Genomic DNA, 72089 nt, shown 5'->3' with positions numbered 1-72089 from the left:
TCGGCTACACCAACCAGAAATACAGTGATGAGTTTGGATATATGATGCAAGAGCAATATCAAATGTCCATGATGGGTGAACTGAAGTTCTTCCTTGGTCTTCAAATAAGACAGAAACACAACCGCATCTTCATATCTCAAGAGAAATACCTCAAAGATTGCCTGAAGAAGTTTGGAATGCAAGACTGCAAAGGTTACACTACGCCAATGCCAGCTAAACACCATCTGGGTCCCAACGACAATGGTAAAGAGTTCGATCAAAAGGTATACCGCTCCATGAATGGTTCTTTACTTTATTTATGTGCATCTAGTCCAGATATCATGCTTAGTGTTTGCATGTGTGCCCGATTTCAAGCGGTACCAAAGGAATCGCATCACTTAGCTGTGAAGCGAATTCTTCGATATTTGGCTCACACCCCAACACTAGGATTATGGTATCCAAAGGGCTCAGAGTTTGATCTAGTTGGATTCTCGGATGCTGATTATGCTGGTGACAAGGTGGATCGCAAGTCTACATCAGGCACATGTCACTTTATGGGACGATCACTTGTATGTTGGTCTTCAAAGAAGAAGAACTGTGTATCTCTCTCCACTGCTGAATCTGAATACATCACTGCTGGATCTCGCTGCGCTCAGCTCCTATGGATGAAGCAAACACTCAAAGACTATGGCATTCATCTGAAGCAAGTGCCACTCTATTGCGACAACGAAAGCGCCATCAAGATTGCTAACAAACCAGTTCAGCACTCGAAGACAAAGCACATTGAAATTCGTCATCACTTTCTCAGAGATCATGTCATGAAGGAAGATATTGATATCATACACGTCAACACTGAAGAGCATCTGGCAGATATCTTCACAAAGCCCTTGGATGAGAAGAGGTTTTGCAAGTTACGGTGTGAGCTAAATATCTTGGAATCCTCAAATGTCCTGTGATCAGGCACACATCCTAACACTCATGCATGTTGATGACTTAGATGTGCAACACACGAAGTAAAGTATGTCTTCAATCAATGAAGACATGCATTCTGAGTGTGAATACATTAATGTGGAATTTGACTTCGGAGTGCCACGATAATTGTGTGCCGTGTCTGGGTCTAATACTTCCTATACGGTGGGTAACGCCACCACCAAATTCTTCCCTGAGAAGTGTTTTTCACATGGCGTTACATTTGCAAAGTCTTCGCATTTTGTTTGTCTTCAATGTTAACATGGCCTCATGTTTATCTTCAATTTAGTTTATGTCCTCTACATCATTCACTTATAGCTATGTTCTCACGTTGAATCTTTTGAACTAAGTGAATGTGATCGGACCCTAACCTCTCTATGCTTTCGTCTTAAGTCTCTCTATCCAAATCATATGCATTCTATTGAAACTGTCAAAACGTCTTCTCTGCGTCCTTGTCAGCAGAAGACACAGAGACAAACATTAATCTGTTTTCAATGCTCAATCCATTTTGCCTGAAACCCGGAGAAGTGGGAACGACCACCCGACAATCCAGGCGTGCGTGGGAACGTGGAACAACCTCCAATGTGTTGCATGATCGCCATGTGTCCTTCAGATGTGAACCGCCAGGGGCACCTGCGTAATAACGTTGTGTCGTCCCTGTCTCTATAAATACATGCCTCACCCCAGTCATTATCTCTTCTTCCACTCTCGCACAAACCCTAGCGCCACCGCTAGCACTCGACGACGCCGGCGACAAAGCGCTTAGCTGCCGCGACCTCACCGACGCCGTCCTCACGCCGGCCGCGGACATCGTCCTCTCCGCCGTCGCTGTAGGTGTCCTCCATCGCCAAGTTAGGGCACGGAAGATCGAACTGCTCGGTCTCCTCTCCCACTCCGTCTAGCAGTTCCTCCTGTGGTAAATAAAACCTCCTTTTTATAGTCTTTTTGATCCAATAGATTCATCCTTTTCAACCACAAGTGGTTTCTGTTCCCACAAGTTGGATCTATCTCATAGCATGCCTAGTATGTTCACTTATGCTTCACAAAGTAGTTAGATTCCTCACTTGTACTTATTTGTGGATTCGTACAAATCTAGAACCAACTCTCTACATATGAGTGAATGTCTTCACACTATGAGGTCAATGTCTTCTAAACTGATTTATCTTCAAAATCTTCTGAGAATGCATATGACCTCTTCCCCTTCCCTCGCACCTTTAATGCTGTCACAAGTACATGTCCGTGGGAGAATCCCTTGGTTCTCATAGTCTGCATTCATTTGCAGAGTTCTCATAGTCTGCATTCATAAATTCTCCTGAAGCCAGTTCTTGTCTGACCATTAGACGGAAGACTTCGACAGTTTTGAAGCCTTTCAGTCTAAACTTCATGGCAACAGAGAAATCTGCAAGGAAGGGTGGCAGACAGCACCGTGGAAACACCTCAAGAGATTTGCCTCCTGACCTCGATGAGCTGTACAAGACAGATCTAGAGGAGGACCACAATCAGCGGAAAACCTGAATCCAATGGATTCTAAGATATTGGGCAGAACAATGGTACAAGTACTGGTTCGTGACCCTGGAATATGCTGAGAAGAATGCCATCAAGCGACCGTGGGGAGACATCTTGTACAGAAATCTTCAACCCAGGTCCAGAGCTGAAGCCATTGAACAAGGCTTCTATCCTTGCATGGTCCGTGGACCACAGCCTATAGATGCAGACCCATCTTCATTACTATGGTGCCGTGACGATAATCTATTCAAGTGCAACTTCCAGTTTACCAAGAACTCAGCCAAAGAAAACAAGAAGTCGCGGGGTTGAGACTTCAATCCAGGTCCCTATGCTCCTCGTGCCAATGGCACATGTGAAGCTGAACCCAATCTTGTTGGGCCCTTCTACAACCTAGATGGGCTCATCACTCATATTATGGTTCAAGGGACAGCCATGGATGAACCTGCAGACGACGCTGATTATGATGAAGCGCCTGCACCACCAAAGCCAAAGAAGCAGAAGAAACCTAAAGCTTCGAAGCCTTCCCCTGCACCAAAGGTTTCATGGGCGAAGCCTCTGGCCACTGCACCTCCTGAAGCAAGTGTGCAGTCTGAAGATCTCTCAGGCATCTCCAAGCCCGCCAAAGTGAAGATGCCCATGCAACCCACTAGCCAAGAACTGACCCCTTCTGCTGTTCTATGCAACGAGAATGACGCCATTGATATGTCCAGCGATGATAATCTTGGCGATGACGCTCTTGAGCAGTTGATCAAGAGCAAGTGATACGTATCCAACGTATCTATAATTTTTGATTGCTCCATGCTATATTATCTACTGTTTTGGGCAATATTGGGCTTTATTTTCCACTTTTATATTATTTTTGGGACTAACCTATTAACCGGAGGCCCAGCCCAGATTTGTTGTTTTATGCCTATTTCAGTGTTTCGAAGAAAAGGAATATCAAACGGAGTCGAAATGGAATGAAATCAACTGGAGAAGTTATTTTTGGAAGGAAACCTACTGGATAGACTTGGACCCTACGTCAGAAGATGAAGGAGGAGCTCACGAGGGTAGGGGTGCGACAACCCCCCTAGGGCGCGCCCCCTGCCTCGTGCCCCCCCTTCGGTCCACCGACGTACTCCTTTCACCCATATATACCCACGTATCCTAAAACTTCTAGAACAGAGATTAGATCTGGAGTTCCGCTGCCGCAAGCCTCTGTAGCCACCAAAAGTCAATCGAGACCCTGTTCCGGCACCCTGCCGGAGGGGGGAACCCTCACCGGTGGCCATCTTCATCATCCCGGTGCTCTCCATGACGAGGAGGGAGTAGTTATCCCTCGGGGCTGAGGGTATGTACCAGTAGCTATGTGTTTGATCTCTCTCTCTCTCTCTCGTGTTCTTGATTTGACACGATCTTGATGTATCGCGAGCTTTGCTATTATAGTTGGATCCTATGTTTCTCCTCCCCCTCTTCTCTCTTGTAATGAATTGAGTTTCCCCTTTGAAGTAATCTTATCGGATTGAGTCTTTAAAGATTTGAGAACACTTGATGTATGTCTTGCCGTGGATATCTGTGGTGACAATGGGATATCACGTGATTAACTTGATGTATGTTTTGGTGATCAACTTGCGGGTTCCGCCCATGAACCTATGCATAGGGGTTGGCACACGTTTTCATCGTGATTCTCCGGTAGGAACTTTGGGGCACTCTTTGAGGTCCTTTGTGTTGGCTGAATAGATGAATCTGAGATTGTGTGATGCATATCATATAATCATACCCACGGATACTTGAGGTGACATTGGAGTATCTAGGTGACATTAGGGTTTTGGTTGATTTGTGTCTTAAGGTGTTATTCTAGTACGAACTCTAGGGCTGTTTGTGACACTTATAGGAATAGCCGAACAGATTGATTGGAAAGAATAACTTTGAGGTGGTTTCGTACCCTACCATAATCTCTTCGTTCGTTCTCTGCTATTAGTGAGTTTGGAGTGACTCTTTGTTGCATGTTGAGGGCAAGTTATGTGATCCAATTATGTTATCATTGTTGAGGGAACTTACACTAGCGAAAGTATGAACCCTAGGCCTTGTTTACTATCATTGCAATACCGTTTACGCTCACTTTTATCATTCGTTACCTTGCTGTTTTTATTATTTCAGATTACAAATACCTTTATCTACTATCCATATACCACTTGTATCACCATCTCTTCGCCGAACTAGTGCACCTATACAATTTCCCATTGTATTGGGTGTGTTGGGGACACAAGAGACTCTTTGTTATTTGGTTGCAGGGTTGCTTGAGAGAGACCATCTTCATCCTATGCCTCCTATGGATTGATAAACCTTAGGCCATCCACTTGAGGGAAATTTGCTACTGTCCTACAAACCTCTGCACTTGGAGGCCCAACAACGTCTACAAGAAGAAGGTTGTGTAGTAGACATCAAGCTCTTTTCTTGCGCCATTGCCGGGGAGGTTAGTGCTTGAAGGTATATCTTTAGATCTTGCAATCGAGTCTTTTAGTTTCTTGTTTTATCACTAGTTTAGTTTATAAAAGAAAACTACAAAAAAATGGAATTGAGTTTGTCTCATACGCTTCATCTTTTTAATATCTTTCGTGAGTATGATGGAAAGGATAATTGTGCTCAAGTGCTAGAAGAAGAGATCTCTAAAATGTTTGGCACTAAATATTTGAATGATGAGCATGATTGCAATGTTGTTAGTACGGATTCTTTGAATATCCATGATGCTAATGATGATTGCACTAGTTATGATGAAAATGCCTCCTAGAAACATGTCAATTTTTGTGGAGTAGACTGGGTTTGCAAGTACACACCAAATAGGGAAGATAGATATTGCAAGAGGCAAGTACTTAGAAACCAAATTGTTGCAAGAAGAGCTAGATGAATGTGCTAAAAATTTATCTTTTCTTAGCCCTACTTGTGAACTTTTCAATGAACGTAATCATTTTAGTACCCAATGCAAATTGTTTCATGAGCGTATCGTGTCCAAAAATTATGATGACTTGATTTCCCTTGCACATCATAATGAACTTAGTTTGCTCTTGGGTTATCAAGAAATTAAACGTAGAACTAAGGATATTCCAAAATTTGCCCTTGATAAAGTTCTTCATTTTGATCTAGAGGAAATTTATATGTATTGCGCGGTGAATTGCATTGAAAATCCTTATATTGCCAATTACATAAAGAAAAGAAAACAAATCGAAGATGAAGAGAATGTTAACAAAAGGGAAGAGACTTCCCAATATTCTCCTATTATTTCTTATAATGAATCAGGTAACGAAGAGGAGCCCTCTATTCAACCAATCTCATTAATAAGGAGCTCCAAAAAGAGGATTGAACCCACACATGATGTGGTGAAGAAGAAGAAAAGAAAAAGGAAGAGATGTAAGAAGGTATCTCTCCCAAATAAAGTTGCTCCTATTATTGTTGTGCCTCATGAAAATGATACACTTGATGATGACCTTGTTATGCCTATTGCTTGCTGTGATGATTATGATTGGGAATATAATGACACTTCTTATGATCTTGAAAATCTTTTTGGCACTTGCTTGGAAGAATATTATAATTTCTATACTATTGGTGATATCCATACTATTAATTATGAGAGTGATTATGCTTATGATATGAAAAGGCCCAAGCTTGGGGATGCTATGTTTAATGAAGATGATGTTTTTGAGAATATATTTTCTGCAATTAATGTTTTTCCCAAGCTTGGGGATGCTACGCTTAATGAAGATGATATTTTTAGTATCCCAAGTTTTGATATGCAAATTTATAATGATAATAACATGCCTCCTACTTATGATAATTATTGTGATGATACATATGCTATAAAAAGTAGTGAGGATTATATTTGTAAAACTTGTCATGATTATGGTCACCCCTTTTCTGAACATTACTCTTTTAATGTGGAAACAATTTATAGTATCCATGTCTCTTATGATACTCCCACTGTCCTGAATGAGAAGAATCTTGCTTATGTGCAGAGTAATAAAATTTCTATGCTTGTAGATCATGAAAAGAATGCTTTAGGTGCTGGTTATATTGTTGAATTCATTCATGATGCTACTGAAAATTATTATGAGGGAGGAATATATGCTTGTAGGAATTGCAATAATATCAAGTTTCCTCTCTATGTGCTTAAAATTTTGAAGTTATGCTTGTTTTACCTTCCTATGCAAGTTGATTCTTTTTCCCATAAGTTGTTTGCTCACAAAATCCCTATGCATAGGAAGTGGGTTAGACTTAAATGTGCTAGTCATATTCTTCATGATGCTCTCTTTATGTTTCAATTCTTATCTTTTATGTGAGCATCATTGAAATCATCATGCCTAGCTAGGGGCGTTAAACGATAGCGCTTGTTGGGAGGCAACCCAATTTTATTTTTGTTCCTTGCTTTTTGTTCATGTTTATTAATAAATAATTCATCTAGCCTCTGTTTATATGTGGTTTTATGTGTTTAATTAGTGTTTGTGCCAAGTGGAACCATTGGGAAGACTTGGGGAAAGTCTTGTTGATCATGCTGTCAAAAACAGAAACTTTAGCGCTCACGAGAATTGCTGCCATTTTTATTTGGAGAGTGATATTTAGTTAATTATTTTTTCAGCTTATTAATAGATAAATTCCTCATGTCCAGAAATTTATTTGAGAATTTTATGAGTTCAAGAAGTATACGTTTGATCCAGATTACTACAGACTGTTCTGTTTTTGACAGATTCTGTTTTCTATGTGTTGTTTGCTTATTTTGATGAAACTATGAGTAGTATCGGAGGGTATGAACCATAGATAAGTTGGAATACAGTATGTTTAACACCAATAAAAATAAATAATGAGTTCATTACAGTACCTTGAAGTGGTGATTTATTTTCTTATACTAACGGAGCTCACGAGTTTTCTACTTTAAGTTTTGTGTTGTGAAGTTTTCAAGTTTTGGGTAAGGATTCGATGGACTATGGAATAAGGAGTGGCAAGAGCCTAAGCTTGGGGATGCCCAAGTCACCCCAAGGTAATATTCAAGGATATCCAAGATCCTAAGCTTGGGGATGCCCCGGAAGGCATCCCCTCTTTCGTCCTCGTTCATCGGTAACTTTACTTGGAGCTATATTTTTATTTACCACATGATATGTGTTTTGCTTGGAGCGTCAACTTATTTTGTTAGGATTTGCTTGCTGTTATTTATAACAATGTTTTGCATCTTTTATTTCAATAAAAGTGGCATTGATAGCCTTTACTATGCCTATGTTACAAGTATACATGTCGCTGTTTGAAAACAGAAAGTTTACCGCTGTTGCAATAATTCCCTAGAAAAGTAAGAATATGATAAAATGTTGAAACCTTTTGCATATTAAGCTCTGATAAATTTAATACAGTGGGAATTTTATTTCATAATTTTTGGAGGTAGGGAAGTATGGATGTTGCAGCATTCTTTACAGACTATCCTGTTTAGGCAGATTGCTGTTATGTTTGCATTGTTTGCATATGGTTGCTTCTTTAATTATTGTATTTGAGGATAGGACTATTAAATATGTAGAGGCATTTAGTATGCAATGTTGAATAATAATTTTAGTGATTTGCTACAGTAGAGTATGATAAGGTTTTGGCAATGGTTTATACTAACTTATCTCATGAGTCCTTGTTGAGTTTTGTGTGGATGAAGCTTTTGAGATTTAGGGAGACCTTGATATGAGAGGAATTAAGGAGACACAAAAGCTCAAGCTTGGGGATGCCCAAGGCACCCCAAGATAACATTTCAAGAAGTCTCAAGCGTCTAAGCTTGGGGATGCCCCGATTGGCATCCCACCTTTCTTCTTCAACAATTATCGGTTAGTTTCGGTTGATCCTAAGTTTTTGCTTCTTCACATGATGTTTGCCTTTATTAAAATGTCATTTTCTTTTTTTGCTTGCTTCTTGAATAAAATACCAAGATCTGAAATTATTAAATGTTAGAGAGTCTTCACATAGTTGTATAATTATTCGACTACTCATTGATCTTCACTTATATCTTTCAGAGTAGTTTGTCGTTGGCTCTAGCGCTTCACTTATATCTTTTAGAGCATGGTGGTAGTTTTATTTTGAAGAAATAGATGAACTCTCATGCTTCACTTAGATTATTTTGAGAGTCTTAAATAGCATGGTAATTTGCTTACAATCCTAATATGCTAGGTATTCAAGAATAATAAAATTCTCTTATGAGTGTGTTGAATACTATGAGAAGTTTGATACTTGATAATTGTTTTGAGATATGGAGATGGTGATATTAGAGTCATGCTAGTTGAGTGGTTATGAATTGGAGAAATACTTATGTTGAAGTTTGTGATTCCCATAGCATGCACGTATGGTGAACCTTTATGTGATGAATTCAGAGCATGATTTATTTATTGATTGTCTTCCTTATGAGTGGCGGTCGGGGATGAGCGATGGTCTTTTCCTACAAATCTATCCCCCTAGGAGCATGCGTGTAGTACTTTGTTTCGATAACTAATAGATTTTTGCAATAAGTATGTGAGTTCTTTATGACTAATGTTGAGTCCATGGATTATACGCACTCTCACCCTTCCACCATTGCTAGCCTCTCTAGTCCCACGCAACTTTCGCCGGTACCATAAACCCACCATATACCGTCCTCAAAACAGCCACCATACCTACCTATTATGGCATTTCCATAGCCATTCTGAGATATATTGCCATGCAACTTTCCACCATTCCGTTTATTATGACACGCTTCATCATTGTCATATTGCTTAGCATGATCATGTAGTTGACATTGTATTTGTGGCAAAGCCACCGTTGATAATTCTTTCATACATGTCACTCATGCATCATTGCACATCCCGGTACACCGCCGGAGGCATTCATATAGAGTCATATCTTGTTCTAAGTATCGAGTTGTAAGTAAATAAAAGTGTGATGATTATCATTATTAGAGCATTGTCCCAGTGAGGAAAGGATGATGGAGACTATGATTCCCCCATAAGTCGGGATGAGACTCCGGACGAGAATAAATAAAGAAAAGAGGCCATAAAAAAAGAGAAGGCCCAAATAAAAAAACGAGAGAAAAAAATAATAAAAAATGAGAGAAAAAGAGAGAAGGGGCAATGCTACTATCCTTTTACCACACTTGTGCTTCAAAGTAGCACCATGATCTTCATGACAGAGAGTCTCCTATGTTGTCACTTTCATATACTAGTGGGAATCTTTCATTATAGAACTTGGCTTGTATATTCCAATGATGGGCTTCCTCAAAATGCCCTAGGTCTTCGTGAGCAAGCAAGTTGGATGCACACCCACTTAGTTTCTTTTTGATCTTTCATAAACTTATAGCTCTAGTGCATCCATTGCATGGCAATCCCTACTCACTCACATTGATATCTATTGATGGGCATCTCCATAGCTCGTTGATACGCCTAGTTGATGTGAGACTATCTTCTCCTTTTTGTCTTCTCCACAACCACCATTCTATTCCACCTATAGTGCTATGTCCATGGCTCACGCTCATGTATTGCGTGAAGATTGAAAAAGTTTAAGAACATCAAAAGTATGAAACAATTGCTTGGCTTGTCATCGGGGTTGTGCATGATTTAAATATGTTGTGTGGTGAAGATGGAGCATAGCCAGACTATGTGATTTTGTAGGGATAACTTTCTTTGGCCATGTTATTTTGAGAAGACATAATTGCTTAGTTAGTATGCTTGAAGTATTATTATTGTCAGAGTAATGGGCCACGGGTAGGCCAACCCGAGCCCCATAACCTTTCAAGACATCGGGGCAGGCTGCGCCCCTCAAGACCACAGGGCGAAGAGCCGCCTCCTGGGGAGTCTACGGCAAGGCGGCCGACTGCCCGCTCACGGCCGAGTCCCAGGGGCGACTTCCAGAGAAGCCGGCTTTGGGGAGTCGGCCGGCGACTCCAACAAACCATGACCTCATCGAAGGGGACGGGGTAGGGGCGTGGCTACAATGAATCCCACTCCCCACCCCTTACCAAGGGCAGGCATGGCTACATCATGCCGTACTTGGGAAGATCTCCCCGTGGCGTGGCACTGTTGCCCGGCCGGCCCTGACATCAGCACCACTGTACCGGGTCCTGCGCCCATGACGGCTTGTCTGTACGGCCTGGAGGCGGCGGGGCCCACCAGTCAGCGAGACCTCAGGAGACGGCGGGAGAACCGCCAGTCGGACCCATCGGGAATCGGCCCGAGGAAGTCGGCCAAGCCCTCCCCTGGGGCCCACGCGCCATTAATCAAGAAGAGATGGGGAGTGGCCACAGTGATCACCCGCCAGGCGACAGGGCTGTTGCCACGACCCCATGACCAAGCTTGCGTCATCAGGAGCACGGCTACAGTAATCAGCAGCCCGCAAGACCCGCCCGCGGCGGACGCGGCCTGTCGGCTCCGTACCAGACCAGTCGGCGGGGCCCACCAATCGGCAGGCCCCACCAGTCGGTGGGACCCACCAGTCGGCGGAGAAGTCGGAGGTCAGAGGCACTGACGGCTGGGCCCGCCCCAGTCGAATTACCATTGTACCCCTGGGGGGTAGGTCTATATAAACCCCCCAGGGCACCTATGCAAAGGGTTGGATCCCAGTAGTTCTATACCATACTAGATAGAAGGAGAGATCTAGCCTTTCCCTCTCCTACCACCAGATATAGCTCAAGGAGCAACCGTGTAAACACTTGACCATAGTGATCACGCGGAGACCCCGCAGAGCAGCAGTAGGGGTATTATCTCCCCGGAGAGCCCCGAAGCTGGGTAAGATTCGCCGGCGTGCATGTCTTCGCCTCATCCCGTTTCCAGGCACCGGCGACATTCTACTCGCCCCCACCATGATAAGACATCCGTTGGCATATGTCGCACCCAACCCCCGACATTTGGCGCCCACCGTGGGGCCTGGTGCACCGCCGTCCGGAGATCTGTTCTGGACGGGAACCCTTTTCCTCCCTGGCGAGCGCAGCCAGCCAGGCACGCCAGAAGAAGTTTGCATCGACGCGCTGCGCGGCGTTGAGATTGCCTGCGCCGCCAGCTCCTTGGCCGAACTTGTTGGCGAGGTCTGCCTCTCCGACGAACCTGCGTCTGACGCAGGCGCACGCGGCCCTGAAAACCTCCTCGCGGGCCTCCTTGATCAACTCCACGCTTCCGGCGAGCCTGCCGTAGACTTGGAGTCCGTAGGCTCCACCGACCCGATGCTGGTCAACTCCGTCACCGCGTCGGTCGACGCGTTCCCCACCAACGTGGTGGTCTGCGACGAACCTCTCCCCCACGCGGAGAGCGACGGAAGCACCACCACTGAGGTGCTGGTCATCAGTCATGACGAGTTCCCTGGCGGAGGGGCGCCCGACTTACTCGGCGCGGCGCTGCAAGACCTAGCTGCGCCCATTCCGGAAGATGCTGACGCAGAGACGTTAGAAGCACGCCGCCTTCAGCTTGTTGAAGGCGCGAAGAAGCTGGCCAGCATGAGACGCTTGTCAGAAGCTTACGAGCGGGAGATGGATCGCGCTGTTGGCGGCTCGCCAGCCCCGGCAGGGCCCAGCCGCCTTGGCGCGGTCCAGAAGCGCGGCGTACCCATCGCCAGCCTGTTTGGATCTAGCCGCCCCGTGTACGCTACACCGGCGGAGAACATCCGAGCCGCCCAGGTAGCGGCAGATGAGCTGGACAATTTCGAGGGCGAAGAGCACCGCCTCATGATGGAACGAGTTCAGCGGCTTCTCGACACAGCCGCCGCGCAGAACGAGGCCGACTGCCGCACGGAGGCGCCGCAATGGCCAAATGACGACCCGCACTGAGATCAAGGCGCGACGTCTCGGACGCCGACTGGCGGTGCCCGAGGAAGAAAGGACAAGGAGCCGGCTGTCAGCCACAGTCGAACTCGGATTACCATAGAGAGTGACCGAGATGGCCGCCCGAGAGCAGTGGAACGACGGGACGACTGTCCGCCTCCCCCTCCCCGCAAGGAGAGGCGAGTCTCCCCGCCGCCTGTTGACCATCCGACTCTCGGTGACCGCCTTGGCCGCCGAGAGGGAGTTGGAGAGAATGACGCCCGCCACTGGATCGATCGACTTCACCGGTCCCTGACGCTGGAAGAAGAAGACGAGCTGGGTCCACCTTGTTTCGGGCCCCGCATTCGGGACGAGCCCTTTCCCAGAGGGTTCACGCTCCCAAGAGACACGCCCAAGTATACCGGCTCCGTGAAGCCGGAAGAGTGGCTAGTCGACTACTCCACGGCCGTCAGCATAGCAAACGGCAACAAGCGTGTCGCAGTAAAGTATGTTCTGCTCATGCTCCAGGGCACAGCCCGGACATGGCTGAACAGCCTAAAGCCCCGCAGCATCAATAGCTGGGCCGACTTCACCGAAGCGTTCGTCCGCAACTTCACCAGCATGTACAAGCGTCCTCCCAAGCCTCGTCAGCTCTCCTTGTGCATGCAAGGTCCTAACGAGTTGACTCGAGACTACCTCACGCGTTGGGCTGAGCTCCGGAACTCCTGCGAGGGCGTGCACGAGGTGCAGACCATCGAGTACTTCACAGCCGGGTGCTGAGAAGGCACCCTCCTCAAGCACAAGCTCCTCTGCGACGAGCCAGAAACCCTCGACGAGCTGCTGATCATAGCGGACAAGTACGCTACGACCGACTCCTCCATGAAGACGGAAATTCAAATCAGAACGACTGGCAAAGTAGCTTCTCAGGCTCCAAGAACTCCGGCGGCAGACGCCGGCCGGCGACAACAGTAGGGCGACAACAAGCGCAAGGCCCCGCAGCCGGCTTCTAGCAGCCGGCAGGTCACGACTGTTGAAGCCCAGCAGCCAGAAGAGCAGCCACCGCCCAAGCGGCAGAAAGGCGGCAAGCCGAACTGGTTGCCAGCCTTCTCCTACGAGCAGACCTTGGATGGACCTTGCAAGTTCCACAGCGGCACGAAGCCGTCGAATCACACCACCCGGAAGTGCCACTGGCTCACCAGGATCGCCAAGGGAGACGGCCTCCTGCCACCCCCGCCTGCTGGGCAGCCGCCTCCGCCTCCGCCCCAGCAGCCAGCAGTCAGGCCAGTCGGCGTAGTACAAGATGAATACCCTGAAGAGCACGGAGCCTACATGGTGTTCACAAGTGTGGCTGACGATCGACGCAGCAAGCGGCTGCAGCGACAAGAGGTAAACGCAGTAGCCCCAGAGACGCCAGAGTTCATGCACTGGTCTGAGAGGCCCATCAGCTAGAGCAGGGCTGACCACCCAGAAGTGATGCCGAGTCCGGGCTCCTACGCCTTGGTCCTGGATGCCACCTTTGCCACGGATAAATGGGCCGCGCGTTTCTCGCGAGTCTTGATAGATGGGGGCAGCAGCATCAACATCCTATACAAGGACACCATGGAGAAGTTAGGAATCAAGCAGAGACAACTTCAGAACAGCAGGACTGTGTTCCACGGCATTGTTCCTGGGCTTTCCTGCTCACCAATCGGCAAGATCCTGATTGACGTCCTCTTTGGGGACAAAGATCACTTCCGAAGAGAGTCTATTTGGTTTGAGGTAGTGGACCTTGAGAGCCCATACCATGCGCTACTTGGCCGGCCCGCCTTGGCCAAGTTCATGGCGGTCCCCCACTACGCCTACCTCAAGATGAAGATGCCCAGTTCCAGGGGAATTCTGACTGTGGCCGGCGACTACTAGAAGTCGTCCACTTGCGCGGCCGAGAGCAGTCGGCTGGCCGAGTCCCTGGTGATTGCAGCCGAGAAGCGACTCCTTGAGCGAGTTGTGGCGATGGCCGGCAAGCAGCTAGAGATATCGCCCGACCCGAAGGAGTCAGAAGCTGAAGGTTTGTTCAAGCCGGCCAAAGAGACAAAGAAGATACCCTTGGATCCGGAGCACCCAGAGAGCTACGCCGTCGTAGGTGCAAACCTCGACAGCAAATAGGAAGGCGAGCTCGTCGATTTCCTCCGTGAGAATCAGGACATCTTCGCATGGTCTCCCAAGGACATGCCAGGTGTACCGACGGATTTCGCCGAGCACAAGTTACACGTCCGATCTGATGCGAAGCCGGTCAGGCAGCCCCTGTGCCGCTTATCAAAAGAGAAGAGAAGAGTTGTCGGAGAAGAGATAGCCCGACTCCTAGCAGCGGGCTTCATTATGGAAGTTTTCTTCCCGGAGTGGCTGGCAAATCCGGTCCTGGTGCTAAAGAAAAACAAGCAATGGCGAATGTGTATTGACTACACGAGCCTCAACAAGGCCTGCCCCAAGGACCCGTTTGCTCTACCAAGAATTGACCAGGTGATAGACTCCACAGCCGGATGCGAGCTGTTGAGTTTTTTGGATGCATAATCAGGATATCACCAGATCAAGCTGAACCCGGCTGACAGACTGAAGACCGCCTTCATCACGCCGTTTGGAGCCTTCTGCTACCTCACCATGACGTTCCGCTTAAGGAATGCCGGCGCCACCTTTCAACGTTGCATGCAGAAGTGCCCCCTCAAGCAGCTCGGCAGGAACGCCCACGTCTACGTAGACGACATGGTGGTGAAGACGGAAAAGCGTGGAACACTGCTGGAAGACCTCAAGGAGACCTTTGAGAACCTGCGCTGATTCCAGATCAAGCTCAACCCCGAGAAGTGTGTCTTCTGAGTACCAGCCGGCCAGCTACTAGGTTTCCTGGTCTCTGAACGCGGCATAGAATGAAACCCAGTAAAAATCAAGGCCATCGAGAGAATGGAGGTACCCAGCCGACTGCTGGATGTGCAGAAGTTCACCGGCTATTTGGCGTCCATCAGCCGATTCATCAGTTGGCTGGGCGAGAAGGCTCTCCCCTTATACCAACTCATGAAGAAGACCACTTTTTTCGAGTGGAACCATAAGGCGGACAAAGCTTTCCACCAGTTGAAGAAAATGCTGACTACTCCACTTGTCCTGGCGGCTCCGACTCCCAAGGAACCTATGCTCCTGTACATCGCCGCCACCAGCCGAGTAGTCAGCACAGTCATTGTAGTAGAGCGCAAGGAGGAAGGCATGGCGCTACCTGTCCAAAGACCAGTATATTACCTGAGCGAGGTACTGTCGACCTCCAAGCAGAACTACCCTCACTACCAGAAGCTGTGCTATGGTGTGCACTTTGCTGCCAAGAAATTGAAGCCTTACTTTCATGAGCATCCAATCACAGTGGTCTGCACGGCTCCACTTGCTGAGATCATCGGTAGCCGAGATGCCTCTGGTCGAGTGGCCAAGTGGGCCATAGAGCTGGCTCCTTACACCATCTACTACCAGCCCCGCACCGCTATCAAATCACAAGCACTAGCCGACTTCCTCATCGACTGGGCCGAGACCCAGTACCTGCCTCCAGCGCCTGACTCCACCCATTGGCGGATGCACTTCGACGACTCCAAGATGCGCACCGGCTTGGGAGCCGGCGTCGTCCTCACCTCTCCCAAAGGCGGCAAGCTCAAATATACACTACAAATCCATTTTGCCGCCTCCAACAACATGGCCGAGTACAAGGCGCTCATTCATGGGCTCCGGCTTGCCAAAGAACTTGGCATCCGCCGGATCTTGTGTTATGGTGACTCGGACTTAGTGGTCCAGCAGTCATCTGGCGACTGGGATGCGAAAGACGCAAACATGGCGAGCTACTGTTTCCTCGTGCAGCAACTCAGCGGGTATTTTGAAGGGTGTGAGTTCCTCCACGTGCCAAGAAACGACAACGACCAAGTAGACACCTTGGCACGAATCGGCTCTACCTGCCAAGCAATACCATCTGGCGTCGCCCTTCAACGCCTCCTCAAGCCGTCTGTCAAGCCTTCACCAGAATCAGACTCCATTTTTGTGCCGGCTCCTCCTGAAGACGGCGGATCCGACTCCAGAGCTCCGGCAGTCGGAACGGGGACTTTGGCAGGCCACTCCAAAGCTGCCACAGTCGAGCCCGGCCCGGGGACTGCGGTGACGGACTCGAAGATTCCAGAACTCGGCCCAAGGACCGCGCCAGTCGGCTTGGGGACTTCATCAGCCTAGCAAGCGGCTATTGACTCCAGCCCGCCGCCTCCCAGCCCAGCCGCCCTCGTCCAAGTCGCGGTCCTGGTAGTCGAAGAAATAGCAGCACCCTCATGGGCCCAGCCCATCCTCAAATTCCTGGTGAACAAAGAGCTACCAACTGATGAGACCTCAGCTCGGCAAGTACAACACCGGGCGGTAGCCTATACCATAATCAACAGAGAGCTAGTCAGGCGCAGCGTCACTGGTGTCTACCAGCGCTGCGTAGAGCCAGAGCAAGGCCAGGCGATCCTCAAAGACATCCATCAAGGCGAATGCGGCCACCATGCGGCTTCAAGAGCACTCGTCACCAAAGCTTTTCGGCACGGTTTCTTTTGGCCAACTGCCTTGGAAGAGGCCAAGGAGTTGGTCCAAAAATGCAAAGGGTGCCAGAAGTTTAGCTCCAAGCCGCACCAGCCGACTTCCGAGCTCAATACCATCCCCATTGCTTGGCCTTTCGCAGTTTGGGGTCTAGACATGGTGGGACCATTCAAGACAGCACGAGGTGGTCTAACTCACCTACTTGTCGCAGTGGACAAGTTCACCAAGTGGGTGGAAGTGAAGCCAATTAAGAAACTGAATGGTCCGACTGCCGTGACCTTCATCATCGATATCACAATTCGGTACGGCATACCACACAGCATCATCACCGACAACGGCACAAATTTTGCCAAAGGCGCCTTGGCCCGTTTCTGCGCAACACAGGGCATCCGACTGGACCTAGCGTCCGTCGCCACCCGCAGTCAAACGGCCAAGTGGAGCGAGCAAACGGCCTCATCCTGTCCGGCATCAAGCCTCGGTTAATCGAGCCTCTAGAGTGCTCGGCTGGCTGCTGGCTCGACGAGCTGCCAGCCGTCCTCTGGAGTCTGCGCACGACTCCAAACAAGTCAACCGGCTTCACGCCCTTCTTCCTCGTCTACGGTGCCGAAGCCGTCATCCCAACGGACATAGAGTTCAACTCCCCACGAGTCACCATGTACACCAAGGAGGAAGCAGAAGAAGCACGACAAGACGGCGTCGATTTGCTGGAAGAAGGCCGGCTGTTGGCACTCAGCCGGTCCAGCATCTACCAGCAGAGCCTGCGTCGTTACCACAACAGGAAGGTCAGGCCAAGATCTTTCCAAGAAGGCGACCTTGTGCTCCGGCTGATCCAGCGAACAGCCGGCTAGCACAAGCTGTCGCCGCCTTGGGAAGGCCCTTTCATCATCAGCAAAGTACTAGGCAACGATTCCTACTACCTGATCGACGCTCAGAAGCCCCGAGCATGCAAGAGGGACGACTCCGGCAAGGAGACAGAGCGGCCTTGGAATGCAAATCTTCTCCGAAGATTTTACAGTTGATGCAGTATGTACCACGCTACCTTTTGTATTAAAATACCAAGACTTTGGGCCCCCCGAGACGAGCTCGGGGACTGCCCTCTTTTGTTTGTATGATAAAAATTATGCCTACAAGTATGTTACTCTTTGTCATGCCGCTTGGCACCGGGCTCGACAAGTCGGCCCGGTGACTTGCCGCCTTGCACTATGAAATGCTTCCTGCAGCCGGACAAGTAGTGTGTAACACCTAAACCGTCTTCTGTCAGAAGCCGCAGCTCGCAGAGCGACTGTACGGTGGGCAGAGGTAAGGTAGAATGGGTGCTCGCACGAAAAATGGCTAAGGACTCAAAGCGTAAAACATAGCTCAAGACGGCTTCCAGCCTTTCACGCAAACCGACTCTCGGACAGTCGGATTGTCGTTTTCTATCCAACTTGCTCAAACAATCTTGAAATCGGTTAAGTACTTTCTTTCCCAAAGTAGCCTAGCACTTGATCCAGCAACAGTCCGTAGAGCGGCCGTCCGATTGGCAAGGCAGGCAACTAGGAGAAAGCGGCAAAGGAAAACAGCCAAAAGAACAATGAGCAAGAAAAGATATATATATATATATATATATATAACATAGGCCCTTGGCCGAATTGTCGAGTAGAGGTTTAAAATACACCCTGCGGGTGGAATTGTGCGAATTAACAAGTTCTTCAAAAGACTACTGAAGCAGATAAAACAAAAGACACAGCGGCAGCTTAGGAGGCAGCAGACGGATTCGGGGGGTCGGAGGAGGCGCCAGCGTCAGGCGTCGGGGCGGTCGGCTGGCTAGTCTCGGCTTGATCGCCTCCGGCAGCAGTCGGGTCGGTCGCACGCGACTCGTTGCTGGAGGCGCGGTCGGGCTGAGGTTGGCCGTCTGCTCCGACTTCTGGTGCCTCCGCCTCGCCCTCATCCTCCGCCTCGTCCTCCTCCTCGACGCTGGAGCCAATCACCTCCGCCGAGTCTTCGCCGTAGTCTGGGTTCATCCCAAACCACTCCGGCGGTACCTCCTCGCCGTCTTCAGACTGCTCGGGGACGAAGATGCTCGTGTCGGTGTACTCGGCGATCGCCGCAGCATGCTTGACGAGGGCGTCTTGCACAGCCGCCAGCTCCGGCTGGGCCTCCGACCGAAGCATGGCCAACTGGTCTAGATCTAGCCCCGGGTACCACGCCTTGACGAACTCCAAGGCCCGGCGCGCTCCAGCCCAGGCCGAAGAGCCCTTCAAGGCCTCGAGGCGACCAGCCGCGACCTCCAACCAGTTGGCCGTCAGGCTGGGGGTGTGCAGAGCCTGCATATCCGGCCAAAGGGCGGAAATCACCTGGGCACCGACGCGCTGAAGTCGGCGCAGCATCCGGTGAGCCGGCCGAAGGTGAGCCTCGATGCTCAAGATGTGCTCATCAAGAGTTCGGGGGGCATCGGCGGCGATCTCCGCGCCCTCCGCCCTCTGACTTTCGCGATCGGCCTCGATGGCTTGGATAGCGGCCTGCGACTGCCTAGGGAAGAAGTCTGCAAAAGACACAAAGAAACGAAGAAGCAAGTCAAAAACCAGGAGTCGGCACGATCTAAGTCGGCAGCTCGAAGAAAGAAAATAAAGAGACTCACCATCAACGATGTCTTCAATCTTGTGGAAGCCGGAGGACAGCAGCGCCTCCTTGTCAGACCAGGAGGAGCTCGCGAACTCGGCCAAGAGGACGGTTTCCGTCTCCTCTGTCTGCCGCTGCGACTTCGCAAGCAACTCCTTCTGCTCTGCCAACTGAGTGGCCAGCAGATCGCGCTCTGTGGCGAGCCTGCTGCACTCCTCCCCTTTGGCGAGCAGGGCGGATTGGCTTCACTCAACTGCTGTTGAAGAGCAGCGTTGGCTCCTGAAGAAAGGAAGAAAGACAACAGTCGTCAATAAAGTAGGTCGCCGGGGAGATCCGGCCCGACTGCTCAGCAGTCGGCCCGAATCTCGGGGACTACAGCCCGCGGTTGCGCTAGCGCGCCCCCGCAGAGAAGAAAAAAGAGGGAAGGACTTACTTCGGCTCTCTGCCAAGTCGGCGGTCCGCTTGCCCAGCTCTTCAACATTACGGTTGAAGGCAGTGACGCGGAGGTTGTGGTAATCCTGCAACAAGCATTTCAGACAAAGTTAGTACCCAGAAGTTCATCAATTGGAGTTCCGGGCTGTCTGCTCAGCATCCGGCCCGAAACTCGGGGACTACACCTAGTGAGTGTGCTGGCACGCCCCCATAGAGAGGAACAAGAAAAACAAGGCTCAAAGAAAAAAACATGCCCGTACGGCTGCCCGCGACGCTAGGAACACCTTGGTGCAACTCTGGAGGGCGTCGCCCTCAGTGCGGAGCTTCGCCTGGACGTCCAGGAGCGCCCGGTTCAGCGGCCCTGTGCCGCCTCCTCGCACCCACCCAACAGGTGCGGCGCTCGTTGCTTCGGTGTCTGGAGCCGCCAAGCTGGCGGTGCCGGCTTCCAAGGGGCGGGGTGCCGAAGTCGCCTTCTCTAGACAAGGGCGCGCTGGTGAGCGGACCTAGAGGAGTAGCCTCGCCACGACCTCGTCTTCGGTCGGCAGCATCAGAGGGTCCGCTGGCTGCTCACCTTGCACGCCTTCGGACGGCGGCGGAGGCGGCGGTGGAACGTTCACGCCCGGAGTAGAGGGCTCGCCGCCTTCCCTCTCCTCGACAAGGTTCTCCCCGCCGGCTTCTCCAGTCTGCCCCGTGAACTCCGGGGGCGGCGGCGCAGAGTTCAGCAGGGTAACAAGCAAGGCCAACTGGCGGCGTGCGGCTTCCTCAGCCTACTGCTTCGCCGCGGCGGCGGCCTCAGCCTCTACTAGTTTTTTCTTAGCGGAGGCCTCCGCCCTTGCCTCCCTTCCAGGCGGAGGGCTTCTTCTTCGTTGCGCTTCTCCTGTGCATTGCGCTCTGTCGCCTCCCGGAGGTCGGCAGCGGGGTCTATCTGCCGAGTGGTGGCGGGCGTCTTCGCTGACCCCATGATGGAGGCGGCGGCGACCCGCTCAAGAGAGAGGGGATCCCTGAAGAAAGAGGGGCGAGCAGAGACTCAGACAAAACACGAAGAAAGAATAAACTTTGAGGACAGAATACTTACGCAGAGACCAACGACGGCTTCTTCACTTCCTTACGGAAGCGGATGGCCTTCGCGCCGCCTCGTCCCATCGGGTCACCGCGGCCGAGCCCTTGGGCTTCTTCGGCCGGCTGCCGAACAAAGTCGGCGCAGCACAACGCTTCTTCCGGCCGCCTGGAGCGCCCGACGTGGCAGAAGAGCCCGCGCTTGGCTGGCTGGCTCCTGGCCGATGGCGAGGGGCGACTCCTCCCTCGGCGTCGTCTTCAGGCCAGTCGGCGAAGGTAGCCGAGGGCCTGAAGTCGCCTGTCGTCCCTCCTCCTCCCTCGGCGTCATCTTCCAGGGCCGCCGCCCCCAGATCGGGGTCGTCAGCGTCGCTCTCTGCCCGGTCGGTGACGAACTCACGGGCCGGCCCCAAGGTGCCAGCTGGTGGGTGAAGAAGGGGATTCTAACCAAAGACGACTGATCAGAACAAAACTCGGCAAGAAGAAGACAATCCAAAGAAAGAAAAGAAAGGCGACTCACCACGGGCGGGGGGTTGGCGCGGGAGTATGGCTCCTTGCCGAATCGCCAGTCCTCCGGGAGCCTGCTGTCCGAGAGGTAGTTCACCATAAGGGCCACCTCTCCGTGAGGCATGTCTTTGGTGCACATCCGACTCGGGTCGCGACCCCCACTCATCTGACATATCAGGTGAGGGCGGCCTTGGAGTGGGAGAACTCGGCGCGAGATGAAGGCGGCCAGCAGGTCCGGACCAGTCAGACCCTCTGACTGCGTCAGCACTCGGAGTCGCATGATGGCGCCGGCTCCCGCAGGCATCAGCAACCTGGCCCGGTACGACCAGTTGGGCACTCTGCCAGCCGGCGGGCCGGCTTCGAAAGCCGGCAAATTGACCCAGTCGCCCCTCATGGCGACGTTCCTGACGTAGAAGTAGGACCTCCGCTACATCTTCACCGACTTCAGCAGCGAGATGGAGGGGAAGTGGTTGTCGGCTCCTGTCCTTCACACGGCGATGAAGGCGCAGCACTGAGCCGGCACGCCCGCAGCCTGGGTGCCGAGCTTTGAGAAGAAGAACTCCCCCCAGAGGTCGAGGGTGGGGAGGACTCCGAGGAAGCCTTCGCACAGAGCCACGAAGGCAGGCAGCAGCCCCACTATGTTGGGGGTGAGGTGGTGCGGCTGGAGGTCGTAGAACTCCATGAACAACCAGAAAAAGCTGCTCGCCGGCAGCCCCAGCCCACGAAGGCAGTGCGAGTGGAAGATGACCCGCTCGCCCTCCTGCGGGGCGGGGGAAATCTCCCCCACCGGCGCAAGGCGGACCTGCACGCCATCTTCGCCGGGAAGCCGACGGGTCCGGCGGAGGAACTCAATATGGTCTTCGTGGACTTCGGAGCCGTCCCAGGTGCCGGAGCGCACTGGGGGAGGCGCGGCAGCGGAGGAAGAACTCATCGCGAAGCTGTCACCGCAGTGTTCGCCGGAGCCTGGGCGTGCGGCGGAGCGAAGGAGAGAAGAGGAAGCAGGAGAGCGAGGAGCTGCGAGGAGGAAGAAAGCAATGGGTAGTGGGAAGGAGGGGCGCGCGTTCCCCCCTCTTCCCCCTACTTATAGCCCCGTGGCTGCGAAGCCGAGGGGACGGACGTGGGGATTTACTGCGTCCGCAACCCCATGACCCCCATGATCTACATAAAGTTACTACGCGCAGTAACTTCACGGGAATCCCAACCGTCCACCGGGGCCGCAGCGGATCCGCTCGGGCGCTGAGGTGAGGTATTGGCGGGCCCCGCCTACGGGCCTGTCCCGTCGTGTGCGTGGGCTAGCAGGACGGCCCGGCCACGTGCCCTCACGTGACAGGCCAAGAACGGGCGGCGGCCTGGAAGCTTAGCTAGCACGCCACTTGAAATCCCACCGCGGCGTTCGAACTACTGAGAAAGTCGGCATTGAGTGAGTCCGAGTTGGGCGAGCCCGACTCCTTCCAGTCAGCCCGGCAGAAGTCAATCAAGGCCATGTGTAGAGCACCCGGAAAGGGGAACTGCTGAGGCTTCTCGGCCGATCGTCCGCGGCGCCTCACCAGCTTCGGGGACTACTGTCGGAGTAATGGGCCACGGGTAGGCCAACCCGAGCCCCATAACCTTTCAAGACATCGGGGCAGGCTGCGCCCCTCAAGACCACAGGGCGAAGAGCCGCCTTCTGGGGAGTCTACGGCAAGGCGGCCGACTGCCCGCTCACTGCCGAGTCCCAGGGGAAACTTCCAGAGAAGCCGGCTTTGGGGAGTCGGCTGGCGACTCCAACAAACCGTGACCTCATCGAAGGGGATGGGGCAGGGGCGTGGCTACAATGAAGCCCACTCCCCGCCCCTTACCAAGGGCAGGTATGGCTATAGCACGCCGTACTTGGGAAGATCTCCCCACGGCGTGGCACTGTTGCCCGGCCGGCCCTGACATCAGCACCACTGTACCGGGTCCTGCGCCCACGACGGCTTGTCTGTACGGCCTGGAGGCGGCGGGGCCCACCAGTCAGCGAGACCTCGGGAGACGGCGGGAGAACCGCTAGTCGGACCCATCGGGAGTCGGCCCAGGGAAGTCGGCCGAGCCCTCCCCTGGGGCCCACACGCCATTAATCAAGAAGAGATGGGGAGTGGCCATAGTGATCGCCCGCCAGGCGACAGGGCTGTTGCCACGACCCCATGACCAAGCTTGCGTCATCAGGAGCACGGCTACAATAATCAGCAGCCGGCAAGACCCGCCCGCGGCGGACGTGGCCTCTCGACTCCGTACCAGACCAGTCGGCGGGGACCACCAGTCGGCAGAGAAGTCGGAGGTCGGAGGCACTGATGGCTGGGCCCGCGCCCAGTCCGAATTCCCATTGTCGCCCTGGGGGGTAGGCCTATATAAACCCCCAGGGCACCCATGCAAAGGGTTGGATCCCAGTAGTTCTATACCATACTCGATAGAAGGAGAGAGGCTAGCCTTGCCTCTCCTACCACTTGACCATAAGTGATCAAGCCGGAGACCCACGCCAGAGCAGCAGTAGGGGTAATTATCTCCCGGAGAAGCCCCGAAGCTGGGTAAGATTCGCCGGCGTTCTACTGGCATATGTCGCACCCAACCCCCGACAATTATTTTTATGTCAATATGAACTTTTGCCTTGAATCTTTGGGATCTGAATATTCATATCACAAGTAACAAGAATTACATTGAAATTATGCCAACTAGCATTACACATCAAAAATTATCTTTTTATCATTTACCTACTCGAGGACGAGCAGGAATTAAGCTTGGGGATGCTTGATACGTCTCCAACATATCTATAATTTTTGATTGCTCCATGCTATATAATCTACTGTTTTGGGCAATATTGGGCTTTATTTTCCACTTTTATATTATTTTTGGGACTAACCTATTAACCGGAGGCCCAGCCCAGATTTGCTATTTTATGCCTATTTCAGTGTTTCGAAGAAAAGGAATATCAAATGGAGTCGAAACGGAATGAAATCAACTGGAGAAGTTATTTTTGGAAGGAAACCTACTGGATAGACTTGGACCCTACGTCAGAAGATGAAGGAGGAGCTCACGAGGGTAGGGGGCGCGCCCACCCCCTTGGGGAGCGCCCCCCTGCATCATGGCCCCCATTCGGTCCAACGACGTACTCCTTTCACCCATATATACCCACGTATCCTAAAACTTCCAGAACAGAGATTAGATCTGGAGTTCCGCCGCCGCAAGCCTCTATAGCCACCAAAAGTCAATCGGGACCCTGTTCCGGCACCCTGCCGGAGGGGGGAACCCTCACCGGTGGCCATCTTCATCATCCTGGTGCTCTCCATGACGAGGAGGGAGTAGTTCTCCCTCGGGGCTGAGGGTATGTACTAGTAGCTATGTGTTTGATCTCTCTCTCTCTCGTGTTCTTGATTTGGCACGATCTTGATGTATCGTGAGCTTTGCTATTATAGTTGGATCCTATGTTTCTCCTCCCCCTCTTCTCTCTTGTAATGAATTGAGTTTCCCCTTTGAAGTAATCTTATCGGATTGGGTCTTTAAAGATTTGAGAACACTTGATGTATGTCTTGCCGTGGATGCCTGTGGTGACAATGGGATATCACGTGATTAACTTGATGTATGTTTTGGTGATCAACTTGCGGGTTCCGCCCATGAACCTATGCATAGGGGTTGGCACACGTTTTCGTCGTGATTCTCCGGTAGGAACTTTGGGGCACTCTTTGAGGTCCTTTGTGTTAGTTAAATAGATGAATCTGAGATTGTGTGATGCATATTGTATAATCATACCCACAGATACTTGAGGTGACATTGGAGTATCTAGGTGACATTAGGGTTTTGGTTGATTTGTGTCTTAAGGTGTTATTCTAGTACAAACTCTAGGGCTGTTTGTGACACTTATAGGAATAGCCCAACGGATTGATTGGAAAGAATAACTTTGAGGTGGTTTCGTACCCTACCATAATCGCTTCGTTCGTTCTCTGCTATTAGTGACTTTGGAGTGACTCTTTGTTGCATGTTGAGGGCAAGTTATGTGATCCAATTATGTTATCATTGTTGAGGGAACTTACACTAGCGAAAGTATGAACCCTAGGCCTTGTTTACTATCATTGCAATACCGTTTACGCTCACTTTTATTATTCGTTACCTTGCTGTTTTTATTATTTCAGATTACAAATACCTTTATCTACTATCCATATACCACTTGTATCACCATCTCTTCACCGAACTAGTGCACCTATACAATTTACCATTGTATTGGGTGTGTTGGGGACACAAGAGACTCTTTGTTATTTGGTTGCAGGGTTGCTTGAGAGAGACCATCTTCATCCTACGCCTCCTACGGATTGATAAACCTTAGGTCATCCACTTGAGGGAAATTTGCTACTGTCCTACAAACCTCTGCACTTGGAGGCCCAACAACGTCTACAAGAAGAAGGTTGTGTAGTAGACATCAGCAAGCAAGAGGAGGAAATCTTCAATGACCTTCCTCTCTTTGATGTGGAAATCTTAAACAAGTTCATTGATGAGTGGTTTGACAGCCCAAATGTCAGCTTTGATGATCTTCAGCTTTCCATTGGCCTCAGCGTCGCATTCCACAGAGCCATTGTTGCTGAGCTGGCTCTAGCTCAGAAAATTGTTGAGCTGAAGCATAAGATAGATTATGAAAAGGCTCAGTTCAAAAAGCATATGGCTAAGCTCAATGTTGAAGATATTCAGAACTTCCAGGTCATGATGCATGAGCTCAAGGAAGCATTCCGAACCAAACGGAAGAAGCCAAAGGTTCTCGTGAGCGCATGAAGGATCTTGCTGCTAAATGTGTTCAGGGATGCAATGAAGCTGAAAAGTGCAAGGCTTTGGGGTGACCAGACATCGACCCCCGAATGGCGGCCAAGAAGAAGAAGAAGCCAGCTGTGGCAGAACCCGAAGTACCAAGGCAGGAAGTACATCCAATTGTCTTCCCAGTCAGTATGACAGGTTCGAAGCCTAAGGTCCCCACAGTGGCTTCAGAACTGAAGAAAACAAGGCAGCTGAAGCCGAAGCCAGAAAGCGCAAAACCAAGGCCACCACTGATGATGCTCCTCCAACCAAGAAACGAAAAACCAAGAAGAGAGACCGGACTGCTCCCATAGAGCCCCTTGATGTCGAGCCAATCTCAGTGGCTCGTCCTGCGTCTGAACATCAAGAGCGCCAAGTGATAGTTCATGAGCCTACTTCCACAGAGGCTCCTGAAGCTGAAGACAATTCAGCTGTTGACCCCACCGCAGCTGAAGACATTTGTCCTCATGACAATGTTTAAGATGATGACGCCTTCCTCAGATCGATCAAAATTTGGTATCATCGCCTGTGCTCACACACAGCAAACTCATCAGCATTGGTCGCCCTCTGACGCCAACTGCTCAGGATGCATCGTGGGCTGATCACCCACAACAACAAGACACCCCAAGTTCTCCCCAACCACAAGTCACCTCACCCATGCAAGATGACAATGACTTTGAGGACCAGCCAACTCCATCTCCACAAGCATCGCCAGCATTACGCAGGCTTCGCAGAGGACCAAGGCCCCAAGTCACTTCCACTATGCACGTTTCTGAGTCTGAAGCCAAAACAGCTGAAGATATTCCGGCTGCATCAGCCGATGAAAAAGAAGAACCAAGAGTTGAAGTAGAAAGGGTTGCTACACCCCCGTCCCACCAAGATGTTGTTCTCGAGGAGAACGTGTTCGACCCTCCAGCTCCTGAAGTGGAGGTTAACAATCCTAAGGTGGCCACCAACATCAACACTGAAGCCAATGACGTTGTCATGGCTGAAGTTAATGTGGCGCCTAAAGCTCATGCGGTGCCAGAAGTGCATGCACCTGAAGCCACTGCAGCGCCCGAAGCCAATACTGAAGCACCTGAAGCCGATGCGGCCCCTGAAGCCCATGTCAATGCCAATGCCAATGCTCATGTACCCACTCCAAGACCTCATACAATTGAGCTGACATTTGATCGTGGTCAGCCTGTTATGGTCCGATGGCCCATTCTGGTTCCTCCACCCGCTGCAGGTCCACAATTTGACTATCATGTCGAGCACAGACCTCATGTCCAAAAGCCCAAGCCAAGACTTCCAAGATTCCCAGGCACCACAACCTCTCCTGGGGTCTTCAATGTGAATGGCTTCGTGGCACATAACACCTTCTTCAACAGCGCCAAGAACCCTTACACCAAACCCCGCATTTCCTCGGATCGGTTCTGGAGCTATCAGCAGCGCAACTACTGTTCTTGCGTCTTATACAATCAAGGGCGCATATTTCCCCATATGCGTCTTGATACTGAAGCTATAGCTGGCTTGCCCTGTCTAGAAGAAGCGATGGATTGCTTCAGAGACGCTGGACTCCTGCAGTTTGTCACAGACAAGGAACACTAGAATGAAGAGCTTCTGTTACAGTTCTATGCAACTCTTCACATTCGCGGCTACAACAGGGATCCAAAGACTTGGGTCCTTGAGTGGATGACAAGCAATGTCCATCATGAAGCTGAAGCTCTTGATATCATTGAGCTCACAGGCCTGCCCACTCCTGGTGAATACTATGAACCAGGTTGTCAACAACACCAGAATGCTCTGGAGAGCATTTTTCAGAAGCCAGAACCCAACATGAGCCAAATGTTGAGCACGATGAAGCCTTTGCCTCACGACACTGACTACCCATCTGAATTCTTTGTTGAAGACCTAGAGTATTTACCTCGCACCATTTATCATATCATCAGAAAAACTCTATGGCCTGTCAAAGGACATTCATCTGCAGCAAAGCTTGAAGGAGCAATGAAGACTTTGGTTTTCTATATCTACAATGGCATCAGCTTCAATGCTCAAGACTTCTTCATCAGGCAGATGGCTGCATCTGGCTCCGACATTTTTGGTCTGAAGTTCTATGCTCCATGGATAATGCGCCTTATCAAGCTTCACTCTGCCATCAACTATCAGCCGTCTGCGCGCAATCATCTTGTATTCTTGCCAGAGGTTAATCTGTCTCTAGAAGCTATTTACCCAGAGCCTGCTAAGGATCCCATTTATCTTCACAATGATGATCACCAAAGCTTCACCCAGCCCATTGAAGGAGTTCAGGCAGTCTCGCGTGTCTATCCCTTGCTGGCAACACACGTGCCCCTCGCGCTCAAACTGACGCCACTGGAAGCACCATTGCCCAAAGGCCTCAGAAGCAATCTCGTGTTCTCAATGACCGAGAGCTTCTCGTCGCGCTTCATCAGAAACATGACAAGAATCACAACTGGCTTAAGCGTCAGATGCAAAGCCTCTTGGTGGATGTCAATCGCATTCGCAGTCTTGCCACCAAGAATGCCTTTGTTACTCATGAAACCTGTCGGAGGTCTTGGAAGAGTTTGACCTTGCTTAGTGCCGAAGCTGATCTGTAGGACGATGGCTTCACCGAAAGATTCAAGCTTGACTCAACTCCTCCAAGGAGTGCTCACTTGCGTCGGACTCCCTCACTTGAAGACTCTGACTACTCGTCCTTAGCTGCGACAGTGAATGCCAGAGTCATCGATGACCAAGATGATGCAACTTCACCTCCTCGAACTTCAGCGCGTGTCGACACTACACCAAGTTCCTCTGCATCGCCGGACCTCAACGACGACCCTGCTGCCTCGCCTGCACCTCATGGGACCGAGTAGGCGCTCTATGTCTTCAAACCTTTTTGGTCCTTGCTGACAAAAGGGGGAGAAGCATATGAGTTGATAGTCTTCAAGCGGGTCCATATGGGTGGTTGCTTTACTTTTTGCTACTTTTGCCAAGTGTTTACAACTCTCGCTTTTCGATACATTTGGTTCTTTTAGTTGTAACACTTAAACTCGATGGTCGTCTACTACTTATTTGCTATTCTGTGATGCGATGATAAATTCCGCATGTGCGATGATAACTTCTGCACTTAGGTCATTCTGCAGACGTCCATTTTTCATTATGCATGTCATTATCTTTGTTATATCAAATCATGCATGATGAATTATCATCATAAGTTGAAGAGGATGTCCACAAGTACAACCTGCCATGTGCATTTGCATTCCAAAAGCAAATTACTTATATGCACATCTTCAGGGGGAGCCTTTGCCACTTATGAAGACAATACACTATCCGTTACAATTTCACATATTTTATTCCCCGTTGAAAACTTCAACCAGTTTGTCATCAATCACCAAAAAGGGGGAGATTGTAAGTGCATCTAGTGCCACCCCTAGTTGGTTTTGGAGTATTGACGACAAACCTGGTTGAGGGACTAATGTGTTTGTGAAAATTACATGATAACACAGGTAGAAGTCCCTCATTGATTCGGCTTTCCTACCAGAGATGACCCCTAAAAATGTATGAAGACATTGAAGTCAAAGGTGGTATGTAAAGACATTCACATTGAAGACTATGACAAGAGAAGACATCGCGTGAAGACTATGGAGCGCGAAGACTTAGTTGTTTCGTCGTTCTTTTTCTTCTTTGTTGAGTCATAGGAACCACCGTACTGTTAAGTGGGGTCCAAGTGAACCAGTCAGAATGACTGAAGTAATGCTTAACCAAAATCCTATGTCTTCGAGCGAAGACAATGAGCGCAAATCTTATCCAGAGCTGGATAAGTCAGCTTTGCTTGTAGCCCAAGTAAAGTTGCCGTGTGTGTTTGAAATCTGACCGTTGGAACACATGTCAGTTCCTTAGTGACCCAGGGTCATTTTGGGCAAATTAGGTCGGATTGCCTAGTGGCTATAAATAGCCCACCCCCTACAATCATAAACGGTTGGCTGCTCAGAGTTAGTGTACGGCTTTTGTCGTTTGAGAGCAACCCACCTCGAAGCCTTTGAGATAAAATTCCTTGCGAGGACAAAGCCCTAAACACCCAGAGCCAAAGAGTGTTAGGCATCACCGAAGTCTTCCTGTCTGTGTGATCTGAAGACTTATTACACTTGAGGACTGTGAATCCTCCAGCCGGTTAGGCGTCGCGTTCTGAGCATCCAAGAGTCATTGTGGATCGCCGGTGAACGAAGTCTGTGAAGGTTTGGAAGTCTACCTTGAAGACTTACCAGAGTGATTGGGCGAGGACTGGGTGTCCTTAGCTCAAGGGGAATAAGGTGAAGACGTGGTCTTCTGAGTTGAATCTCAGCCTCCCTAACCAGACGTATAGTTGTCATAGCAACTGGAACTGGTCCAACAAATCATTGTCTTCAACGAGTCACTGGTTCCATTCTTCCCATCTCTTTATTTGCAGATTGGTCCTTGTGAAGTCATTGCCTGTTTGCATTATCTATTTGTCTTCACTGTGTGACTGCTTGTTCTGTTTGGCTTCATACTATCTTCCATCCTGATCTATACTGCCTAGCTGCTATTAGTCTTTGTGCTTTCATCTCATTGAATACTTGACTATGGCTTGCTTAGTGTAGTCTACCTTCCGCTGCATGGTAATAGATTTGTTTCTATCTTTTGTCTTCGAAACTTCCATGTTTTGAAGACTTTCATAAAAATCGCCTATTCACCCCCCCTCTAGTCGATAACTAGCACTTTCAAATCCGGTGTGCCTTGAGAACGAGATATGTGCAGCTCCTCTCGGGATTTGTCGGCACATTCAGGCGGCTTTGCTGGTCTTGTTTTACCATTGTCGAAATGTCTTGTAACCAGGATTCCGAGTCTGATCAGGTCTTCCTGGGAGAAGGAATATCCTTCGTTGACCGTGAGAGCTTGTGATGGGCTAAGTTGGGACACCCCTGCAGGGTTTGAACTTTCGAAATTCGTGCCCGCGGTTATGGGCAGACGAGAATTTGTTAATGTCCAGCTGTAGAGAACTTGACACTTAACTTAATTAAAATGAATCAACCGCGTGTGTAGCCGTGATGATCTCTTTTCGGTGGAGTCCGTGAAGAGAACACGGTCTTGTGTTATGCTTGAACGTAAGTAGCTTCAGGATCACTTCTTGATCACTTATAGCTTCTCGACCGTGCATTGCTTCTCTTCTCACTCTCATTTGCGTAAATTAGCCACCATATATGCTAGTGCTTGTTTCAACTCCACCTCACTACCCTATCATACCCATAAGTTTAAATAGTCTTGATCTTGCAGGTGCGAGATTGCTGAGTCCTCGTGACTCACAGATACTTCCAAACAGATGCAGGTGCCGATGATGCCAGTGCAGGGGTCGCTACCAAGCTCAAGTGGGAGCTCGATGAAGATCTTGTTCGATGTTTTGTTTCATTTCCTGTTGATCAGTAGTGGAGCATAGTTGGGGCGATCGGGGATCTAGCATTTGGGGTTGTCTTTCTTTATTTTGGTTCCGTAGTCGGACCTTTTGATTGTACCTTGGATGATGTTTGCATATTTATGAATTGTGTGAAGTGGCGATTGTAACCCGACTCTTTATCCCTTTCTTATTCAGTACATGGGATGTGTAAAGATTACCCCTCTTGCGATAGACCTACCATGCGGCTATGCCTCTAAGTCATGCCCCAACACGTGGGAGATATAGCCGCATTGTGGGTGTTACAAGTTGGTAATCAGAGCCTTCCCCGACTTAGGAGCCCCGGCTTGATTGAATCGTTGATGTTGTTGAGTCTAGAACAAAATATTTTGAGTCTTAGGATTATAAATATCGGAGAGTAGGGTTCTCTTTACTCCTCGGTCCCTTCGTCGCTCTGCTGAGGCCTCCTGACGTAGAGTTTTGACTCTTCTCTCCTCAAATTTCATGAATTTTTTTTGGATTACGCGGGTATCTTGGAATCGTTCTGATGGTTTTGTGACAAGAACATTGTTCTTGGTGCCTCCTGACATTTAGGGGTTGTGGCAGTGTCCCGGGCAGTTGAGCTCCGAGGTGTTGTCGTCACAATTTTATCGTTGCAGTTCTGGAATACCTGAGTTCGCCGACATCAAAATCTCTTTTATGTAGTTGTTGGTGAGATAACCTCGACTCCACCCAGTACTGGGGCGAGAGTTTGGGAGTATTGCCATAACTCGTATAATGAGTGTTTTCGAAGGTTGAGGTAAATGATTTCCGAAGGTTTCTTGGTTATGTGTTGAAGGATGGATACAACTGGATGTTGGAATTGTCAGTTTGGGTGCGATATTATGCTTCCCCTATATCCCCAACACCTGATTGCATAACCAGAAAGTTTCGGGAGTTTATAAGTGGGAATTCAAGTATCATATAGGATATATTTCCAACAGACACATGATACGATAGGGGGTCTATCATATGTTTGTTCTGGCTTATTCTGCAGGCCAATCTTTGTTTTGTTTTTGAGTTGTGGTATTCGAGTTGCTTCAATGTCAAGTATTGATTCCATACCTTTTCCAAGCGGTGTTCTCATATTTCTATGTGAATACTAATCCTTCATGCTAATCGAGATTTTCATGTTAATTCTTTTCCAATCGGTGTGTTTCTCTTCAAGTGGATCTGATCATTTTCAATATCCGCAAGACCAACTCTAGGCTTTCTCGATGGTATCCATTCCATCTGCCCAAGTTACCTTTGTTTTCCCGCCCACCCACCCCTTGTTTCTTCAAGGACTCTGATTTCTTATTCAAGTATCCTTTTATTGATGGGAAGTTTCTCCAGTATTTTCCGTCAATGTTCTTATCCCATGATTCCCATCAAGATGCTCTACAAGTTCATCATTCTTCATTCTTTTTCTTCTATGGTGGATTCAATTCAAGCTTTGTCGATCATATCTTTTCCTCGTTTCAAGTGCTTTTTTATGCCGATGCACCTCTTAATCATCCACTTCTCGCTATTAAATTGTTCCGGAGTGCTCAAGATATCTCGAAGATTCGTGTTTCCACTCTGCATTCGTTCAAGCTCTTTCGAGACTGTTATCTCATTCAAGCCATTTAATTCAACCGGTGCAATCTGTCTTTTCAAGCAATCTCTTCAACGGTGTTTTTTTAAGTGGGCCCTAACCCAAAGGTCTTTTCCTAGGATCTTACCTAACTCTTCTTTTTCCAGAGTTATTCTCAAATTCATTTCAAAGTTTGATGTAAGAATGAATTGTCATCAGTCAAATGCCTTCTCCAAGATCATTTTCAAATTATTTTCATCGTTGGTTCAACCTTTCTAATTTTCATTCCGGAGTAGCTCAATAATTCATGGTGGTGTTTCTCATCGTCATTCTCAACACATCAAGACCGAAGAAGAGTTTCTCTCAAATCTTGGTCCATTCTCTCGAAGATGCGTAGTTCAAGATTGATGCCATCCTCTCATAATTGTTTTTGATTGTGAGAATTCTTTTCACCTATCCGGAGCAATTCAAGATTCTTTTTAGTTTGATTCACCGAAGGCCATCATTTCGGGTTTATTCATTCTCAGCTTTCAGCTATTGTTCAAAATCTTACCGGTGCATCATTCAAGTATTATCTAATCAGTTCATGTTCTTTTCGTTCTCATGTATCTAAATCCCCTAAAGTATCTTCATTCAATTTTTTTTCAATTCTTCTCGGTGAATTGTACCTTTGCTACATTCGTTTTCAATTCTTACGGCGGTTTATTCAAGATTCCTCTTCATACGTCATCATATCAATTCATTCGTTCTTCCAATCCTACCGGCGGATCATTGAAGTATTTTCTCAAGTTTATGCTATTTCTATCTTAATCCTTTCAACGTGAATAAGTAGTATGCCAAATCCGTTTCTTGTCATCAATTTAAATTGGTGAAGGATATGCATAACATAATTCTCATTCTTGCTTCATCCAAGTGATTGATTCATTCTTCCGGAGTTTGTTCACGATGAGTAAATTCTCGGTTCAAGTGCTTCATACTTTTCCCAGAGTTCCAAGCTCTCATCATCACGAAGATCCATCTAAATCACTGCAAGGCTTCACCTTTTGTTTTCAACTTCTCTTTCTTTCTATCATCCTTTTATTACCGGAGTACTTCCAACTTTCCTTTCGTTTGATCATTCTTTTATTACCGGAGTTCTTCATGGAGTTTCTACATGGTGGTTCATCAAGGATTCCTTTCATTCTTCAAGTGTTCGTCAAGTTTTCTCTCGAAGCTAAGATCCGCCTAGCTATACTCTAAATTAAACATGGTGTTCAACACATGTCTTGTTTTGAGGAGTTCAAGCATTCTTCATCTTGCATTCTGAAGTGCAATTCTTTCTACCTTATCTCTTGAGATGGTGTTATGTCATCCTTGGAAATTTATCCTTGTGTTTCATGTTTCACAAGTTGTCCGGATTGACATATTTTAAACCCATCATTTTCAATTTGTTCATGAGATCCTTTGCAACCCATCAATCTCCTCATTGGAGTTATCTTGGGTTATATTTCACCTAAAGCTTTTCCCTAAGGATTTTGCTATTTATGGTGCTCATAAATGACCCAGGCTCATCATTTATCTTCCTGGTAGAATAAGTTTCTCGTCTCCTTGTTCATTTCAATCCAATCTATTGTTTTTCGTTAGTGGCAGAATTTCACCTTAGTTTTGAGATGTTTTCCGTAGACCCACTACAAGCTTTTTTTTCGTTGTTGGTTTTCCAACAACTCCATATAACTTTCTTGGAAGGGTGCTTTCCAAACTCATTTGTGGCAGAAGTTGGCATTTTCTTCTCCATTCTTATTATAATGATCGATGTTCTATTCTTTCTCCCGGAGGCTTTGTGTTGTTGCTATTTTCACTCGTCATCTTGAATTGTGAGGATAGTGTTCTTTCCTTTTGCTTATCCATTCAACCGGAGTGTCGTGTCCTTCATTCAAGTTCTCTCATCTTATCAAGTTTTGCCTCCTTCTCAACCGGAGTGCCGTCTGTAATCTTTTTACCCCTTGTGCCATTCTTTCAATAGTTTCGGAGGTAGTGTGTTGTTCATCTCATCAAGTATCCTCTCATCTTGTCAAGGTCATGTTAAATTCCTTCCATTTACAGTCGGAGTGCTGCCCAAATTATATCATTTTTATTCCTTCTCTATCTTGTTTCAACCGGAGTGTTGTCGTAATTGATCGTTATTGTTCCTTGTACATCTCATTTCAACCGGAGTGCTTGCATGTACTTCTTGTCCATTGCAACCTTTTTCTTATGTCTTTCAACCTACAAGGTTCTAGTAATGTTCCTTGTTCCTCTTTTCTAACGGAGTGTTTACAATTTTGTTCATCTCTGTTGTATTCTTTCTTTCAATTGTTTAACCTCTCAAGGTTCTTTGGTTTCACTCATTCGTCAAAGAAGCATCTTAGTTTTACCTCTTTGCTTCCTCTTCCGCTTCTCTCCAATGCCATCCTAGATCTCGGGACGAGATCCTCTTGTAGTGGTGGAGTGTTGTAACACCCCGAGTTCGATGCGCCATGTGTCTTCCACTTTTTCGCTGTCATTGCCATGTCTTTTGCTTGCCTGCTGCATCTGGCCATGTCATAATGTGCATTGCATCAACATGTTTTCAAAACTTTCATCCGTTTGGGTTCCCCAGTTTTGTCTGTTGTCCGTTCTGAGCCCAGACACACTCGCACGCGCCCGCAGCACATCCGAAATATTATTTTATAAGTGGCCGGAAAAATGTTCTCGGAATGGGATGATAGTTGGCATGTGGTGTTGTTATAGTGCAGATACGCCGCCTGCTAAGTTTCATCGCATTTGGAGTCCGTTTGATGCCCCAACGGATAACTATAGCGACAATATAGCCGGTCAAATCATCGGACGTTCTTGGTCTCCGAAAACTGTTGTCGGGCTTTCCCTCTCTTTCCTCCCTAGACCGTCTACACAATCCACTACATACCGCCAGGCCCAACCTAACCTCTCTCATCAGCCCGCGGCTCTCCTCGCGCCCACGTCCGAAAAACTCCCCCGGACCCAACCTGGACAGTCGTCACCATTGGGTCCGGATCATCCCCAGACATCTATAAAACATCTCCGTTTTGTTAATTGGACTTCCTAACCTATATTTTTCTGGACCGCCCGATAACGATCGGATGGACCGTATAGCCCCTAAACTTAATCCCACCGCTATATATAATAGGACCAAACCCTAAAATCTAGGGAGATGTCCCATCCATTCCATCACCGCCCCGCCCTCCACCCGGTCTCTCCTTCCACCTCGGGATCTTCCCAGATCCAAATCCTCCCGCGTCCAACCATCTCCCTCGTTTTCAGTGCTGCCCAATCCATCGATCCACCCAACCAGCTACTCCTTCTCGTTGCAACGCCGGACATGGAGCCGCGACTCCCGCCAGAGCTCCTCCCTGCCTGAGGCTACTGCCTCCTTGTCGTCTTCCTCGAGCAGGAGCTCCCACCCGAGCTCCATCGCCACCTGTTGGGGACATTACCACTAGGCGTGAACCGGCCTGCTTGGGCCGGGATAACTTCATTAGTGGTATGAACAGATGAAGGCCCAAGGCCTGTAGCCGGTTTAGAACCTGTAGCCGTAAACCGGCCTGATGTGCAACTTGTATTGTAAGTTAGGAATAGAGAGATACCAACCGGGATACGAGTATGGACCGGTTGGGACTCTATGGACCGACAGGCGTCACCCGTGTATATAAGGGGACAACCCGGCGGCGGTTCAGGAGGAGAACGACAACTCGAGTCTAGGCGAAGCTTGTTTGCTCCCTAGACATCGAGACCACATCAATTCCATCGCAACTAGACGTAGGCTTTTACCTTCATCGAAGGGGCCGAACTAGTATAAATCCCTCGTGTCTTTGTGTCCGCTTTAACCCCTTCAAGTAAACTCGTAGCGATGGCTCCACGACTAAGTCCTTTCGCTAGGACATCTGCCGTGACAAATCCACGACAGTTGGCGCCCACCGTGGGGCTATCGCATGATGGTTTGACGATCTTGGAGGGCAAGCTCAAAGGACTCGAAGGCTATGCTGTGGGCCAGATGACCAAGAGTCGTCCTGGCAAGATCTACATCGACGATGCAGGATGGGGTCCCGAGGCCGATTCGATTGACTACGGGTACCGGGTCCCCTTTGGTGGCATACACGTTTTCATCGGCAAGATCGGTGAGCCGGGGCCTGAGCCGGACATCTGCATCGACCTCGTCGAGACGGCTCAGCGTGCGAGATCTACCCAGGCTAAACCGGCCGTGAAGCGTGCCTTCGTTGGAGTCATCCACGGAGGAGGGCGTGAGGACGAGTCAGAACACGGTAGCGAGACCGTCGTCTATTCCGGCGACGAGTCCTCGACCGGAGAGACCGAATCACTATATCAGTTACAAGACGACCAGGTTAGGGGCTGTTCCGATGGCGACAGTATTCCGGACCCCCCAGGCCAGGTCAACCGGGTTGGAATATTCATGGCCGGCACACAGGCGGCGAATCACTCTTCGACCGCCGCAGCGATGCTCTCCGGATCAGCAGGGGCAGGAGGCCTTGTGCGCCCGCCGGTTCAAGTTCTATCTGATCTATTTGATGCACTAGCCGCGCTTATGGCAGAGGACAATCCGGCGGATCAGGAGGCCCATAATGCAGAAATTGCAAAGGTGAGAGAGCAGATCGTGCAAGCCAAAGCGGATCTGGCCGCAGAAAAAGACAGGATGGCCGCAGAGCGGGCCGCTTTGGACGCCCAGGCTTATAAGCTCATGCTTGTCCAGAACGCATCACAGTAGGTCTTAAAGCGGAAGCACAGATCACGCCTGCCATTAGGGTTTGATCCCCGGAATCTCTTTCACACTCCAGGAGCTGGACCCAGTAATCCGCCGCAGCACCTGGAGACAAACCGGATTGAGGCACCAGGACCAGGGGGACGGTCCAACCTCGCCTGATGGAACCTCCTCAGCAGAACATTGTGATTCTTCCGCCGGTCCAGACGCCCCCAGGTCATTATTCTAATCCTATGGACAACCTTGTTGCAGCTGCCGCGCGATTAGAGGCTATCCCAGTTGAAGGGGACTCTCCGCAAGCGATAGAGACGCACCGGGTTAAGGAGCTTCTCCGGACTGCGCTGATTCAGCAGGAAGCATATTCATACAGCCGTGATCGGATTCACTCTACGCCCCGTCCAAGCCGGAGCTATAGCAGGCGCTTGGATGAACCGGCCATATCGAGCAATGCGCGAGGCCGTGAAGCGGCCCGTGGCAATAACCTGGCAGGTGGTGTTCGCGATGCTCAGGATGTGGTGGACCGGGCCCGGGCACGGAGGGAGGCCGAGTTAGCAGCACAGGATGATGCGGGTCAACTTACACCGGTTCGCCCTACCACCTTCGCCGGACCAGGAGTCGCATCCGCTTTGGGAGTGCCTTGTTTAATCCCCGCTTTACGCAATGTGCGCCTGCCCAAAGATTTCAAGGGTCCACGCAAGGTGCCGAATTACACCGTTGATTTATCCCCTGAAGCGTGGATAGGGAGTTATGAGATGGCCATGGAGATGTTAGACGTGGATGAGACCGCGTGTGCAAAATACTTCACCATGATGCTTGAAGGCACGGCTCGTACCTGGTTCAAAAGCCTACCGCCCAATTCTGTCGGCTCATGGGCCCAGTTGCGGGCCCGGTTTATCCAGAATTTCAAGGATACGTGTAAGCAGCCCAAGTCCATAGTAGACCTGGCGGCTTGTGTCCAGGGGGAAGGAGAATCAACGACCCATTGGGTGCGCCGCGTTTCGGAAATTTTGCACTCGTCCGACAGGATTAATGCTGACTCTGCGATCTTAACCCTGGAAGGCAACTGCCGGTTTGAGCCTTTAAAATTGAAATTGGGACGCATGAAGCGGTTCTGTAATGACATGGGAACCCTCATGGCCGCTCTAGTGAAGTATGCTGATTCGGACAGTACCAAGGATCCCGAGACTGATGATGATGAAGCAGGGAAGGGAAGGAAGAATAGCAACTCCAAACAGCAGCAGTACAAACCGGCGGGTCATGGAAACGGAGGCAAGCGCAAGGCGGATGGCAGCATGGACTTTGTGGCCAACACTAATGCACAGGACAGGGGGCAGCGGCGCAGAGGTAAAGCGGCAAATCGTAATGGGGCTCCCAATCCTAACGCAAGCCGCTTGAGTTATTTGCTGAATCAGCCTTGCCCGAAGCACGGGACGAAGGAGGCGCCGGCTAACCATCTTTGGAAGGATTGTTATATCATGCAGGAGTTTAAAAACTCTAATGCCTTCCGGCATGATCACGGGTCAGGTGGCGGTTCAGGATCCGGTTTTCATGGGCCGGATCACGATGGAGCTTCCGGTTCAGGTCGCAATCAGGGCGGTCACAATCACCAGAATAATCAGAACGGCCAGCAGTAGCAGCAGCAGCAGCAGTCTGGTTATCAGAGCCAGCCAAAACAGTTGAACAATGGGCAATATCATGTTTTCACAACTAGCTTGGATAAACGCGACCGAAAACTCCACAAGCGAGCGGTGAATTCTGTTGAACCGACCTTACCACGTTACTTGCGCTGGTCGGAGCAGCCTATCGTGTGGAGCAGAGAGGATCACCCGCCCCGGTTTGATAATCCGGGCCAGCTAGCATTAGTGGTAGACCCTCAGGTGGGGGGTTATAAATTCACCAAGGTACTCATGGATGGAGGAAGCAGTATTAACATACTGTACTATGAGACATTCCGCCGCATGGGTTTAACAGACAAAGATCTCAGACCGTCTAATACGGTGTTCCATGGTGTGGTGCCTGGCAAATCTGCATATCCTGTTGGTAAGATAGCCCTGGACGTGGCTTTTGGGGACGAGCACGACTCCCGGTCGGAAAAACTAACATTTGAGGTGGTGAAGATCCGGAGCCCATATCATGCCTTGTTTGGCCAGCCGGCTTACGCCAAGTTCATGGCGCGGCCTTGTTATATCTACTTGCAGCTCAAGATGCTGGGTTACAAGGGGACAATAACGGTTCATGGGAGCCGTAGGGTCGCTTTGGAATGTGAGGAAGGTGATGCGGCTTATGCAGAGTCGGTCTGTGCCACGGAGGAGTTGAAGTACTATAAGGACAATGTTGATACGGCGGATATGACTCCTTTGAAGAAGCCGACTACGGAGCATGATTCAGATCTGAAGTTCAAATCGGCAGCTGAGACCAAGCTTGTTGACTTCGTGCCCGGCGATTGATCTAAGCAGTTCACTGTCAGTGCCAATTTGGATCCCAAATAGGAAAGCGCACTCGTCGAGTTCATCCGTGAGAATCGGGACATCTTCGCATGGAAACCATCCGACATGCCAGGTGTACCAAGGGAACTCGCTGAGCACACTCTTAATGTGGATCCTAGGTATAAACCGGTGAAACAATTCCTCCGCCGGTTTAACGAAGAAAGGCGAAAGGCCATTGGAGAGGAAGTGGCCAGGCTTTTGGCAGCTGGCTTTATCATTGAGGTGTTCCATCCAGAGTGGCTTGCTAATCCGGTGCTGGTTCTTAAGAAAAATGGCACTTGGCGTATGTGTGTGGATTACACAGATCTTAACAGGGCCTGTCCAGCGGATCCTTTTGCCCTCCCCCGCATTGACCAGATCATTGATGCCACGGCGGGTTGTGAGCGTTTGAGTTTTTTGGATGCATACTCTGGATATCATCAGATCAAAATGGCGGTTAAGGACCAGGAGAAAACAACGTTTATTACTCCCTTTGGAGCCTTCTGCTATGTATCTATGCCCTTCGGACTCAAGAGTGCCCAAGCCACCTATCAACGGTGTGTACAGAATTGCCTGCATAAACAGATCGGCCGCAATGTGCACGCCTATGTGGATGATATTGTAGTAAAGTCAAGGCAGAAGGAGACGCTGGTGGATGACTTGAAGGAAACCTTTGACAACTTGCGGGTTTACAAGATGATGCTTAATCCGGCCAAGTGTGTCTTTGGTGTTCCGGCAGGCAAGTTACTGGGTTTCCTGGTGTCTAATAGAGGAGTTGAGGCTAATCCGGAGAAGATTACAGCTATCACCTCCCTAGCTAAACCGAAGTGCATCAATGATGTTCAGCGTTTGGCGGGCCGGATCGCCGCACTAAGCCGGTTTATCAGCCGCCTCGGAGAGAAGGCCATTCCTTTGTACCAAATGCTGAGGAAGATAGACCATTTCATTTGGAGTCCGGCTGCTGATGAAGCATTTGAGGACTTGAAGCGGCAGTTAGCCAATCCGCCTGTTCTTGCAGCTCCGGTCGACAAGGAGCCACTATTATTATACGTAGCAGCCAATGCTCGGGCAGTTAGCGTGGCTATTGTGGTGGAACGCAAGGAGGCAGGCAAGGAATATCCGGTTCAGCGGCCGGTTTATTATATCAGCGAGGTGCTTATTGAATCCAAGCAAAGGTATCCGCATTGGCAGAAGCTGGTCTATGGTGTTTTCATGGCCAGTCGGAAGTTGAAGCAGTATTTTCAAGGGCACCCCATCACAGTGGTCAGTTCAGCTCCCTTGGGTGATATCATACAGAACTGGGAGGCGACTGGTCGGGTTGCCAAGTGGGCTATAGAGCTTGGGCCACACGGACTGAAGTATGTGCCTCGGACGGCGGTGAAGTCTCAAGCACTTGTTGATTTCATCAATGACTAGACGGAGCTACAAGCACCGGAGGAGAAGCCAGATCACACATATTGGACTATTCATTTTGATGGATCCAGGCAACTGGAAGGCTCGGGGGCTGGAGTCGTGTTAACTTCCCCACGAGGCGATAAATTTTGTTATGTTCTCCGCTTAATGTTCCCTTGCACTAATAATGCAGCTGAGTATGAAGCCTTGCTCCATGGTCTCCGGATGGCTAAAGAGATGAACTTAAGCCGGGTTAAGTGCTTCGGTGACTCGGATCTCGTGGTTCAACAGGTGTCTGGCACTTGGGATTCTAGGGACCCGCTCATGACTGCATATCGTCGGGAAGTGGATAATATTGCGGGTTGCTTCCAGGGTTATCAAGTGGATCATGTGGACCGTCGGAAGAATGAAGCAGCGGACGCTTTAAGCCGTTTGGGCTCTCAGCGCAAACCGGTCCCGCCTAATATCTTTCTGGACGTGCTGCACAACCCGTCAGTCAAGCTCCCAGGTGAAGCGGATTTGGCTATTCCTGATCCGGAGGCTCAATTGGTGGCAGCATTGCATGCTATTCCGGATTGGACAGTTCCTTATCTTATGTACATGAATGGGGGGGAGTTACCAGAGGATGAGATTCTAGCCAGGCAAATAGTCCGGCGATCTAAGTCTATGACGATTGTCAATGGTGAATTGCATCGTCGCAGTGTATCAGGGCCGTTTCAACGTTGTGTTTCTCCTGAGGAAGGCTGTGAAATCTTAAGAGAAATCCATGAAGGGGATTGTGGACACCACGCCAGTTCAAAGTCTCTGGTGGCAAAGGCGTTTCGTCATGGGTTCTACTGGTTGACAGCGCATGCTGACGCGGAGGACTTGGTTAAACGGTGTGATGGATGTCAGAAATTTTCAAGGCGTGCTCATGTGCCGGCTCAAGAATTGAGGATGATCCCAATAACGTGGCCGTTTGCAACTTGGGGGCTGGATATGGTCGGACCTTTTAAAAGATCCAAGGATAAGAAAACCCACCTTTTGGTGGCGGTTGACAAATTTACCAAGTGGGTTGAAGCGGAGCCTATCAGCAAGTGTGATGCAGCAACAGCGGTGCAGTTCATCAAAAAGGTGATTTTCCGGTTTGTCTTTCCACACAGTATCATTACTGACAATGGTACCAATTTATCTAAGGGCGCTATGAAGGAGTTCTGTGAACGAGAGCATATCCGGCTTGATGTGTCGTCAGTGGCACATCCCCAGTCCAATGGACAGGCAGAACGAGCTAATCAAGAGATCTTGCGAGGCATCAAACCCCGGCTTATGGTCCCATTGCAAAGAACACCAGGATGTTGGGTTGAAGAGCTACCATCTGTGCTATGGAGTATCAATACTACGCCAAACCGATCCACAGGATACACGCCATTTTTCATGGTCTACGGAGCAGAGGCAGTTCTCCCTAGTGATATCCGGCATGATTTGCCTCGGGTGGCAGCTTATGTCGAAGCGGACAATGAGACAGCACGGCAAGACGCTTTGGACCTATTGGACGAGGAGCGTGATATAGCAGCTGCCCGTTCGGTGATTTACCAACAAGATCTTCGTCGCTATCACAGTCGCCGGGTTAGAACCAGAACTTTTCAAGAAGGAGATTTGGTGCTTCGGCTCATCCAAGACCAAACAGATATACACAAGTTATCCCCACCTTGGGAGGGACCTTTCGTGGTCAGCAAGAATCTGCACAACGGGTCGTACTATCTGATTGATATTCGAGAGCATAAAGACTCACGTACATCAGAGGAGGAGACTAACAGGCCATGGAATATAGCTCATCTTCGGCCTTACTACACTTGAGCCATCGGCTCTATCTATGTACATATCATGACAGTGTATATATTATCTTTGATATAATAAAACCAGAGCCTCAGCTAAAGCGGGGTCTCTGTCTTTTGTATCATGCGTGGTTACATGGAGTGGCTCTGTTTTTAAAGCGGTCTCCGGTTTACCCTTTGACATTTGCTTTTTATACATCACTGGGGGCCTTGGTCGTGTCTGAACCAACGCGACACCTTTTGATAGGCGACAGCCACCAGATCACTTGGGGACATGGTCAAGTCTGAACCAGTCACGCCTCTTGGTCGGCCTAAGGCCACAAAATCACTTGGGGGCTTGGTCGAACCCAAACCATTGCCACGCCTCTTGATCTGGCATATATGCCACGAATCATTTGGGGACCTGGCTGACTTGAATCATTGTCACTCCTATTGGGGGCTTGGTCCTGTCCGACCATCGTAATACCATCTGATCAGCTTAGTATAGCATATTTTTGCAAACAGTTTTGATCATTGCCTTGGTTTCCATGGTATTTTCATGGCTTGTTTGTTCTTAGTTTTTTGTTGGATTCCTTTTATGTCAACAAACACCTTTAATCCGGAGAAGTATGCCCGGTTTATTTTTATTTTTTCCTGTTAACATCATGGAGTAACAAGGGGGTTTATATTGACCCAGTACGGTCTATACGGGAGCTGTTTTCTCCCCCCTTGTTGACGGTAATGGTTTATAAAACCTCCGCTTCAAAGCTTGGCTAAACCAGCTTCATGCCAAGACATGGCAGGAAATATGAATGGAGGTTTTTTTTCGAACAAAAGCTTCAGTACTTATGCATGAAGGCATATTGAAGATAGAAGTATTAACTATCCTGTTACAAGGCATCACGGTGCCCGAATAAAGATCATTTGTTATTTTGGAAAGATTCCAAGGACAGCTATACAAACCGGCTCCCGGTTTAGGCCTGCTCCTCGTCATCATCCGCTTCAGCTTCTTCGTCCCTACCCATTGGCTGGAAATCAACAGTGGTCCAGTCGATTCCCATTAAAGCTTGGAAAACAGCCTCTTCATGTATCAGGGAAGACGGTTCAATATCAGGAGCGTAAGTGTGCTTACGGATTGGAGGGATCAGATTCTCCGCTTCAAGAGTTGGGGCAGGCACTCGCTTGTTCTGGTCATTGTATTGTGCTTGATAATGCGTCAAGTCTGCCTCTTCAGCTAGCTGACAAGCCAGAGGGCGCACTGCACGGTTTATTGCCCTTAAATCCTCTTCGTTGAATTCAGAGCCATCTTCCTTCAGGCTGGGATAGCCTTGAGATGCTTCCACAGGGTCGAAATCTGGCACCCATGCCTTTGCCCGGATCAAGGCGTTAATAGCTCCGGTTCGAGCAGCAGATTTCTTCAGCTCCTCCATCCGGGCCGGAAGCATCGACAACATGTTAAGAGTGTCCTGGATTAAAGAAGGTGCCGGGTTGTTATGAGAGGCTGTGGTGATGATCCGCTGGGCTCCGGTATATAATTGTTCCACTAAGGTGTAGGCAGCCTTCAGTTTCTTCCGCACATCGTTTCCCAAGTGCCCGATGCGTGTGCCTACAACAATATAGGGACGGTTTCAAACCGGATTTACGCTGCAGCAGGTTCAAATTATCACAAAAGTTAAAAGGAGCTTACCAAAGATCGCAGCGGTCATGGAGTGTATTTGCCGCTTTACGGACGTTAGTTCATCCGCCACCGGTTTAAGGGCAGCTTCAGCATTTTCCGCTCTTTTGGTTAAGGCGGCCTTCTCAGTGGCCCAATCAGCCCGCTCTTTCTTGAAGCCTTCCTTCAGCTGTTCAGCGGTGCTCAAGGCGCTGGTTAATTCTTCCTTTGCCTTGTCTGTTTCAGCTTGTTGAGTTTTCAAGGCCTCCTACAAATCAGCAATCCGGTCCTCCTTGATTCTCACCTCAGCCTGCATACAGACATCATTTAGCTTTAAACAAGCGGTCCAAGAAATTGAAGTATCAACCACATAAAAAAGTTATACGCCTGATACTTGGGGGCTAATGAACCTTCAGTTTTCAAAAGTTACTAGATTGCAAAGTCCCAAGCTCAATACAGGTATTCAACTTGGCACTTGGGGGCTAATGGCTATTTGCTCAAATTATGTTCTAAGGGTAGTTTTCTGTTGGAGCCCCGGTCTAATTCTGCTAAGTTAAACCGGCCCTTGGGGGCTATATTAATGGATTTCAAAAGTGTTGAGGATCATATTCAAGTCCCGGTTTGACGAAGGATACAAACCGACCCTTGGGGGCTAGGAGGATTGATGCAAAGGCAGTCAGTAAAGAAGTAAGTTACCTCAAATTTATCCCTCATCATTTTTACCAGACTAGCTTCACAGTCACGGCTAGTATAAAGCCGGTTTAGATAGCCGGAATGAAGATCTTGGGCACTCAGAGCAGCATATGTCTCCAGTTCAACATCCCATTTTTCTTTATTCAGAGCGGAAAAATCCTCTTTTATGGTATGCTTGGTTAAGGTGACAGGATTCCCGGGTTCAAAGCGGCCTACACCGGTAATCACAACATCATCATCTTTGGACTCGCCGGTTTGTGTTAGTGTGATCGGTTTGTCAGCAGGACTGTGGGATTTCTCAATCCGGACGGAGGTGACAGGCGGGTCAGCAGAGACTGAAGTATTAATTGGCCTCTCTTCGGGAATAGCATCATCTTGTAAAGGAGGATCATTGGGAATATCCTCAGGAGCAAATGCTTCAAGATCTGGCGTTTTGTCATGTTCTGGGGCTACATCTTCTTCAGCCGCTTTATCCAGGCAGGCTTTCTTGCTCGGTTTAGGTTTGGCCCTGAAAGAAAATCAAAGAGTCAAGGAAAAGCATAAGCCATTACATAGTGTACTGGAAGCATATGTTCAGCTTAGCTTACCCAAGAACCGTTTTTAACGGTGGCAGCTGAGTGGCCGACGATTCACCAGAAGATGAATGAGAAGTAACCTGATAATCGGAGTCGGATGGGTTAAGAGGTTGACGGAAGAAACCCGCTTTAGGATGTAAATCAACAAAAAGGTCAGAGACCTCGGAGCGGCATTTTCGAACTGGACTGTTTGGTAAACCGGTGGAGGTAACTACCTGGCCACTGTGCCGGGTTGTGCGGCGAGCTTAATGTTGCTGAGTCTTCATAAGAAATTTAGGATCCAAATAAGCAAGAGGATGAGAAAATTTAACTTTCCGGTTTGCCTGTCGAAATTTTGGCAAAGGCAAGATTTCTGAATCGGAAGAGAGAATAGTTACCTCAACGAATTCCGCATTGCTGGCTTCAGCGTCGTCCTGACAAGCATCATCATCAATAAGGCGTGTAAAAAATAAGCCAAGCGAGTCAAGTTCTACCTCAAGGTCCGGGTTAACCACATCGTCATCAATAGCTGGATCAGAGGAAGCGGTGGTTTTTCTCTTGTGAGCTGGCTTCTTGATAACCTTGGTCTTGGGACGGATTGGCCGCCCTGCTTTCTCCGTTTTGTCTTGAGAAAGCTTCTTGCTCCAAAACGGATTATCGCCCTGGATCAGCAGTAATTAAATGTCAAACAGATAAAGCAGTAACCGGTTCAACAATAGAGCAATTAAAATCTTACCGCTGGCGGTTTGTTGGTGGTGCAGTAAGGAGGCAGACCGGTTTGAGCACAGAGGTGCTCCGGTTCATTCAACATCTTTTTTACAGATTCTGTGACTTCATCATCGGGGAGTTGGATTTTAGTGTGTCGGAGTGGGTCATCGACACTATCAGTATACTTGCACATCAAACTGGAGCGCCGGCTCAGAGGCAGTATGCTCCATGATATCCAACAGCGTGCAAGATCTATTCCCTTTAAGCCGTTGGCCATAAAAGCTAGGAGCTTGGACAGTTGTGGAGCGTATTTAATTCTTTCCTTGGCGCTTAGTCTTTGTGGAAAAGGGTTCATGTTGCTGAGCCGTTCCGGACGGAAGCCAGGCAAGGGATTTTCATTGTCAGGGGAGGTATCCTTGCAATAAAACCAAGTTGCATTCCACTCCTTGGGGTGAGTATGGAGTTTGACGTGGGGATAAGTGATCTCCTTCCTCTTCTGAATGGCCATACCGCCCAATTCAGTGTTGGGGCCATCGGTGAATTCAGTGCGACGGTTTAAATGGAAGAGGTCTCTAAACAACTCAACTGAAGGCTCCTCTTGAAAGTATACCTCAGAGAGCACTTGAAAGTGGCATAGATTGGTAATAGAGTTGGGACCAATATCCTGTGGACGGAGCTGAAAATTGGCTAACACATCCCGGAAAAATTTAGAGCCGGGCGGTTTGAAGCCCCGAGCCAAGTGATCTGCGAAGACCACAACCTCTCCTTCCTGGGGGTGGGAGGACATTCATTTCCAGGAACCCTCCAGTGGATCGTATCTTTACTGTCTAAAGCGCCGATCAAGACTAGATCGTCCAACTATGATTCCGTGACGCGAGAAGGAACCCAATTGCACTCATACACTTGTTTGGCCATGGCGAGATCTACAAGAAATAGGTGATCCGGTTCAAGAACACGCTGGGTAAAAGAAGGTGTTGATCTAAACTACGATAAACCGGGGACAGTACCTATAAACTGGTCTTCCACAATGCGGCATCATGTGGATTCTGGTGGTTCAACCAGGGGACTAATGGTATATACCGGTTTAGTAACTTTTTTCTATGATAAGTTAAACCGCCTGACCTAAGCATCAGAAGAAACTGAAGCTATGGATAACTAGGTATGCAGAAACAAGTTTCACATGATCTTATCACAGCCGCAGATCTACAGCGAGCTCACAAAAACAGAAAATATTCCGAAGAGTAAGGCAGAAATAGAAGTGAACCATTGAGCGGGTATGTGCGAGAGATATATGGACTTAGATGAGAAACTACAGGTGGATGCTTAAAGACTACTACTAAACGCAGCAGGGATTCACAGATTCATTCAAGGTCAGAAAACAGGTATGAGCATGCGACGAACACAGCACGAACATGGAACCCTAAGAACAGATCTAGGTCAAGAATAGGAGAAAGCTTACCGGGAACGGAGAAGATGCGGAAAGATGCCACAATGCTTTGGTACATTCAGGTTGATGCAGCGGCCCAAGACGAGGCAGAGGTCGACGGCGGTGGCGGAGCTCCAAGGCTGGCGACGCGAGGAAGACGAAGAAGAAGGGACGAAGGGAAAGGGAAAGAAATGACCCTTCGGTCTTATTTATAAGGCAACAGAGCTAGGTCAAGCGCGCGGATCCAGCAGCTATTGTTAAAAGAGGGTGTTATAAATGATAAAATTTCATGATGACGTCATGCCGGCTTACAGCAACCAGAAATGATGACGACACGGCGGTTTACCAATTACCCGAAGATGTCCAAGACACCAGATTTTGTGAGGGATTGACATGAACCAGTTCAAATCAATCTGGGGCCTAATGTTGGGGATATTACCACTAGGCGTGAACCGGCCTGCTTGGGCCGGGATAACTTCATTAGTGGTATGAACAGATGAAGGCCCAAGGCCTGTAGCCGGTTTAGAACCTGTAGCCGTAAACCGGCCTGATGTGCAACTTGTATTGTAAGTTAGGAACAGAGAGATACCAACCGGGATACGAGTATGGACCGGTTGGGACTCTATGGACCGACGGGCGTCACCCGTGTATATAAAAGGACGACCCAGTGGCGGTTCAGGAGGAGAACGACAACTCGAGTCTAGGCGAAGCTTGTTTGCTCCCTAGCCATCGAGACCACATCAATTCCATCGCAACTAGACGTAGGATTTTACCTTCATCGAAGGGGCCGAACTAGTATAAAACCCTCGTGTCTTTGTGTCCGCTTTAACCCCTTCAAGTAAACTCGTAGCGATGGCTCCACGACTAAGTCCTTTCGCTAGGACATCTGCCGTGACAAATCCACGACACCACCCGCATCCCTCTATTCCCCTTCCCTCTGCTCTCCACTCCCGTATCTGACCCCCTGCTCTTCCTCTCTTGTCGACAGGAGCAACGACGCCATGGCGCCCGGAGCTCGAGCTCGTCCAGCACTACCATCTAGAACCATCTTCGGGGACCGGATCCGCACCCCGTCATCCATCCCAGTCGTGCACGCGTCGTTGGAGGTCGCCCCACATGCCAAGTCCTGCTGCAGCCGCTCCCCTGTGCCGCAAGTCTCTTCCGCCGGAGCCCCGCAGTCCCGCGTCGTCGCCTCCTCTGCATCGAGCGGGAGGACGAAGAGAAGTGCCTCCCCTGCACCCGAGCTCCCCTTGACCTGAGGCCGTCATCCTCGCCCTCGCTGGTTCTGCGCCTTGCTGTCGCGCCACCGCCGATGGTGGGTGCTGCCTTCTTCAGCTCCGCCCATAAGCCGTCGCCGGACCCGCCTCCATCGGCCTTAGTTCGGCACGCCGCCGCCGGGACCTACTCGCCGCCTCGCTGACCCGCCGCCTCCCTGTTGTCGAGGCCCCACCGCCAAGTCATAGCACGCGCCCACGAAGACTCTGCCTCCAGTGCGCCGCTTTGTTTGTTCTCTGCCGCGTCAAGGAGACGCTCGATCTAGTCCCCGTTCACCGTGAGCGTCGGCTGGGTCACAGCCGCGCCAGGCCCAGCGGCCTCCCCCCAACTCCTAGGCTGAGCCCATGGGTGAGCTCCCCCGGCACCTCCAGTTTCGGCCTATATAGTTTTTTTTAGGTTTTGCAATTTTGTCTATTATTCCAGAGAACGCCAGTTTTGCAGAATAGCCCTTGCACTTCATGCATATAATAACTCATCATCCGTGCACCGGATTAAAATGATTTATATATGAAATATGACTAGAATTTCATCTAGTTTCATAATACGCCACTTTAATGCATGTCTAAATTTTTTAAAATGATGTTTGTTAATTTTTGCTCTAATGCCATGTAAAAATGCTTTATTTCATAACCAAATAACCGTAGCTCCAAATTTAATAAACTTTATATGTAAATGGGGGAGAAAGGTGCACAATTTAACATGGTGGCATTACTTTGCATGGTCAACAACTTTGAAATATGGTTTAGGGCAGAACAGTACCAAATCCATAATTTGCATATGGGGATTCTCTAGACTTGTTGTTTGTTGTTCCGGCCTCATTTAAACTTGCCTAGTTAAGTAGTTTTATTATGCTTCACCCCTTGCCATGCTAACCAAAATTTAATTTTGTTGAGTACTTAAGCGGGAGAGAACTAAATAATTGTTGTGGTGTTCGTTAATATGCAACTCGTTGCATATTGAGCTCCACTTAACTTGTAGTTTTGTTTGTGCACTTTGCCATGCCATGCCTCTTTAAACCAGACAAGCATCATACTTGGTTGTGCATCATGCCATGATTATGTGATGCTTGTTTACTGTGTTGCTTGCTTCTTTCCGGATTGCTTCTCTCGTTAGCTTCGGTTTCGTTCCGTAGTTGTGAGGATCCGTTCGACTACGTCCGTTTGTCTTCTTCATGGACTCGTTGTTCTTCCTTGCGGGATCTCAGGCAAGATGACCATACCGTTTCGATTGATTCTTTTTGCAAATCAAAGCTTTTCACTTGAACTTTCAGTTTATATCTTTTCTTTTGGTTTTACCTTTGAATCTTTTGCTTGAGTGCTTATGTATGCTATTGTTTGTTCACGATAGAATTTCTGGAGTGCGAGGCTTGCTACTACGAATCTCTCGGGTTTTCCGATCGTGAGCAAGGCAAGTAACACTTTGATCATATCCCTTTTACCCAGTTTCTATGCATTAGTTTAAAACCCTCAAACATTGCATGAGTAGGACTTGGTAACATGTGGGTATTGGGAAGTAGTTGATGAGGTAGGAACCTATTGTCTTATATTCAATCCCCAGGTACTATTGCATTATGCTTGCACTACTTTGATATGCTCGTAGACGTGGATTGGTTTGTGAGATTCATGAAAGATGTGAGAGTTATTTATAACTAAGGGAAACTTAAGGTGGCTACTTTAATACACATCTGGGTGGATTGGTTGTGGGCACCTGGGGAATCCAGTGTTGTCCAACGAGATCCCTGGGTATCCGTGTGATCCTCCTATGGAATGCCACCCAGGCACAAAGGGATCATAAGATTATTCATGCTAGAAACTTCCGTGTGCAGCCACATGCCATTATGGGCTCTGGCATAGTTGAGTAAGTTGTGGGAATCCTTTCCATGATGGGCTAGCAGATGTAGGGAATTGTAGGTGTAGCGGCCTATCTATCGGTTAAGGTGACCTCCTTAGAAAGACTGTGTCTCGATCATCCGTTTCTCAAACAACATGTAGTGCGAGAAATCCAACGGAGGAGATCGAGTCTTGTGGGGAAAGGTGCGCAAACCTCTGCAGAGTGTATAAACTAATCATGGTTAGCCGTGTCCCCGGTTATGGACATCTTGAGTATTTGGTACTTGAATTATTATGTTAATATCATCACTACTAGGAAAAGGGCTATAGCTAATATGGACATTAATGGCGCACCATGAATGTGGTGCGCCACTGCTATATAGCAGTGGCGCACCAGATACAGGTGCGCCATTATTGACATATTACTAATGGTGCACCTGGTGTGTGCTGCGCCATTAGTCGTTTTAAAAAAAATAAAAAAATAAGTTAGCAGTGGAGCACCAGGGGATGGTGCGCCATTACTAGTTGACATAGTATTGGCGCACCACACCCACCGTGCGCCGTTAGTAGTTTTGAAAAAAAAATATTTTTTTTGTTAGGAGTGGCGCACCATGGGATAGTGCGCCATTACTAGTTAACTAGTAATGGCGCACTGTCCCATGGTAGTAGTGGCGCACCACACACCAGGTGTGCCATTAGTAACCCTGGTGCTAAATGCACACCCCCCCCGTGGACCGCCTTTTCAGTTAAAGAAATAAAAGAAAATGATGGAAATGTCAACAAAATAAAAGAAAATAAGTTTCCCATGTGATATGTGGTCTAGTTGTTGGGAACATTTACAAATATTAATTTTGACTTTATTTGCAAAATCTCTCTAGAATTTAGTAAAATGGGCATAACTTTTGCATACGAACTCGGATTAAAAAAAATTATATGAAAAATCTTCTACTCGAAAAGTTACATACGAATTGAATGGGGGAACACCGTTCAACATCCCCAAAAACCTAACAGAACAAAAGATACGGGGCTTTTAAGATCTAGAGGGGGGAAATGAAAAAAAATTCAAACTTACTAGTGGCGCACCATTTGCTAGGTGCGCCACTAGTAACAGAAAAAAAAATTGGTTTAAAAAAATGGATTTTTTTCAAAATATGATACGTAATATGACCGGGAAGTTTGAAATATTTTTTCAAAATTTCATCACACTCATGAACATGAACAAAGTCCTAGACATCAACAAGGTCTAATAGGATTGATATGATAGATATATCAACAAGTGCCTGTGAAGTGAGCTGGTGCTGGGGTTGGATAGAACTGTGAAGTTAAGCGTGCTCGGGCTGGAGTAGTGTGAGGCTGGAGTACGGCGGCAATCGCCCCACGAAGAGCTACCCAAAGCGGAAGTTGCTACCTGAATTCAATGAGGAGGCCTTAGACCCCCCATAACCAAAAATTAAAACAGCCATCTGGTCGGATAGACGACCTCACGGCCAACATAAAGCGGCAAGCAACGCCACACATAAGCCAATACGCGGTCTATGCGAGGGCTCGCATTAAAAGGAGGGCGAAACCAGATCCATCTACGGACCACGCAAGCATTCTCTAGCATATGATGCAACACAACAAACATCCAAACAACGCGGTACACCCAGATATCGGGGTGCCGCACACCCCCTATGTTTCACCGATGAGGTGCTGGACCATGAATTTCCAGAGGGATTCAAACCCGTAAACATAGAGGCATACGATGGAACAACAGACCATGGGGTCTGGATTGAGGACTATATCCTCCATATCCACATGGCTCGGGGAGATGATCTCCACGCCATTAAGTATTTACCCCTCAAACTCAAAGGGCCAGCTCGGCACTGGCTTAAGAGCCTCCTCGAAAGCTCCATTGGAAGTTGGGAAGAGCTCGAAGACGCCTTTCAGGCAAATTTTCAAGGGACTTATGTCCGACCTCCAGACGCGGATGATTTGAGTCATATATCTCAACAGCCCGGAGAGTCAGCCCGAAAGCTTTGGAACAGGTTCCTTACTAAAAAGAACGAAATTGTCGACTGTCCGGACGCCGAAGCCTTAGAAGTGTTTAAGCATAGCGTCCGTGACGAATGGCTTGCCAGACACCTCGGCCAAGAAAAGCCGAGAACAATGGCAGCATTAACAAGCCTCATGACCCACTTTTGCGCGGGCGAGGATAGCTGGCTAGCCAGATGCAGCACCAGCGACCGCAGTACATCCGAAGTTAGAGATGGAAATGGGAAATCACGGCGCAACAGCAATAACAAACGCCGGAATAAAGAAGACAACACGAAGAGCACGGCAGTAAATGCCGGATTCAAAAGCTCTCGGCCAGGTCAGCAAAAGCCGCCCTCTAAAGGCGCCAGAGACGAACTGTCCAGCCTAAACAAAATTCTGGACCAAATATGTCAGATCCATAGCACCCCTGGTAAACCCACTAATCATACCCATAGAGAATGTTGGGTCAAGCAGTCCGGCAAGCTAAACGCCGTACACAAGGGGGAGGATACACCAAGCGAAGACGAGGATGAGCCTCTCAAGCAAGACACTGGGGAACAAAAGAAAATTTCCACCAGAAGTCAAAACAGTAAACGAGTTACACGTGATCAAGGGAAGAAACAAAACGGCACTCCCAGGAAAATATGCCCAAGGGTCTATCACCGTGGAGTCCTGCCACTGGTCGTCTCAACCGATCACTTTCGACCATCGTGATTACTCAGCAAGTATCCGGCGTGCAGGATGGGCTGCCCTGGTATTAGACCCAATAATTGACGGATACCACTTCACACGAGTCCTGATGGACGGTGGTAGCAGTCTAAACCTCATATACCAGGATACAATCCGCGAAATGGGGATAGACCCAACAAAAATTCGCGATAGCAATACTACCTTTAAAGGAGTAACGCCAGGCCCAGGGGCTCATTGCACGGGCTCCCTGCTACTAAAGGTTATATACGGCTTCCCCGATAACTCCCGTAGCAAACATTTAACCTTCCACATCACTTCATTCCAAAGTGGCTATCAAGCACTACTCGGACGCGAAGCTTTCGCTCGCTTTAATGCAATACCGCACTATGCTTCCCTCACACTCAAGATGACCGGCCCACGTGGCATCATTACAGTGAACGGAAGTATTAAGCGATCTTTGCGCACCGAAGAGAGTGCGGCTGCCTTGGCAACCACACACTAAAAAAAGGGCCTCACCAACTAAAGCATTTAACAGGTCGTCAAGACCTCGGACACAGTTAGACGAGTCCGACGCAGCTATATGTAATTCATACCGGGTCAATGGTCACACCCCTATTACAAATACGAGGGGCTCAATGCGCGCAGACAAGTGACAATTTTTACTCATCTTGAATTATACATGGTTTCTTTAAAAACTATCTTTTTGCACGACAACTTTTTCACCTAAGTTCCTCTCTTTTACAGATGATCATCGTGCTACACCCGTCCAGGATATGGCACAACAGAGACACAGGCGCAGACATGCAGCAGGGACCCGCTCCAAGGATTCTTTTTAGATTAAGACCCTACGTAAACCTTTTTACTGTCTCTTGTTGATACACATCCACCGAATTCTCAGCACAGTTGAGAAGGATGCTGACATCTTGGCATGTGGCCACGTTAGAATAATGCATGTACCTGGACACAAGGGGCTTCTTACAAAGGGCACTATTTAGGCCCGGTTTATACCATAAAGACCGAATACCTTAGGGAGTGTTCGGCGTCGCGAGTTTGGCCTTATATGCATCAGCTCCGAATCATTGTCTTTGGTCAAATGTTGGGTTTGCCCGGCTCCTGTGTTTTGGTGCCTTACGTTCCGCTTCATCGGCTAAGGTAGCACCAGGAGAACTACTGCGATTGTGCCCTGGTTCATCCGGACAAGCACCTCAGTAGAGAAAGCCGAAAACTGACTGTCATGATATAGCGTGAGACTGGTCAACCACTCGATGACCTATCAGAATGTTAGAATTCCTCCGCCTTAATGAAGGGCCGTTTTCCGGCCAGGCATGTATGCACCCCGCGATTGGGAGAGTGCGGAGCCACCAGGGGCTATCTAGTAGCCCCACTGTCAAACTCCTATGGCTAAGTGAAAGTGTTAAAGCATTATAGTCCGGTTGCCTCGTTCGCTATGCTATAACCCCCTTAATAGGACCAAGACATTGGGTTAAGTGTGAACACGCGTTTTTCGCGAGCACCTCCGCATTATATGCGTGGGGGTTGAAGCCGACGGCTGCAATCTTTCAGGTTATACACATGTATACATAAACGGCCGCACAGGAGGCATCATACTACTTTCAGGCAAAAGTATAAACATAGCCTTATAAAACTTCATAAAAGCATTGTGTTTACAATGAGAATACATATCACTCAAACATAATATTCTTCGAGCACTGGGCCTCTATCAAACGAGCACCCTCAAGAACCTCCTCGAAATAGTGCTCGGCAGCCACTCGGCCTAGGGCCGAACCCTGCGCCGCAACAGTGGTAGCGTCCATCTCCGTCCAGTATGCTTTAACACGGGCAAGGGCCATCCGCGAGCCTTCTATGCACGCCGACCTCTTCATCGCATTAATGCGCGGCACCGCACCAAGGAACTGCTGCACTAATCTGAAATAGCTGTTCGGCTTTGGCTTTTCCGACCATCGTTGATCCACAACAGACGTCGTGGCGAGTCCGGACAACCTATTCAGTTCGGCCCATTCGGCTAGCTGGTTAGTCAATGAAAGCGGACGCTCTAGAGTGTTGACTTGCGACCAGAACAACTTGTCCACTTCACGATCTGTCTGACCGCGGAAGTACTTGGCCGCATCAGCAGCGCTCGCCGCCAAATCCATATACGCATCTGCCGAACTCCACAACCGATCCAGAGGGGCATACCGTGGATCTCCGAACTTCCTCCATAACATGAAGGGTTTCCCAGCCGCAATATCCCCGGCTTCCCGCAGCTCCTCCTTCTTCGCTCTCATAGCAGAACGGGTGTCTTTGTCCGCCATCGTGGCCTTCTCAAGGTCCGTTGGCTTAGCTAGGTTTTCTTTTTCAAGGACCCGGCAACGGTCGGCAGTGTCTTTTAATTCTACGACCATCTTGGCCATCTTCTCTTGGCTCTCGCAATGTGCGGCCTTCTCGGCTTTCAACTCTTTGGCCGCCTTCAAAGCAGCCGCATTACTAATCCTCGCTTGTTCCTCGGCTCGGGCAAGTTCTGCCCGCAAGGTTTCCACGGTGGCAGCTCCATCTGCAGTCACAACATATTAAAGATACTGGCATCATGCTGCTCTTACTATGTGGCGTTCACCAGATAATAACACTTACCCCGTGCCTCGTCAAGCCTTAACAAGCTTGATGTCGGCGTCTGCCGCATCCAGTTGCCATTTTAATTTCGCAAACTCACTAGTCTGGCTAGCCACCGGAGCTTCCACCACCTGCACATAGGGGTAGTCTGGTTATTGCCTGGGAATATGATCCTCTGTTCGTCGCCGTTCTCGACGACAACCAGAGTCTCAGGGGCAACTATCTACACGGGGCACACCCAACATGTGCAGTATTATCACATATTATCTCACGTACCTCAAAGCCTCTTAGTAGACTCATAAAGGCTTCATGTAATCCGCTTTCGGCGGACGAAATTCTCTCCATCACCATACCCATCAGCATACAGTGTTCTTCTGAGATGGCCGCTCGCCCCACCAACTCCCTCAGAACGTCCGACCGCATAGCAGACGGTCCCGGACTCTTTTGTCTGCTCTCTTCGGGAGCCGGATGCTGGGGACTTCGGGGGTCTATGGGATTATCTACTGGCCTCACCGGATCCGGAGAGGTCCTCCGTGACGACACTTTAGGGTCGCCCGCTTCTTGAGCGGAGGAGTTCGGGGGAGGCGTTTCGCTCTCCATCATCTCTGGAAGAAGATCCCCCGAAGACGAGCTCAGCTGAGAGGGGCTAAGGCCCGAACTGCAAGATATATGCGGTGGTTATTTTCTCAGAAAAAGATAGCATACCTTTACTATTAAAGTATTTTGGATCACTTACGACTCGTTGGAGGGCTGATCCCCCCGTGGACTTTGTGCGGCAAAAGCACCCCCCAAGGCAGGACCCTCTGTGGGAGACTTCTTCTCCCGTTTGGAGGATTCGGCTTCCGGATCCTCAGAAGCAGTCCTTTACCTCCCCCGGTTATCCTCCTTCATGGAGACGCTCATTCCCTCGGTTGGAACGGGCAGTGATGGGGGCCCACGTCCGCCCGTATTATTCCCCCCGTATCTTCCTTCGAGGGCTCCGGGCAAGGTGCGACCTTGAGCATCTTTTCCAATACCAGATTTTCCAAACCCTCAGGGAGGGGGACCAAACACCGAATCATCTTCGCCTTTGTTAGCCAGTCCTGGTCAAAAAGCAAACTCTCAGAAATAACTTCATGACGAATAAAAGACAGTGTGTTCGGCCAGAGGATTTCTTACTTGTTCGGCGGCGCGGTTACTGCTCAGGCCCACGTCCTCGGTAATATCCGGACACTCTACTTGAGGTCCGAAGAACGACTTGTGCATCTCCTCGTGCGTCAGGCCGAGGAAACTTTGAATGGCACGCGGTCCCTCTGGGTTGAACTCCCACAAGCGAAGGGGCCGGCGTTTGCAAGGCTGGACTTGACGAACCAACATAACTTGTATTACCACAACCAAATTAAAATCTCCCTCGAAGAGATCTCGGATGCGGCTCTGCAGTATAGGCACGTCCTTGGCTGAACCCCAGCTCAGACCTCTACTAATCCATGACATCAGTTGTGGTGGGGGACATGAGCGGAAAGCGGGGGCAGTCGCCCACTTGGCACTTTTGGGAGCTGTGACGTAAAACCACTCCCGTTGCCATAATTCGGACACCTCTGGAAAGGAACCTTTCGGCCATGGAGCTCCTGCCATCTTGCCTATTGATGCACCTCCGGATGATGCATGTTGCCCCTCGATCATCTTCGGCTTTACTTCAAAGGTCTTGAGCCACAAGCCAAAGTGAGGGGTAACGCGGAGGAAGGCCTCACACAGGACAATAAATGTCGAGATGTGGAGAAAGGAGTCCGGAGCTAGATCGTGGAAATCAAGCCCGTAATAGAACATCAAACCCTTGACGAAGGGATCCAGAGTGAGGCCTAGACCTCGGAGGAAGTGGGAGACGAACACGACGTTCTCGTTGGGTTCGGGAGTAGGGACGATCTGCCCTCGAGCAGGCAGCCGATGCGAAACCTCACCGGTTAGGTATCTGGCCTCCCTCAACCTCTTAATGTCCTCTTCCGTAATGGAGGAGGGCATTCATTGGCCTTGAAGGCTGGATCCGGACATGATTGAATATCCGGAGCACCTAACCTAGGCTTTGGGTGTTAGAACTCGAGGCGAGGGAAGGGTTCGATTGAGCACGAGAGGGAAAAAGCGAAAACCTTGTCCCTTTATAAAGAGGGTGAATATCAAGCGTCCTCTCCGTAGCCGTTTAGGACTTGCCTATAATCTAGGAGTCCTAGACACGGTTGGGTTACCCACGACCGCATTAATGAGAATCCCGTAATTGGGGGAACATGATCTCTGCTTCGACACACCGTGTCAAGAAACCACCTCGCGTTATGTGTGGAGCTGGTTAAAAGAAATGGTTCGAATAATCATCGGGCCATGACGTAATGTCATTCTGCCAAAACAAGCCAGCAAATTAGATCTGCAAAAATACTATTTTCTCTACGGTGGAATGTGGAACTTATTTTGCAGGGTCGGACACTATCCTACAATTCAAATTCTCCGGTGATGTATTCGGAGAAGGAACCCGCCTTGCAATGCTGAAGACAATACTGCGCCAGACTCATTGTCATTGAAGCCTGGTTCAGGGGCTAGTGAGGGAGTGCTGGATTAGGGGGTCTCCGAAAAGCCGGACTATCTCCATTGGCCGGACTGTTAGAGTATGAAGATACAATATTGAAGACTTCGTCTCGTGTCCGGATGGGACTCTACTTGGCGTGGAAGGCAAGCTAGGCAATACGGATATGGATATCTCCTCCTTTGTAACCGACCTTGTGTAACCCTAACCCTCTCCGGTGTCTATATAAACCGAAGGGTTTTAGTCCGTAGGACAACAACCACAACATACAATCATACCATAGGATAGCTTCTAGGGTTTAGCCTCTCTGATCTCGTGGTAGATCTACTCTTGTACTACCCATATCATCAATATCAATCAAGCAGGACGTAGGGTTTTACCTCCATCAAGAGGGCCTGAACCTAGGTAGAACATCGTTTCCCCTGCCTCATGTTACCATCCAGCCTAGACGCACAGTTCGGGAACCCTACCCGAGATCCGTCGGTTTTGACACCGAGAGTGACCTTCCGGGAAGTTTGACCATGAAGTGCGATTTGACTTGAGATTAAGCATATTGACCTGAGATTAAGCCATAGTGGCCATTACTAAGTCAGATAGTAATGGCGCACTAGATAGGCATAGTAATGGCGCACTATAGGTGCGCCATTACTATCTGGGATACTAATGGCGCACCAGAGGTGCGCCATTACTATCTGGGATACTAATGGCGCACCAGAGGTGCGCCATTACTATTTTGTTGCTAATGGCGTGATAATAGTGGCGCACATGTAGTGCGCCATTAATGGCAAAAACAGGTGCGCCACTAATTAGCCTTTTCCTAGTAGTGCATCACTTTACTTAATGAATTTGTTGGGTTATTAATGCTAATTTGGGATTGAGTTGGGGGTACCTTCTCAATATTTCATCGAACTTTGTAGTTAAATAAAACATATTCCTTTGTTGTAGGGAAAAATTAGCTTTATGCAAATGATAACCGTAGATCCTCCACCAGCCAAATATGCATGTAGTGATAGATGTTATTTGTTCTTTGCTCTATGGTGTTATATTGCCAACATATTCCATGTGCTCACCTACACGGCCGCAACGTATCATGTTGCAAAGTTTTCAGACGAAGAGTAAGGTGTGATAGGTCGTTGTCATGCACTGAGTTTTGCCGTGGAGTTGGATGGACTCATTTTTCTTTGAAGCTTCCACAGTTATCTTATTTAGATGGCCTTCAGCCATATTATTGTAATAAGTACTCTTTTTGAGACACTCATTGTAATAAGTGTGTGATTGAACTCTGCAATAAATCCTCGAATACTGTGTGTGTCAGCAATACCGATCCAGGGATGACACTTAAGCACATAGACTACGGTCGATTGGGATCGGGGCGCTACATTGGCAGTGTGATATTGTCTTGCATGTTGCATACAGTGTCTAGCTTGTATTGCTTGTAATTTTATTCAATTACTTCTGATTAGTTTACAAAAACAGTTGTGAATATGCCATGCCGTCCTATTTTTCATACACATTCCATCCTCATATCATCTGTTTGCCTTACATCAAGGTAGTGATTGTCAGTATCATGCATGAATGAGTTCTGAAGAGTGAATTTTATTGCTTTTTCTTGTCGTTTTTACTTGAAAATTCAAAATCAATAAAGAAGAAGGAAATTAGGAAGGCGATGGATAAAGGTGCTTCTTCCAAACAGAGGGCCTCGACACATTCTACTCCTCCATCCCCCCAACAAGATTTGGAAGACAACACAAGCATAGACACTCAATGTAGGTGTGTTGATGATGAGCACATCCCCCGTTGTCGACCATCATAGGTGCTCCCTCTAACATGGCACAGTTATATGTGGTTGCATGTTATGTATGATGTCTAGCTTGTTGAATTCCATCTTCTTACTTTACACATTATACTTGTGAATAAGACACGTGTTCCTGTTTCTAGAACATACAGTATCTATCTATCACACCATGTTCTTACATCAAAGTACTACTGTTTTGTAACCTGCAATAATCACTTATCATAAGACATGTTTAACTTGGGAGTGTGATATAGGTTACATCATGCATTCGTTTCCAGCTTGTACTACTTCTAATTTGTTGAAATGGCACTTATGATGAGACAGTTTTAACTTGGTATAGTGATATTCGTTGCATCATTAGTATGGTGTCTAGCTTTCATTTATTATAATTTGTTGAAATGCCTTCTGCTTAGTTTACACATCATAGTTGTGAATATGCAATGCTGTCCTTTTTTCTTACACATTCAATCGTCCTATCATGTGGTCGCCTTACATTAAAGTAATGCTCATTAGCGTCCTGCATCAATGAGTTCTGAAAAACTAATTTTTATTCATTTTTCTTGTGGGTTTCACTTTACAAGGCAATACAATTAGGAAAGAGGAGGAAAAAATTAGGCTGGGACTGATGGCGGTCTTCTGGCAAAACCGGCATCCCAGGTGCTTTCTCTAGCTTGGCAGTGTGATATTGTATTGCATGTTGCAAACGGTGTCTAGCTTGTATTGCTTGTAATTTGATTAAATTACTTCTGCTTAGTTTACACAAAGAGTTGTGAATATGCCATGTAGTCCTGTTTTTCGTACATATTCCATCCTCATATAATATGTTTGCCTTACATCAAGGTAGTGATTGTCAGTATCATGCATGAATGAGTTCTGAAGAGTGAATTTTACTGCTTTTTCTTGTCGGTTTTACTTGACAATGCAAAATCAATAAAGCAAAAGGAAATTAGCAAGGCAGTGGATAAAGGTGCTTCTTCCAAACGGAGGGCCTCTACAAATTCTACTCCGCCATCCCCCCAACATGATTTGGAAGACAACACATGCATAGACACTCAATGTAGCTGTGTTGATGATGAGCATGTCCCTCATTATCCACCATCACAGGTGCTCCCTCTAACATGTCACTGTTATATGTGGTTGCATGCTATGTATGATGTCTAGCTTGTATTGCTTCTAATTTTGTTGAATTCCATCTTCTTATGTTACACATTATACTTGTGAATAAGACACGTGTTCCTCTTTCTAGAACATGCAGTACCTTTGTATCACACCGTGCTCTTACATCAAAGTACTACTGTTGTGTAACCTGCAACAATCACTTATCATAAGACATGCTTAACTTGGGAGTGTGATATAGGTTACATCTCGCTTTCTTTTCCTGCTTGTACTACTTCTAATTTGTTGAAATGGCACTTATGACGAGACAATTTTAACTTGGTAGCGTGATATTCGTTGCATCTTTCATATGGTGTCTAGCTTACATTGCTTCTAATTTGTTGAAATGCCTTCTGCTTAATTTACACATCATAGTTGTGAATATGGAATGATGTCCTTTTTTCTTACACATTCAATCATCGTATCATGCGGTTGCCTTACATTAAAGTAGTGCTCGTCAGCATCCTGCATCAATGAGTTCTGAAAAGCGAATTTTTATTCATTTTTCTTGTGGGCTTCACTTGACATGGCAATACAATTAAGAAAGAGGAAGAAAAAAATTATGTCGGGACTGATGGCGGTCTTCAGGCGAAACCGGCATCCCAGGTGCTTTCTCTAGCTTGGCAGTGTGATATTATCCTGCATGTTGCATACGGTGTCTAGCTTGTATTGCTTGTAATTTTATTAAATTACTTCTTCTTAGTTTACACAAATAGTTGTGAATATGCTATGTCGTCCTGTTTTTCGTACATATTGCATCCTCATATCATGTGTTTGCCTTACATCGAGGTAGTGATTGTCAGTATCATGCATGAATGAGTTCCGAAGAGTGAATTTTATTGCTTTTTCTTGTCTGTTTTACTTGACGATGCAAAATCAATAAAGCAGAAGGAAATTAGCAAGGCAGTGCATAAAGGTGCTTCTTCCAAATGGGGGGCCTCTACACATTCTACTCCGCCATCCCCCCAACAAAATTTGGAAGACAACACATGCATAGACACTCAATGTAGCTGTGTCGATGATGAGCACGTCCCCCCGTGTCCACCATCACAGGTGCCCCCTCTAACATGGCACTGTTATATGTGGTTGCATGTTATGTATGATGTCTAGCTTGTATTGCTTCTAATTTTGTTGAATTCTATCTGCTTACGTTACACATTATACTGGTGAATAGGACACGTGTTCCTGTTTCTAGAACATACAGTATCTGTCTATCACACCATGTTCTTACATCAAAGTACTACTGTTGTGTAACCTGCAACAATCACTTATTATAAGAGATGTTTAACTTGGGAGTGTGATATAGGTTAAATCTCACATTCTTTTCCAGCTTGTACTACTAATTTGTTGAAATGGCACTTATGATGAGACAGTTTGAAAGTGCGTTATATAGACTAGAGGGGGGTGAATAGGCGATTTTTATGAAATTCTTCACTGAGGAATTTGCCGGTGAGGAAATTCCTTAGCGAAGAACTACTAGCAGCGGAATAAGTACTCAAAGGTAATCATAACAGAATACAAGCATAATCATCATGATTAAATGAAGACAGGCACAGAGTACAGGAAGCGTAATCACAGGATAACACAGGATGAAGACAAACAGAATGAAGAAATTGAATCTGAGGAAATTGAGAAAGTGTTCAGTCAAAGTCTTTAAACACAGATATGAACAAACATACAACACAGTTATGAGGAAATGAAAGAGTTGAGGAAATTGAACCAGTAAGCTCGGTGAAGACAATGATTTGGTAGACCAGTTCCAACTGCTGTCTCAGTTGTACGTCTGGTTGGAGCGGCTGAGTATTTAAACTCGAGGACACACAGTCCCGGACACCCAGTCAAGGACACTTAGTCCAAGACACCCAGTCCTCACTGTATTCTCCTTAAACTAAGGTCACACAGACCTCGCCCAATCACTCATGGTAAGTCTTCAGGCGACTTCCAAACCTTCACAAACTTGGTCACCCGGCGATCTACAATTCCTCTTGGATGCTCTAGACCATGACGCCTAACCGTCTGGAAGAAGCACAGTCTTCAATGGTAACAAGCGTCGGATCCACTCAGGATCAATCTCTTTAGTGATGCTCAATCACTTGGGGTTTGTAGGTGTTTGGGTTTCGGGTTTTTGGTTTTTCCTCACTTGATGATTTTCGCTCAAAGTCCTTGGAGGATGGGTTGCTCTAAATTGACAAGTGACGGTTTCTTTCGGAGCAGCCTCTCTCAGCTAGTGGTTGTAGGGGGTGGCTATTTATAGCCTAGGGAGCAGCCCGACATGATAAGACATAAATGCCCTTCAATGATATGACCGTTAGGTGGATAGATATTTTGGAACAGCTGGCGCATAGCACAACAACAGTCGGAATTTTGAGTACCAAAATCCTCAGGGCTACCATGTTCCTCACTGTGTAGGCAATCCGCACTGGCGAATTCCTAACTCCTCAGTCAGGACAAATTCCTCAGAGACCAGAAGAACTTCGTCTCTGTCACTGAAGAAATTGACTGAACTGTATGATATTTCCAATGGCTTCACTCGAAGGGATTGGTAGGTGTAGGAGTTTGAGTTGAGCATCACATGGAAATTTTTCCTTAGTATTTCCTCGACCCCCTTTAACAGTACGGTGTTTCCTATGACTCAAGAAAGAGAAAAACAAAACTATGAAAACGAAAGTCTTCAAGCTTCATATTCCTCGCATGAATATCAAGTCTTCACGGACACACCAATTTCTTCACTTTCAAAGTCTTCATGAAAGTCTTCAGAAATACCAAAATCTTCAGTCGAAGATATTCATATTTAGGGGTCGACTTTTCCTGTAAATATCAAACTCCTCATAGACTTATAGACCTGTGTACACTCACACACGCATTAGTCCCTTAACCTATAAGTCTTCAATACACCAAAATCACTAAGGGGCACTAGATGCACTTACACAGTTTTAACTTGGTGGAGTGATATTCGCTGCATCTTTCATTTGGTGTCTAGCTTTCATTGCTTCTAATTTGTCGAAATGCCTTCTGCTTAGTTTACAAATCATAGCAGTGAATATGCAATGTTGTCCTTTTTATTCCAAATTCAATCGTCCTATCATGCAATCGCCTTACATTAAAGTAGTGCTCGTCAGCATCCTGCATCAATGTGTTCTGAAAAATGAATTTTTATTCATTTTTCTTGTGGGTTTGACTTGACAAGGTAATACAATTAATAAAGAGGAAGGAAAAAATAAGGCAGGGACTGATGACGGTCTTCCTATGAAACTGGCATCCCAGGTGCTTTCTCTAGCTTGGCATTGTGATATTCTCTTGCATGTTGCATATGGTGTCTAGCTTGTATTGCTTGTAATTTGATTAAATTACTTCTGCTTAGTTTACACAAATAGTTGTCAATATGCCATGACGTCATGTTTTTCATACATATTCCATCCTCGTATCATGTGTTTGCCTTACATGAAGGTAGTGATTGTCAGTATCATGCATGAATGAGTTCTGAAGAGTAAATTTTATTGATTTTTCTGCTTACTTTACACATTATACTTGTGAATAATACACGTATTCCTGTTTCTAGAACATACAATGTATGTCTATCACACCATGTTATTACATCAAAGTACTACTGTTGTGTAATTGTAACACCCCGAGACCGTTGCGCCATCTGCACTGGTATTATCGGCACCTGCAACTATTTGGAAGTATCTGCGAGTCACGAGGACTCAGCAATCTCACACCCGCGATATCAAGACTATTTAAGCTTATGGGTAGGAATGGCGCAGTGAGGTGGAGTTGCAGCAAGCACTAAGCATATATGGTGGCTAACTTACGCAAATAAGAGCGAGAAGAGAAGCAACACAATGGTCGTGAACTAGAAGTGATCAAGAAGTGATCCTGAAACTACTTACGTTCAAGCATAACACAAGAACCGTGTTCACTTCCCGGACTCCGCCGAGAAGAGACAATCACGGCTACACACGCGGTTGATTCATTTTAATTAAGTTAAGTGTCAAGTTCTCTACAACCAGATATTAACAAATTCCCATATGCCACATAACCACGGGCACGGCTTTCGAAAGTTCAAAACCCTGCAGGGGTGTCCCAACTTAGCCCATCACAAGCTCTCATGGTCAACGAAGGATATTCCTTCTCGCGGGAAGACCCGATCAGTCTCGGAATCCCGGTTACAAGATATTTCGACAATGGTAAAACAAGACCAGCAAAGCCACCCGATGTGCCGACAATCCCGATAGGAGTCACACGTATCTCATTCTCAGGGCAACACTGAATGAGACTAGCTACGAGTAAAACCAACCCTCAAGTTTCTCCGAGGTGGCCCCGCTGGCAGCTCGGTTCGGACCAACACTTAGAGAAGCATTGGTCGGGGGGTTAAAATAAAGATGACCCTTGGGTTGGCCGACCCAAGGGAAGGGTAATAGGTTGTTAGGAAAATGTAAAATCAAGGTTGGGCCTTGCTGGAGGAGTTTTATTCAAAGCGAACTGTCAAGGGGTTCCCATAACACCCAACCGCACAAGGAACACAAAATGAAGGAACATAACACCGGTATGACGGAAACTAGGGCGGCAAGAGTGGAACAAAACACCAGGCAAAAGGCCGAGCCTTCCATCCTTTACCAAGTATATAGATGCATTAATTACATAAGATATATTGCGATATCCCAACATATCCATGTTCCAACATGGAACAAACTTCAACTTCACCTGCAACTAGCAACGCTACAAGAGGGGCTGAGCAAAAGCGGTAACTTAGCCAAACAACGGTTTGCTAGGAAGGTGGGTTAGAGGCTTGACATGGCAATATGGGAGGCATCATATAGCAAGTGGTAGGTAGCGCGATGTAGCGATAGAGCGAACAACTAGCAAGCAAAGATAGAAGTGATTTCGAGGGTATGGTCATCTTGTCTGAGATCCCGCAAGGAAGAAGAACGAGTCCATGAAGAAGACAAACGGACGTAGTCGAACGAATCCTCACAACTCCAGAACGAAACCAAAGCTAACGAGAGAAGCAACCCGGAAAGAAGCAAGAAACATGGTAAACAACTATCACATAATCATGGCATGATGCACAACCAAGTATGATGGATGTCCGGCTTAATGAGGCATGGCATGGCAAAGTGCACAAGCAAACCTACAAATTAATTGGAGCTCAATATGCAACTCCGTTGCATATTGACGAAACACCACGTCAATTATGTAGTTCTCTCTCGTTTATGTACCCCAACAATTTTAAATGTTATCAAACATGGCAAGGGGTTAAGCACAACAAAACTACCTATCTAGGAAAGTTCAAATGAGGCCCGAAACAATGAATAACAATTCCGGTAAATCCCCATATACATATTTCAAAGTTGGTACTGTTCTGCCCTATACACAATTTTAGAGTTCTTAAACATGCAAAGTAAAGCCACCATTTTAAACTAGGCATTTTTCTACCCCATTTACATATAAAGATTATTAAGTTTGGAGCTACGGTTATTTACTTATGAAATAAAGCATTTTTGCATGGCATTTGAGCAAAATGAACAAATAGCAAGGTTAAACATTTTAAACATGGATTAAAGTGGCAAATTATTAATCTACAAAAAATTCTAAGCATTTTACATATATAATTTGTTTTAATATGATGCGCCGTTTGAGAGATATAATATGCATGAACAACATGGGGTTTTATGTAAAACAGTCGTCTCTAGAATAAAAGCTAAAATCGCAGGCAGGAAAAAAACATGATCGGGCTGAAAGGCTAGGTGCTGGGCTCTCACCACGGGCCATGGCCTAGGTCGGTGAAGCAGTGGCAGGCCGGTGGTGGAGGTGGGCCTCGCGTGGGAGCTGGGCCAGGCCAGGGTGTGCGGTAGCCCACGCGGGCGAGAGGGGGCAAGCGCTGGGCGTCGTCCTCTCCCATGCGCCTCACAGGCAGAAGAACGTGGCGGCGGCGCGACAACGCTCCGGCGATGGCGGGGTCCGGCGACGCTGGCAAGGCCGGGAATGGGTCGGAGGGCCCCGGATCCGGTGGATCCCGACCGAATCTGGCGAAGGCGGGGCCAACGACGAGCTCCCTGGGCGGCAGCGGGCACCTGCGAGAGAGAGAGAGAGGGAGAACTTAGAGAGAGAGGCCGAAGGCGGGAGGAGAAGGAAGTAGAGAGGCGGGGCGGCGGGGCTAGCCTTCCGGAGGTCTCCGATGATGGGTGGCGCTCGTCGCCTGCGAGCGCGGACGGCGGGGCAGCGGGGCGCTGTTGGCGGTGGAGTCCCGATCTAGATCGCTCGGGCAAGCAGGTACGGGCGGCGGTGTAGTCGGGCGTGCTTGGGCCCAGCAGGCTCTGATACCAACTTGTAACACCCACAATGCGGCTATATCTCTCACGTGTTGGGGCACGACTTAGAGGCATAGCTGCATGGTAGGTTTGTCGCAAGAGGGGTAATCTTCACACAATCCCATGCACTGAATAAGAAAGGGATAAAGAGTTGGCTTACAATCGCCACTTCACACAAATACAAGTTAAACATACATCATCCAGAGTACAGTCAAGGTCCGACTACGGAACCAAAATAAAAGAAGAAAACCCAAAATGCTAGATCCTCGATCGTCCCAACTAGGCTCCACTACTGATCAACAGGACACGGAACAACACAACAAACAAGATCTTCATCGAGCTCCCACTTGAGCTGGGTTGCGTCACCTGCACTGGTATCATCGGCACCTGCAGCTGTTTGGAAGTATCTGTGAGTCACGAGGACTCAGCAATCTCACACCCGCGAGATCAAGACTATTTAAGCCTATGGGTAGGAAAGGGTAGTGAGGTGGAGTTGCATCAAGCACTAGCATATATGGTGGCTAACTTACCAAAAAGAGAGCGAGAAGAGAAGCAAAGCACGGTCGAGCAGCTATAAAGTGATCAATAAGTGATCTTGAAGCTACTTACGTTCAAACATAACACGAGACCGTTTTCTCTTCCCGGACTCCGACGAAAAGAGACCATCATGGCTACAGACGCGGTTGATTCATTTTAATTAAGTTAAGTCTCAAGTTCTCTACAACCGGATATTAACAAATTCCCACCTGCCACATAACCGCGGGCACGGCTTTTGAAAGTTCAAACCCTGCAGGGGTGTCCCAACTTAGCCCATCACAAGCTCTCACGGTCAACGAAGGATATTCCTTCTCCCAGGAAGACCCGATCAGTCTCGGAATCCCGGTTACAAGACATTTCGACAATGGTAAATCAAGATCAGCAAAGCCGCCCGATGTGCCGACATCCCGATAGGAGCTGCACATATCTCGTTCTCAGGGCAACACCGGATGAGAAATCTGTACAACTCAAACCAGCCCTCAAGTTTCCCCGAGGTGGCGCTGCAAGGGGCTCTAGTTCGGACCAACACTTAGAGAAGCACTGCCCGGGGGGTTAAAATAAAGATGACCCTCGGGAGCGCGACTCCCAAGGGAAAAGTATAGGTGGTAGTGAGGCAAATGGTAAAACCAAGGTTGGGCCTTGCTGGAGGAGTTTTATTCAAAGCAAACTGTCAAGGGGTTCCCATAACACCCAACCGTGTAAGGAACGCAAAATCAAGGAACATAACACCGGTATGACGGAAACTAGGGCGGCAAGAGTGGAACAAAACACCAGGCATAAGGCCGGGCCTTCCGCCCTTTACCAAGTATATAGATGCATTATTTAAATAAGAGATATTGTGATATCCCAACATATCCATGTTCCAACAAGGAACAAACTTCATCTCCACCTGCAACTAGCAACGCTATAAGAGGGGCTGAGCAGAAGCAGTAACATAGCCAAACAATGGTTTGGTAGGAAAGGTGGGTTAGAGACTTGACATGGCAATATGGGAGGCATGATATAGCAAGTGGTAGGTAACGCGACATAGCAATAGAGCAAACAACTAACAAGCAAAGATAGAAGTGATTTCGAGGGTATGGTCATCTTGCCTACAAAGTTCTCAGAGTCGTCGAAAGCTTGATCCTCGAAAGCATACTCGAGAGGTACCTCATCACGTACTCGTCTCCTGGCTCTACCCAAGGAAAGAACACAAGCAATGGAACAACAATCAATCACGGTGCAATGCACAAACAACATGATGCAAAACATGGCATGATATGCGAGATGTGATATGCAATGCATATGTGTGCTCCGGAAGGGAAAGAAAGATCAAGGAATCAACTTGGAAAACCAAGTGTGCCGCTGGAAAGATGAGATGATTTCGGTCAAAATCGATATAGAGATCACTGGAAATGGATGCACGGTTTGCAAATGGCAAGCAAAACAAGAATGGCACAATTCTGGGATTAACAGCACGATGCTATCTAGAATGGAACAAGAAACTAAGCTACTGCACCCCAACATATAAACAAGTCATATGGGAGTGATGTACTCAATATGGTTGACAAAACATGAGCACTGAGCTACGGCTAAATCATACAAGAGCAGGTTCAAACAAGCATGGCAAAAGTGCAAAAGATATCAGCTTCGCAGACTTAGTGAAAATACTAACATGCCAGAAATAACATCAGGAAGCCATGTTTAGAGCAAGCAAACAACATGCTACAGGAATGTATAATAGCAATACAAGGCATGGCATGATACTACTAAATGCATAGAACAAAAGTCCCTTACTGATCATGAGCCAAAAAGGCACAGAAGATACAATGGCACCCATGTAAACATAGCAAGTTTTATTAACAGTTTCAGACTTAGCAGACAACAGAGCATGGCATAAACAGAATTATGAAGGCATCTTTGCAAGCTCAAATCACTCACCACAAGGCATTGCATGATAAAACAAGCATACCTATAGCAAGATGACATGTTCATGAAGCTAACCATGGCAAGAGAAAGTTCATAGCATGCATGGATCACTAAAAACAACCATGGCAAAATTGATTAACATGTAAATAATCTGCCAGGAACATTTTATAGCAAAAGTAGAGCAAGATTGAGACATGCTAGGGCACTCCATAATTTCAAAATGGGGCATGGATGGATAGATCATAATCATATGTTCAAAACACCCTTATTGAAGATACTCAAAACAAGCATGGATCTCACTGTATCATCATGTTTACATGGCATCAAAATAACAGCAGGCACAAGACTTAGCAAAATCCTAAGACCCTGAAATCAGCAATATCACGAAGGCTACTTTGCATGCTTGTTCTAGTCACCACATTGATTACAAAAATACATGGCAAGCACCCCTGTAAAGATGGCATGGCATAGATCAAAACACATGCAGAGCTCATGCCCATATGAAGCACCCATCAAATGTAACAAAAATGACAAAACATCTTAATCTGATAAGTAGCAGGAGTAAACATTTTATAGAACTCTTGCATCAATGATTTGGGCATCAAGATGATCTCAAACAAACATGCCACAATGTAATGAAATGAAGAGAATCTCACAATGAACATTTTGATATATCATATGCATGAAACGAAGCTACGGTCATGGAGATACAACATGATTAACAGGGGCAGAAAATATATGGATTCGGGGACTTTGAGAAAAATTGGACCTCCGAAAGTCAACGGGACGAGGATGTGCGGGACGAGGAGATCCGGGACGCAGCGAGGCGTTTGGATGCGGGGATGGGT

The sequence above is a fragment of the Triticum aestivum genome, chromosome 7A (assembly GCF_018294505.1).
Source record: "Triticum aestivum cultivar Chinese Spring chromosome 7A, IWGSC CS RefSeq v2.1, whole genome shotgun sequence".
In the NCBI taxonomy this organism is placed as follows: Eukaryota; Viridiplantae; Streptophyta; class Magnoliopsida; order Poales; family Poaceae; genus Triticum; species Triticum aestivum.
This window is presented reverse-complemented; position numbering follows the sequence as displayed.